The 72,089-nt window shown below is 33.3% G+C and overlaps 1 protein-coding gene and 1 pseudogene across 1 annotated transcript; one reads left to right on the forward strand and one right to left on the reverse strand.

Annotated features, from left to right (window-relative positions):
• The first annotated feature begins 237 nt into the window (after window positions 1-237).
• Caps2 (calcyphosine 2) lies at window positions 238-44,122 on the forward strand. Its single transcript, XM_027929793.1, is given in 17 exon segments — window positions 238-339; window positions 2,939-2,988; window positions 5,328-5,373; window positions 5,465-5,587; window positions 6,732-6,908; window positions 11,252-11,365; window positions 14,921-14,988; window positions 19,833-19,928; window positions 25,460-25,534; window positions 26,498-26,593; window positions 26,685-26,778; window positions 31,986-32,104; window positions 33,079-33,155; window positions 34,606-34,760; window positions 38,307-38,444; window positions 40,444-40,540; window positions 43,947-44,122. Coding segments are annotated over 17 exon segments (1,803 nt in total).
• Window positions 44,123-67,920: 23,798 nt separating this feature from the next.
• LOC114105123 (oligosaccharyltransferase complex subunit OSTC-like) lies at window positions 67,921-68,369 on the reverse strand (annotated as a pseudogene).
• Between the last annotated feature and the right edge of the window lie 3,720 nt (window positions 68,370-72,089).

A 72,089-nucleotide genomic window follows, 5' to 3' on the forward strand; every position in this document is an offset into this window, starting at 1 on the left:
TAAGGTACATATTTAGAGTCCAGACATTTCAATGGGGATCTCTTTGGGAGCAGACTACCACAGGGTATAATGTAATTGCCCTATACAAATACGATTCTGATGAAAGAAGTAAAAGTGATTGACCATATGATTTCTTTCTATGAAGTATTATTATGTAAGTTGTATGACTTATTTAAAACCAGATAGGCATTATCATTTTACATTTGTTTTGCCTTTTTGAAAGTACCAGGATACTGCATGAAAAATACGGGAACTTGAATGGATTTAGAGGTAAAAGGAGTGGCTACTTCTCCTAGGAGCCAATCTCAGCTACTCCTGAGAAGAAAGAAGCCACTACAAGTATGTAAATAATCTAGTTTTTCTCTTTCATGATGACTCATTAAATAATTTTATGAGTCCTTTCTTCATGCTTTGATAACTAATTATATTCACAAATATTTAGATTAATGTTTCCTAGATTTGAAAAATGGAACCACCGAAATTGAAGTTAATTATTACTTGAAAACTCACTGAGTTAGTTTTTTTTAAAATCATGCTGATCATTTTATTATTGTTACTTAAAAATTATCCACGTGTCCATAAAAATTCTAAAAGAAGAAGCAATAGTAGAGAGAAGAACATATCAATATTTCCTTCATGAGTATGTGCCCTATTACATTTTGATGGGTTTATGTATAATTGGTACACTATTGCAAACTGCAAATATAATTTTATGTTACTTTTAAAATGCATTTTCTATATTATTAAAAACTCTAAAAATGTGTTTAGTGGTTATATAATATATAGTACAATTTATATTCAGAGGAAGTTTTAGAAGATCATAAACCAAACTTTTTAAAAATGTACACTAGTTTTATTTAAAATAGAATCTCTGTGACTACATTCTTTTGAATTTTATTTTTTTATTTATAATGTGTTTAGTGCAATTCGAAGTGCTAAAGACCCAACAATAAATGAGATGTAATAAATGATCCTGTAGTTAATCTTAAAGATTTATGATTCCGAGTGTTAAATTCAACTAAAGAAATAGCTACAAAAGTGTAAAGGCAGAAAGAAGATTGGTTTGGCAAAGGTAGAGAAGGTTTCAGTGAAGAATGACATCTGTATGCACTAGAATTAGCATTTGATTTGCAAAAAAGGTGGAGAAGGGAAGCAGGGTCGTGATGACTGCATGCTCAAAAGGATAGAAGTACAAATATCCAACTTGCAATTTTTATATTTAAACCAAAATTAAAATTTTTGTAGAATATTACATTTTCTATTAGCAATGCAGGAAGAGAATCCAGGCTTTTATTATTAGGACCTTTATTCTTCTCAGCCTTCACAATACCACTGTTGTAGATTTCATCAATTAATTAAGTGAAATCTTAAAGTTACTTTGTCCCTGCATCCACATAGAATTGGATAAATGGGACATTTAATTTAAAGGTATATGAAAGTGATACACATCTCTTTGCTATTTTTATTATAGATACTGAATACCTACTGATTATCATTGACCATAATAAAAGTCTGAATAACATATAAATCAAACTGTGAACCTTAGAGGTGGGCACTATTATTTGCCTGCTGCTTTTAGATATGCAAGAACTCAGGTTTCTAGAGATTAAGTGACTTGCTAGTACTTTGAACTCTAGTTCTGACTTCAAGACCTGTGATCTTTAGTTTAGGTTAAACCAGCTCCCTATATGAATGGGTGAATGCTTTGGAGTTCTTATGGTTTACTATTTTACAGTTTAAAAATTTCAAGTCATTGATAATTTGGGTCGAAGCCCTTCTCACTAGTTAAAATATCAAGCATGGTATTACAGCCTTTTCCTCTGATTACTTGGTTATCAGATTATGGAAACTTCAGGGTTTTTTCCCCCTCTGGTTAATTATTAGGAAGATATCAATGTTTAAATTCTGAAAATAATAGCTTCTGTAATTACCTTTTTCTGTAAAAATAAAACCTGCCTTATATCTTACTAACTATATCTAGTGGTAGAGTTAGGGGACATGTTTATGCTTATCTTGAACTATTGTTTTTTTTTTAATTAATCCCAGATTGTTCTTACAGTTTATTAGCCAGGTGTCAATATAGTTGAAGCCTAATTACTAGGTGCTATTTCTGGAGTGTTTTAAGAAGAATAGTATTTAAAAAATGAGAACATATAAGCTCTTTAAAAAAAATCTGATACTTATTAGTACAAGTATCATCATTACAAACACTAACAACAGATAAATAGAGATAAGAACATGAAAAATTGTTCAGATCCCAGGTTAGGCAAGGGGATATAAGTTAACATGATACCTTTATGCCTCTATTACATGTTTATTTTTTCATTTAAATGATTCTTTTAGAATCTTGCCATTTCCATATCTTAAATATTAGAATAGTATTTGAAACAATGTCATATTAAAGTTGATATTGAGTTAAATTTGTATCTCTTACTCTGATGGTAAATTATAGTCATAAATTTCAGTCTTGAAAATAACAGCCCATGCTTCTATCAATATTATAAAAAACACCCGATTAGATAACATTTCAGCAGTAAGTTGATTTTGGTGGAAGTGGTTTTCTCCCTTTTCTTTTCATCTAGCTATCTCCTCATTCTTCAGAACTCCCTTTAAGGGTTGCTTTCTGGTTTGCAAAAATTTCCTTAATTCCCTAGAGTAGGATGGGTACACTTGCTACACGGTTGCTCTGTCATAGACTTATTTTTCTTGTTATTGTTTGAGTGATGTCTTCTCTAACAGACAGTGCTATATGGGTAATAATTGTCTTGCATATATTGTTTTATCTACGCCTCATAGACAGCAAGAAGAGCTTAATAAGTATTTTTATAGAGAGTTTATTGAAAGAAATTATAATTAGTTTCGCATTGATACATTGCTTGTCATTTAAAACATAAAGGGTATATGCATACTGATTCTAATTTTTATTTTTAAATTAAAGCAAGGATGGGTTTCCAGATCATGGGCAACTCCGAATCCCTACTCACCTATGTAAGTAATATTTCTTTACATTTGAATTGGTTAATGGGCAAATATTTATGATGCCTTGCCAAGTTAAGAATGAAAGAAAAATTATGTGTGTACCTATGTTTGGGAACTACAGAAAAACCTATTTGTATATGGAAGTTTTAAAAATTATTATGCCAAAATCATCTTGTGATAGAATGGTAGGATTATGAGTAAAACTTCTTTTGTTTTATTGTCTTTAATATTATTTTCCTGAAAAAGGTAAAATATTTACTTATTAAGAAAATTCCTATTCCCTAAAGACCTAAAAAGAGCATACTACAGGTATATTGCTACATCAATGTTCATAGCAGCACAATTCACAATAGCTAGACTATGGAACCAACCTAGATGCCCTTCAATAGATGAATGGATAAAAAAATGTGGCATTTATACACAATGGAGTATTACTCTGCACTAAAAAATGACAAAATCATGGAATTTGCAGGGAAATGGATGGCATTAGAGCAGATTATCCTAAGTGAAGCTAGCCAATCCCTAAAAAACAAATGCCAAATGTCTTCTTTGATATAAGGAGAACAACTAAGAACAGAGCAGGGAGGAAGAGCATGAGAAGAAGATTAACATTAAACAGGGATGAGAGGTGGGAGGGAAAGGGAGAGAGAAGGGAAATTGCATGGAAATGGAAGGAGACCCTCAGGGTTATACAAAAGTACATACAAGAGGAAGTGAGGGGAAAGGGAAAAATAATACAAGGGGGAGAAATGAATGACAGTAGAGGGGGGTAGAGAGAGAAGAGGGGAGGGGAGGGGAGGGGGGATAGTAGAGGATAGGAAAGGCAGCAGAATACAACAGACACTAGTATGGCAATATGTAAAACAGTGGATGTGTAACTGATGTGATTCTGCAATCTGTATATGGGGTAAAAATGGGAATTCATGACCCACTTGAATCAAATGTATGAAATATGTTAAGAACTATGTAATGTTTTGAACAACCAATAATAAAAATTAAAAAAAATTCATTTTTATTATGATATTTTAAAATTTCAGTTTATTTTTAATTGAGATGTAAAATCATAAAAGTTAAATATATTTATGACTCCATAAATAACAAATAATTCACTAAATGAATTTGTGAAAGAAATATATAACATTTTTATTTTTATAATTGGTATAGTCAAATATATACCCATGCTCTAATCTTATTTTGAGGTATATTACAACTTAAACAAACTTATTAAAATTTGAGTTTTGGTTTAGAATATATTAATTTATGTTTTGTATTTTACATTTAAAATGAGCCAATATCTATAATTTCATGTGGTTCTACCTAGTAGATATCTGCTGCTTATCTGGACATAAAGAATTATGTTCAGATACAAGGTATTGAGTACTAAGATACAAGGTACTGAATATGTGGGAAGCAGTAGTCAATTATATACTGGTAAATATTTAATGACTGGTGTTCCAAAAGTGTATTACAAATTTACTATAATTTTTTTTTTTTACTTTTTTATTATAAATAAATTTAAGTGTATTTTAAGTTTATTATAACTTAATGATAAGAGGTATACGTAGCAAGAAGTTTACAAATGCTAGTAAAACATATAACTCTTTATTGTAGTGTCCAGTTAGCCAATTGTTGGTCACAGAATACTTTCTTTGTTTTTTATTGAACTGTAGCCAACCTGTTTTCACTATGATGAACCATTGTAGTTCCATGTGAACTAAAGTGATTTTTCAAGCTATTTTTCTTTACTGTAAAATGATATGAGTTATTTCCTGATAAAATCAATAATATTGAATATAGAAATAATTTTTTGTTATTCACTATTTGACAGCTGTGGACATGATGCACTCTTAATTTCATCCGCATTATTAACATTTTCTCCACCATACTTTCAAGTCTCAGAAATCAACAAAGTAATAAATCAAGCCCTGAGTCATAGCATTTGCCTATTTCATCATGACTGATTTTAGACTGTCCATGTCAAATCAGTAAATGCAAAGTTGTAAAGTTGGGCACAATTATATCACAATAGAGATACAAGAGTACACAGAGCCTCTGGAGTGTATAGTCCAGTGAAATCATTAGGAACCGATGAACTTTGAGTATTTATTACCTTTGTTCTTAATATAATTTATTTAATCACAAATTTATATAATTTTATTTTTAATATTGACTGCATTTAACCATCAGCCGAAAAATCCCTGTACATTTAACAAAAGATAATCACAGTCTGGTGGGAGCCAGAATACCATTAGCTTCAGTGTGGCTTTATATGTGATCTAACATATGTGATGTGCATTTATCAAAGTTTCATTTGAAAAAGTTATAAGATATATACTTATTTCTTTCAGGGTCCCACCACTTGATTTGGGAAGCCTTGTGAGCTCTGATGATGAGGTAATTTTTACTTCCTATTTAACATAATAAACACTTGACCACTATATTATACATAGCATATACTAAAATACAATTAAATTTTATTTTTTAGGATGATTTTTCATATATTCCACTTAATATGGTGCATAATCATTTTAACCCACCAAAGTCATCTGCTCTTGGTTGGGTCTCACCAGGTCAAATACCATACGCTCAGCATCATCTAAATGAACTGGTTAGTATATATTTGCTTATTACTAATTTTAAGAATTATAGTATGCATTATTAGCACCATATTTGATCCAGAAATTTTTGTTTGAAAATCTCAAACAATAACGATGGTAAAATAATTTAGTTTGTTTTATATTTTTTTCACACATTGGAATGATATTTTAAAATTTTCTTTTGTAAAATTGGTAAAATACAGCTATATTCTAATATATTAGGCTACTAGAATACTATGGAGTACATAAATAACTATACTTAATCCAATGTTTCTCCTTGGGGCATGTTTACATTTTAAACAATATCTAGTGAATGCAGGTTCTGACTAGTATTATTCTATGAATAGTACTTACCTTTCTATCTTTGCATATCTCCATCATATAGCTGGTTCTATTCATGCTTTTCTCAGTCTCATTTTTGAAAACTGCATAAGTATCCTAATTTGTATGTTGTTACAGATTTTGTCCTTAAGTTTTGCCTCATCCCTTTTTTTTTTTCCTGAGTTAAATTTGGATATCCTTAATAATTTTCAAGGAATGGACTGGTTTATATTTTCCTTTTGAAATGTCTATGCCTCTCTGGATCAATATGTATGCCCTTGCATTTGCTTAAAACTTCTTTTTGGTTCCTCTTATCCACTGGTTCCTCTTATCTATTATCTCTCATTCCCATGAAAATGTAGCATGGAATCAAATAATATCAGAAGGCAGAATATCTCAATATTTCAGAAATGGCAATCAGTGCTTCTCAGCATTCGTGATCTCCAATTCCTATAACTATTTTGGAAGACATGATTGACAATGGAAAACAAAAAAAGTGTCTACCTAAAACTTGTCAGAAGAAGGAAAAGTTTCTTTTTCTTCTCTCAAATTCTTTTGAAACCAGGATTGACCTTCAGCTGTGAAATCAAGTGTAAGATTATTGGTATTCAAATGCTCATTCTGAGCAGTTCTGTTGGCTCTTATTGGTCAGCAATGCCATATAAGCTCAAGGTTTTTAAATATCATCTCTGTTTAGACCATAGGTTATAATGGTCCATTTCTTAAACATAAATGGTGAGGTAAATGGTAAATCTGTTAATATCAATAAGGAAATTTAGTTATAGTAATTTATTTTTTTCTGAGAACAACAGACTTTTTTCTTTTTACCTCTAGGAACAGGACATAATACCTGAAAATTTGCCATCACCAACAGGCAAATACAAGCTAAAATATCAACCATATAAAACTGAAATGAAAGAGGGATATACACAATATAGTCAGAGAAGTTCAGAAAAGACAAAATCAAATATCACACATCAACAGCCTTCAAGAAACAAGACTGATGAAAAGGTAATAAGTGAGAGTTCTTAAAATTTAAAATTTAAAGCAAATAATTCATGGGTTATAGAAATCTCTTTCTAACAATAGCCAACATTTGTCTCAGTAGGCCAGGCCAATATTATTGTAATTACTTTACCTATATTAGCTAGCTTTTTCTACAAAACATAATGGGTTATTATGCCATTTTCTGAATGCAGAAATTCTAGCCTTATCTAGAATTATCTTTTCTGTTAGAAGCTTTTTACTTGCTTTGAGAATGGAGTAAGAATATGTATGTGCATATATATATTCTGTGGGAGTATAGTCTTTAAGTTTTAAAGTTGAAACCTCAGAATATATAGGGACCTATTTTATTCTAAAACTGCCATTATTTCCTGACTGACTTTTGCCTCATTTTTAGATTTTTTTAACCTTACAAATTGCTGAAATTGTTATGCTTTCATTAATATTTATTAGGTAAAAATTCAGCATTTATGGATATAAGAGCAAATTAAACGTGATAAGCTTAATGGTATTTCATAAACATTCAGGAAGTCAATCTTTATTTTTGGGAAGGCTTGAAAACAGTTTATGGTACTACAGGCCAAAAATAAGAGAATATTTGGATATGATTTTTAATTTAGTTAACCTTCTATAAGAATTATGTATTTTTGGAAGTTTAATGGTTTTACTTGCTTATTTTCCATAGGTTAAAAAAATTGAAATTTATAAGTAGGTGTGGCATTGCAACTATTTTTTAAAAATCCATGTATGAACTATCTAGGACTAAATAAATCATGTTTAGGTGAAAGAATAACAAAATTAATGAAATTATTTGGTTGCTTTTTATCATAAAACAAATTTCCAGATCTAAACATATGCAAACATTATCAGTTGATATCTATAATATTATTATAGGATAGTTTCACAACCTTTACCAAGCAGCCTTGTATTATTTGCAAAGTGTAATATTAAGATCACCGTAAATATGCTGGGACTGTAGGTTTCTGTAAGCACATGCTCTATTGAGTGGCAGAAAAATAGCTCAAAATATTTTTAAAGGGAAACTTTAATTTCTTGGAACACAAGTTCAGATGAGGACACTTGTTTACTTTTTGTTTGAAGAGAGGAACAAATATTATTTGCAAATCTCTCTATATGACTGATAAATATTTATCTAGAATGGATATTTTACAGAAGCCAATCTATGTGTATTTTCTGCTTAGATAAGATGTTGTTTGATTTCTTTGATTTTTTTTAAAACATACATTAAAAGGGTGAAATTATTTAACACATTTTTGGTGTTTTTGCAAAAGAGCTTTTATAAACAAAAGGTCTTTTAAAATGTGTAGTACTGTGATTATCAAGACTATTATATAATTGAGTTATTGATAAATTCTACTACAATTACATGAGTTAACATTATAATGTTTGGAAATAGAAGTCCTTGATTTTAGAAATGGGATCCCCTCTTTTTAGAGCAGAAAGAAACATGTAAATTGACTTTCTTTATTGAGGAAGAAAAGTTAAGGTTAGATGTATTTAGGATCCAGGGCATTAACAGAAGGCCATAGGTACTGACTTATCAGGCTGATACACAAGTTGACAAATCATCAGTTGGAACTTGATTCTAATGCCAAATTTCCTTTGTTGAGTTTTATTACCACTTAGTATAAAATGGTGGTGAATTTCTAGTTACCCATTTTTTTTTCTACTGAAAATGTACTCTCATGTGTGCATGTATATATTATCTGAAATACTGAAACATCTTTAAATAAAATATGGAAATTATTAAATTTCAACTTTAAGAAAATCATATTAATTCATTAATTGTATTTATTAATCAGGTTAGATATATCTTTTTCATCAGCTTTTTAAAAGACAAATGCCTTTTGGTTATAGAAATGATTTAATTCATTAATGTATTGTTTTTTTTCTTTCCACAAATAGTTATTGAATTTATTGAATGTTTTAACTATATGCAAGAAACTGTTCTGGGAATAGGGGAATAAAACAAACAAAAATTTCTGCTGTTATAGAACTTATTTCCTAAAGGAAAGAGATAGTAAGAAGAAAACATAATCAATCAATGCATTCCATAACCAACCAGCCCATTTTTGCATCACAGATGGTCATAATAAGAGCTATGAATAGAAGAGAATAGGGAGAGCCAGGATGTAGGTATGGGGTAGTAATTTGTTTAGGGTCAGCAGGGGAGACCTTTTCCATAAGATAGCATTTTAGCTCTCACCTGAGAGATGGAAACCAACCAGTCAGTAGAAACTCATGTTATGAGGTAGGAGTAACTGAGATGGTTTAGGAAATCTTGAGGAGCAGAATGTGGTCAGAGGAGGAAGGAGAGCTGGGAGAGTTGGGAGGAGACTGGGCAGAGAGTTAAAGGGAGCCTGGGAGCCAGATCACAGTAGCTCCTTACAGGTAACGACTTTGCCCTTTCACCCTGAGGCAGAAAGCTGCTCAGTTCTGTCAAGAAAGGGTTTAATTAAGAATATGGCAACTTTGGAAACAGGAAGACCTCTGGGAGATTGTCACAGTAAACCAGGCAGGATATAAAGATGATGACTTGGATCTAGGCGGTGGTAGCAACAGAATTGGATAAGAGGTGGTCTCATGACTTCAGATTCTGGCTAAGGTGGGGCTAAGAAGATTGGCTACAGATGGGTTGTAGGCTTGAGAGAAAGGGAAGAGCAAGAATGGCTGTGCATGAATGAATATGCAGGACACTATGCTAATTAAAATAAGCCAGGAGCAGAAAGCAAGGGCTCTATGTGCTTGCTTATGTGTGGTTGCCAGGGAGATGGGGAGATGTTGGTCAAAAGGTACAAAATTTCACTTACATGATAAATTCTGGGGAACTATTGTAATGTTGGTAACTATAGTTACTAATATTGTAGTTTTCACTTTCAATTTGATTGAAATTTTCAGTGTTTTCACACCTGTGTGCATAACTATTTGTGATGACGGATGCATTAATTAATTAGTTTGGTTGTGGTAATTATTACACATGTATATGTATAGCTAATCATCACATCATATACCTTGAATGTACACAATTTTATCGATTAAATAATTTAAAATGAAAAAATTCCTCTGAGCCTTTTGGCCTAAGCAGTTGACCTTCAGTAGAGTTGAGGAAAGACTATATGGAAGTATGATTTGGGGAGGTTAAATTTGATGTATCAAGTAGAAATATCACTCACTGCTTTCCTTTGGTAAAGTGTTAAAAACAAGGTGAAAAAAAGCTTTGCTTATGCTTAAATGTATCTACTAAATTACTTTGTTTATTTTGTCTAATGCTAAGCATCTTTTTGGTGCCCATTTAAATAAATCATTATTTAGGGAAAAGAATTATATTGGCAGTTAAATAAATCAGACTATTCAATATTCTCATAGATTGATTTCCCAGTAGTAAATGCTTTTCTGGCACCAGAGATACAGCAATAAAATTGACAAAAGTTCCTGACCTCATGGAGCTTATAATAGAAGACACAGGCAATAAATCATGAACACATATGTAATAAAATTTCATGTAGCCCACCAAAGTTCATGAAGAAAGAACAGAGTATGAAATTGAAGCGTGATCTTTCAGGAAGATCTAAAGTAAGAATAATCCATAGGATAAAAATTCTTGAAGTTTGTTAAGTTTTTGACAAGTTGCTATCATAATGAAACTTTTTTTTAGTTAAGTCATTATAAGTATATCTCATATTCATAGAAAAATTTGTCGTTCTGTCTTTTTGACAATCCCAAAGAATTCTTTACCTTAGAGAATACCACCATATTTTAGTATTTTGGTTCTGAATTTAATTTATTAATTTCACAATAACTCAACATGGACAGTAATAGTTAAAATCATTCTCTTATTTAATGTTTAGTTTGTCAGGTAATTTTTTTTGGGGGGTGGCTGGGTACCAAGGAAAATATTTTGTATTTTATTTATAGAGACATGGTCTCATTGTGTTGCTTAGAGCCCTGCTTTTGCTGAGGCTGGCTTTGAACTTGTGATCCTCCTGCCTCAGCCTCCTGAGACTCTGGGATTACAGGTGTGTGCCAGTGCGCTTGACTAGTCAGGTATTCTTTATAAGAATTGGGCATGTACCATCTCATTTAATCTTTTTGGTCAAGTAGTTACTATTGTTCCTATTTTATCTGAGTAAACCAAGGCACAAAGATAAAGTAGAAGAGCTGGATTCAAAGAGAGGCAATCAGATTGTCATAGTTTGTACTATAAAACTCCTATAAAAGTAATCTCTGAGGTATTTAGTCATTATCTAGTTGCTTATTTTGTAAAAATACAAATATTCAAAATATGTGTATAATGGTCCATTTATTGCTTCGTTATACAGTGTATACAGGGTGAAGAAAACAGTTTGGATGACCTCACAACTCTGGATAGGAAAGCCCTCTTGCAGAGTGACTATGTGCACAACTCTCAACATGTACAGCACAACGCAAGGAAATCAGATGCGGTCAGGCTTCAGCACTCTCTTATATGATAAGTCATTAGGATCATTACCCTCCAAGAGTTTACAGACTTAGAAAAATTGCAACAATTGAATTTGGGCTGAGATGAATATTCATTGATGTATAAATTGAGTTGTTATTTTTATAAATGATTAACTTGTGTTTGGTATATTTTCTGTGGAAAGTGTCTTGCATTTTATTTACAAAAATTTAGTTTATATTGTTCAAAATATTAATTGGCCACTTTTTATGTTAGTGGGCTTATTTGGTATCACATCCTCCCTTCAAACAGATGCCTAGTTATTGTTTTGAAATTCATAGGCTACTATCATTACAGAGATTCTGCCAGTTGTGGAAAAAGCCAGGAATTAAAGATGTTTTCTTTAATAAAATTGAAGCAAAACTCCAGACTTTCAATATTAACTTTCGAGTATGTATTTTTGACAGTTAAATAGATTGATAGGTGGTGCTTAGACCAGTTCTGGTATACACAGGTAAGTATCCCATGGTAAGGGGACCAAACTGCTTGAAGGTGGAGTGTGCTCATCCCCTAGAACCCCAGGTGATTAGTATCTTAGACATCCTGAAAAGGTCATGCAATACGAGTGTTGTGATTCTGCTTACGAGATGGGAAAGCTCTGGCTTAGATAACCCAAATAATAATAAAGCAACATGGATTTAGCTAGTTACATTTTACATTATCATTAAAAAAATATATATACACACACAACATATATATGCAATATATATACATATATCTGTGTATATACATAGATATATATATTCACTATATATATACATATGTTTATGTATGCACACTATATATACACATACAATTGTATAGATAAACTATTGTGTGTGTATATATATGTGTGTATGTGTATATACTTTTTTTAAACTTGAGTTGCAGTCACCTAGAATCAATATATTATGAATTGATAATGATGTGTAATTAATCTCTGGATCAGTCAGGCTAATAGTCTGTGGATGTCTCAAATTTATTGCAGTTCTTCCATTAAAATCACATGCATGTAGTTTTCTATGCATATTATTATTCACATATTTATGCTTAGTAGTATTACTTGGGTCATCGTAAAAATAACAAAATTATGAGGCAAAATAGTGTCCCCAATAAGGTATATTTTCTGAAGTTGTATTTGAGATGGATATCACCTATACTTAGGGCCCATTGGGTATTATTCTTGGTATAACCCAAAGCCATCTGGGTGGTAGTATATTTCTTTTCTTTGAATTGACATTATTAGTGACGATGTATATAAATTGACCATCAAGTAATTTGAGTTGCTTTTTTGCTGTAGTACTTGTTTATCTGTTTTGTTTCTCCATGGCAATGTGGATATGAGTAGGCTTTTCAGACATTTGAAATGATCACCAATGTGTTTTAAAGATGGAGGTACAAACTTCTTTAGCTACTTAAAGGAACAACAAGTAGTGACACTATGGTTTTTATGCCCCTCTCCTGGTGCTGTTGTTATTTTTCAGTGTTGTCAGCTCTTTTGTATTCCTGTGACTTCTGTTTCTAATCTGCTTTATGCTTTCACAGACCTCTAAATCAATGTGACTGGGGGTGGTTCCAATCTTCCCTACAAAGTAAAAACCACCATGAACTTTAGCACTGAAGGTGGCCCTTTGCATGGGCTCTAGGAGAGTCATTAATCTTCGTCTTTGTCTAGGTTTTGAGTTTTTCATCTACATTCTGGCTGGAGTGGATCTCTTCTGTATATAATTTCAATGTGTTTTACTGTCTGCTTTTTGAATCATCCTCAAGTATTATAAAATACTCTTTGCTTTAGCTGCGGGTTATATAATTTTCTTTTTTAATTGCCATTTTAAATTTACTATTAAATAAAAAATCATTATAGTGTGTTATGAACTTAGAGAATAGCATAAGAAACAGTCATGTATTAAAAGATATAAAAGCTATTTTGGGTATTTTTGGATATGTAAACAATACATCTTAAATTTCTACTAAAAAACACTAAATTCAATTATAGGCTAATGTTTATATAATAATGGCCACTTTTTCCAGTGTTTATTATATAAACATTCATAGAAATTTTCACTTTTTATTTTTATAATATGCTTTTACTTGATATTTTGTGTTAGTTTTAAATTGAACACCTTCCCTGAAGTTGCAAAGCCTCTGTCTTAAACAACATTATCTTAGTTGATTTTTTTTTTATTAGAGTCAATAATAGAGATATGGTAACTATATTCTAAGAATAGGACATGCATTGTTTTGACCTCTTAATTTTTAACTTCTTTTATTTTTCCCCTAAAGAAATATTTTAGTGTTTATAGTTGTGTAATCTCTAATTAGAATTGAATGATTGCAAATCTTCCAATTTGATATGACCTAAAAAGTAGTAAAAATGCTTTTAGATGAGTTGGAAAAATAAAAAATAGTATGAAGACAGTTTAATAAAACCAGTAATTAAGGAAAATTGATTAGATACTATTAAGGTATTATATACTATTATAGTCATCTTTTGCCTCACTGTGACCAAAATACCTGACATGAACAACTTAGAGGAGGAAAAGTTTATTTAGGGTTCATGGTTTCGGAGCTCCAAGGAGGAAAGCTGCTTAGCTCATGGCAGTGTTAGGAAGGAGAGGGAGGGGCAGAGGGTGGAAAAGGGGCTTCAGGGAAGAAGAAGCACCCTTCCAGGGCACAGGCCCAGTAACCCACCTCCTCTACACACACCCACCTGTCTATAGCTACCACTCAGTCATTCAAACTAGGATGGACTGACTAGGTTTCAGCTCTCACAGTTCAATCATGATACCTTTGAACATTCCTCCATTAGCACAGAAACATTTTGGGGGACACCTCATACTGAAACCATAAGACAGACATAGAAAAGATTATCTTCCTTTTAAAGATGGGAATTCTTTTGTTATGTATTAGATTTTTTTTTTTTTTAAACTGGGAATTAAACCCAGGGGTGCTTTACCACTGAGCTGTATCCGTAGCACTTTTTATTTTTTATTTTGAGATAGGGTCTTGCTCAGTTGCTTAGGGTCTTGCTGAGTTGCTGAGGCTGGCCTTGAACTTGCAATCCTCCTGTCTCAGCCTCCCCAGTTGCTGAGATTACAGGCATGCACAACCGTGCCTGTTTCAGTTTTAGATTTTTGATGTAAAGTTGAATGATTCTATTTCAGTTTCAGCATCTTCAACTGTGAATAGTTTTAGACTGCACTCTTTTTGTTTCTGTATTGGTATTCTTGTAGCAGGTTAAGATACATTTGGTAGGACATATCTTATTGGGAGTAATAAGGGGGGGCATGTCATATCCTTCTTACCCTTTATTCTGACTCCATAGCTTGTTGGAAATGTCTGATGATTTGTATTGAAATTTAAGTGCTTTACTTTTTAGAAAATGGTAACTTAAGATTAAATAATTAAAGCTTAAGTATGTTAATGATGGATAACAATCTGTATTTAAGAGCAACATTAGAAATGTTTATTTTTTTAGGATTTTGGTATTAATTCTTCTGCTTTATGGATAATAAAAATGTTTTTATTTTTATCTTCTCAGGAAATTGTGGCTGCAGAGAAGAAGAAACAGACCGTCACAGAGCAAATGATGATCGACCACTTATCTAGGTGAGAGTTAGTAACTGGTAATAGAAATCCATTCCAAAAGTTTTCATTGAATTTCATTTTCATGTATGATATACATGTCCCTGGTCACTCAAGGCATGGCTGACTTAGAGGTTCCCAAGCTCTCTCTTCATTGCACTCTTAGTGTCTTAGTAATTTTTTTCAGAGCACCCTTAGACGAATAGAAATACATAATAGTTCTATTTATTAAGAACTTTTTTCTAAACAACTTACTAAGTATCTATTTCCTAACAACTTTGTGGCCACATGAAAAAATGATGCTGATAAATTAGAAGAAAATATATTTATTTCATTCTTAAATTGTCACAGTTGCTTACTAATGGGTTGTATACATCTTTTAAGCACTGAACAATCTCTTAAATCTTAGAATCATTTAGGATCACTTTCTATTCTGCATTGATTTTCACATATTTGCTTTTTTATTACAGTGGTTGTAGAGAACTCTTGTAAAGATGTAACATCATTGAAGAAAGAATAACATAATCCTGTGTTGAAGCTGTCAGCTACTTTCAGCTAGTAGTTTATATGATATCCAAAAGATGGCGAATGCCTGTTTCCCTTAAAAATTAATATCCCGCAGTTCCCCTATGCAGTTTGAGAACTGTGAGAGTAATCTTCAAGAATTTAAAAGCTCCTTAGAAAACTATATAAAATTCTATTACATGCAGTGCTAAATAGTATGACAGCTTGTAAATATGGTAAGATTTTAGAAGAGGCTGGACTAATGCAGGAACTCTTCAAGGAAAAAGTAAGACTTAAGATCAACCTGAAAAAGTTGTTTATTTAGGAAGCGGAAAGAATGATAATCCTACAAGCATATTTTTTCAGTAAGTTCTTTGAAACAATTATTTTTATAGTCTATCATCCCATGGACTTGACTTATGTTTTACCTCTACTACCTTATTCTCTTCATAAGGTAAGTAGTCTCATCCGTATTGCTAGACAAATGGTGGTTTCTCAGTTCTCATTTACTTGGCCCATCAGCAACACTGGCTCCCTTGAAAGCTTACTTCTTTTTGAAACACTTTTTTCTCTTCTCTACTGACTTCCTGCTCACCACATTTGACTGTTTTTTTCCCCCTACTTTCCACTCCTAATTGTTTTCTGGTTCTTCTTCGTCTCCCCAGTCTTTAAATATGGCACTGCCTAGGACGTTTTCTGTATTTGCCTCCTAGTGATTTCATCTAGAATCATGCTCTTAAAAACATTCTGTATCCTGATGCATCTCTAATTTAAGATTTCAATTTAACAATTTTATTTTCCAGTCTGGGTTCTTCTGCATGACCCAGTCCTCTTTAATTTTCCTCTGTGGAAACTCCATTCTTGAAATTATTTAGGTCTAAATCCTGGTGTTGCCTTTAACTCATCTCTTTCATTCAAATTCTATATCCAGTCTGTCAGCAGACATTTTTCAGTTCCACCATTAAAATAAATTTATTCCTTCTTTTGCCACCATCCTTGTTTCAACCATTACCTTCTATCTCCTGGATTATTTCATTTATTTGTTAACTGCTCTTATTGTGTCTGCATTTGCCTCTTGTAGGTTTATTCTCAACCCAGCAGCTAGAATGAAATTATTAAAATTATTTAGACAGATCAAACCATCCAGTAATTAAACCAAACCAATAATAATAAAATTACAATGCTTATATGTAAGTATAAGTAATTTTTAGGAGCTTAAAAAAAAACAGCATTTTGGGCTGGGGATGTGGCTCAAGCGGTAGCGTGCTCACCTGGCATTTGTGGGGTGCTGGGTTCCATCCTCAGCACCACATAAAAATAAAATAAAGATGTGTCCACCGAAAACTAAAAATAAATATTAAAAAATTCTCTCTCTCTCTCAAGAAAAAAAACAGCATTTAATTTTTGCTAATGTGTCTTTAGATTTGCTGTCCAGACTTGGCTTAGATGGATGGATTTTACTTATTCCTCTGGCCAGTTATATATGAACAAAATAAATGATCACATCATTCTGAGCTTAGGTTGTAAGAGACCTCATATATTTCAATTTACCCTCTTGTGCATCTACCATACATGAGAGCAGAACAATACTTGGATAGCCAAATAGTCTCAAGTAAAAGATTCCTCTATAAATGCAGAGGGACTATTTAGCTTGGACCATTGTAGATTGGCAGATTTTGTATATCATTGTAGATCATCCACACTTTCATGAATCAGTGCATTTAAGATTAGCAGAATCATCCAACTATATATAATTAACCAAAGGAGGTCAAGTGGCTAAGCTCAAAGTCAAGGGGAGAGGAAGTACATTTCACTTATAATAAAGCCATGTTAAGGATGTGAATCAGGAGTGCTGAAAAATTGGGGCCAGTAATATAGTGTTCAGTCCCACCATTGATCTGCTTACTGTTAGACTTTGGAGTCCTGCTCCTCTCATCTGTCTACTCTACTTCTGGCTTGCTCCCTGCTCTGGAACATATCAGGTTCTACTAATGTTTCAGGTACTTTGCATATATTTTCCTCTCTGCTTAGAATGCATTTTCCCCATAAATCCATATTGCTGCTTGCTCACTTTACCTTTATTTAGAAGTCACCTTATTGAGATCTACCTTGGCTACCAAATAAGAAGTTATAACTCCCTTACTCAAATCTCTATAGCCTCTTACTACTTTGTTTTTCCTTCCATGGGAATTATCAATATGTAATTTACCTCTTACTTTACTTATTCATCATGTTAATTGTCTGCTTGCTCCATAAAGCCGGTCTCTTTGGAAGTTTTGTTCATTTTTGCTGCATTTCTGTTCCCTAGTGGAGTATCTGTACACTAAGTACTTGCTGAATGGGCAAATGAACGAATGAACTGGAAAAAAGGACTAATTAAGTCAGCAGAACTGAATTTTATGTTTAGCTATGTGACTAAAATTACTTTTTGAGCCTTCATATTTTCCTTCTGTGTGTCTTGATTTTAGCCTCTTCCAAAAGAACATTTAAGATTTCTATAACTCTAACATTCTTTATGTGTCTATTTAACATAGAACTGATACCTGTGAAGGTGTGAGAACAGAATAGGTGCCATTTTTTGGTAAATGCCAGCCTTCTTCACCAGGAAAATTAAAAAAAAATTATCTTTATACTCAGCTTAAAATTGTTTGGTTCATAACTTGGCACACAAATAGAAAGTACCTACAGTGTAAGGTAGAAATGCTTAAAGCTTTTCCTGAATGTTTAAGCAATTGAAGAAACTGAAAAAATTCATAAATTCTTCTATCTCTGACTTGCTGTTTATCTTTGTATTTTTTGAAGACTCATGATACCTTTTTCAAAAAGGCTTATGTATTTATTCTTTTAACCAGTTCATCATCAATTCATTCTGACTTGGGGTTTTGCCAGGGAAATAGGAAAAAAAGAGAGGGCAACAAGGTTGTTAAGGATTATATAAATTTGTATTTGGGTAAAGACAGAAGTAAGGATAGATTACCTTTCTGCCATTAAAATACTATTACCAATAATGATAAACCAAAACTGTAATATGACTCCCATATTCCTTACATTATTAAATGAAACTCCTTTCACATTGTAAGATTACGGTAGATTTTTCTACTTAATGGTGTTAAAGCCAGTCAATCTCCTAGTTCTTCCAGTATTTCTCAAATCCATTATATTGCATCTATTTTTAATGCCACCTTGCTATCTTTTTTTTAGCCTATTGCAGTGTTACCTAATAGCCTGTCATGACTCTGTGTTTGTTCATATTTCATATTTGGCAGAACATAATAAAATGGGAACAGGGAGGCATAAGCTCAGTGAGTGAGCACTTCACTAACACTAGATGATAGACACTCCTCTAAATAATATGTATTAACTAATTTATTTAATCTTCATAATAGTTATTTGAAAGAGGTACTATTATTATTATTATCATCATTATTATTATTATTGGTACTGAGGATTGAACTAGGTATTTAACCACTGAGCTACTTCTTCAGCCCTTTTTATTTTTTATTTTGAGATAGGTCTCACTAAGTTGCTTAGAATTTTGCTAAGTTGCTGGGGCTAGCTTTGAGCCTGTGATCCTGCTGCCTCAGCCTCTCTAACTACTGGGATAATAGGAGTGTGTCACCATGCCCAGCTCATTATTGTTTCTTTTATGAGTGAAGAAACTGTACCCTAAAGTCAAAAGACTAGATAAGGCCACACGCCTAATTTCTGGAAGAGGCAAGGGCTGAACCCAGGTATTCCAGCCCCAGAGTGTGTGTTCTTATCCCTGCCCTCTGTGCAGCTGCTCAGGTGTGCTGTGCTGCTCTAATCCTGCGGCCTTGTATTTGTTGTTGCTCTTCTCTTGATATCCTGACTCCCTTTCCTCTGAACAGCTACTTCTATTAACCTTTTCAGAGGCAGTGCGGACATCTCTTCTTTGAGGGCTTTGGTGGAATCTTTCTTATATATTCTTTTCCAGGATTTAAGTCATCTTCTGTTTGCCCATTGAATTTCTATTATCGTACTCATTACTTTATTCTTATTGCATTTTTATTCTTATTATATTCTTTACCAGTGTTTTCCTCTATCAGAAACCAGTGTAGTATCTATTTGTTTAAAGAGTAGTAAAAGAAAGACATGAAGCACTTAGCATCCTTCAAAATTTCAATTTATTTTTAGACAATAATTATGGAATAAGAGATAGGAATATTCAATTTTTATGGCCAATATTTTTAATAATTAAATTTACTCATTTCTGGCAAAATGTTATTCTAATAGTGATTTAAATTTCATTTAGTGTTTGATCTTTTCCAGCTGCTTAAAAATATATGAATGCTAGAGTAATGCATTATCACCTTGATTATTAGACTTCATATTTTCCTGTGTAGGGCTGTCATCAGTGATCCAGAGCAAAATGTAACCACTGAGAAACAAGAAACTACTCATCCTCTTCGACTTAGGAAAAGAACACTACATGAAACAAAGTAAGATTTTAATTATATGAAATGAGGTTGCACTATGTTATCAATGAATTATTAAAATATATCTCTCTGGGTAACATAAAAGGCTTTATTTGTTTTTGCTTTTTTATTTTATAAAGGTAAGTGAAATTTTTGGAGTCCAGATCACAGTTCTGCCACCTTAAGATGTTGGAAACCATACCTTATTATACCCCTTTTGCCCTATAATTTTTTAATTATAATTTAGGGGAAAATTTACGTAACCTTTAGGAGTAATATATGAAAATACATAACAGAGTAGCTCAGACATCTGTATCTGTGCAATATATTCTGTCCAAGTATCACTGATAAAATTAATATCAGTTCTAATTATTTTTTAATTTTACTTTGTGTGTTATAAAAACCTTTAGGTTGGTGTGTTAATCAGCTTTTATGTAATAATGAACTTAATAAGGAAAAAAAAAGCATATTTTGACTCATAGTTTCAGCTGATAGTGCTTGGCTCTGTGGCTTGGACCTGTGGCAGCACAGTACTTTACAGCAGGAGTGTGGCAGTTGAGAAACAGAAAAGTGGGGTGGGGTAGTGAAAGGGTCCAGGGTCCAGTAGGGTTCTTCAAGGACACACTCCTAATGACATAACTTCCTCTATCTAGGATACCCCTCTTAAATATTCTACCACCTCACAATAGCACCATGAACTGGGGAATGTACCTTTATCATATGGTCTTCTGTGGTACCTTTCAGATCCAAAGTATCACAACTGAAATGGACCAATATAGTTCACTGCACTTAAATTCCTTAGCAACTTCCCTGACAGTTGTCTTGTAGACTCAGTTTTAATAGACAGAAAATCTACCAGGATCTACAGTAGCTGTTTTGTATTTCAGTCTGCTATCTTTGTACTTTCCTATTACTTTTATCTTTTTTTCTCGTTTTAATTTTCTGAAAGCCTTTGCTTCCATATATTTAAATATTTCAAAGTATCATATATTATTCTGTTTGAACTTAAGTAAAAAATTACAACAAATTTAGTATGTTGAAATAACAGATTTATTCTTTTACAGTTCTGGAAGTGAATAGTCTAAAATTAAGGTGTTGGCAGGATTGGATTAAGTTTCAGGGGGCAATCCATTTCCTTGTACTGTGCAGTTTTTCAAGGTTGCCTTAATACCTTGACTTATGGCCCTGTCCTCCATCTTTAAAGCCATTAATGATTGGTCAGAGTCTTCTTATGCTACCTCACTTTGACACTCTTCTTTTATGGACACATCTCTCTCTTTGCTTCCCTCTTATAAAGATTAGCGTAATTACATTGAACATGCTTGGGTAAACCTGGTAAATTCCATATCTTAAAAGCCTCACAGGCCTTATCTTTTATTGGTGGTGGGGACTACTGGGAATTAAACTCAGGGGCACTTGACCACTGAGACACATCCCCAGCCCTATTTTATATTTATTTAGAGACAGGGTTTCACTGAGTTGCTTAGCACTTCACTCTTTGCTGAGGCTGGCTTTGAACTCGCAATCTCTTGTCCCAGCCTCCTGAGCTGCTGGGATTACAAGCAACCTTGTCTCTTTTATTATGTAAAGTATTTGCATGTTCTAAGCATTAGGATATAAATATCCTTGGGGGCTATCATTTATCTATCATACATCTAAACTTACCCTTTAAATTAAACTTTTATTGAAATAAAGTACACTTTACAAAGTGCACAAATTTTAATTGTACAGCATAAGGATTATGCAAACCAAAATACTCATGTGCCAAAGTCCTAGATCAAAAACAAAGCATGATCAGGACCCTGTAAACCCTCTCATGCTGCTCCCCAGTTACTGTTCACTTTCTTTCTCATGCCAGGTGAACCTTTGTATCCTAACATCATAGATTAGAATTGCTTGGTTATGAGCTTTATATAAGTGAAAACACAAAATTTGAACTCTGTGTCTACCTTCTTTTATTTCCCCTAATATCAGTCATTGATTATCTGCCTTCTTTTATTCAGCATTGTATTATCCATATTGCTATTAATAGTTTTCCCCATTGCTGTTATACAGTATTTTGTTATACAAATATGCCACTATTTATTCATAGATGTTGATAAATATTTGGCTATGAATAGTGCAGCTATGAACTTATTTGTGCATGCCTTTTAGTGAACATATGTACTCATTTATGCCGAATAAATACTTAGAATTACTGGACCATTTAGTATGCACATGTTAGCTTTAAAAGATACTGGTAAATAGTTTTTCAAGCTAATTGATGCAATTTACATTAGATGCAATTTACATTTAGTTACAGTACATTTTTTTGGGTACTGGGGATCTAACCCCAGGGGTGCTTAACCACTGAGCCACATCCCTAGGCCTTATACATTTTTCTTTTCTCTCTCTTTCTTCCTTCCTTCCTTCCTTCCTTCCCTTTCCTTTCCTTTCATTTTCTTTTTCTTTTTCTTTCTTTTTTTTTTGAGACAGAGTCTTGTTAAGTTGCTGAGGGCCTTACTAAATTACTGAGGCTGGCTTTGAACTTGCGATCCTCCTGCCTAAACCTCCTGCTGAGATTACAGGTGTACACTACCACACCCTGCTCTAGTTGCAGCAGATTTTTTCAGTGCTTGGTATTGTCCATCTTTTTCATTTTAGTTCTTCTTATATATATGCACTGGTGATTTTAATTTGCATTTCATGGGAGGCTAATAAAGTTGAGTATTTTTTCATATATATATATATATATATATATATATATATATATATATTGACCATCCTGATATTCTCATATGAATTTTAACCAATTTACCAATCTTTTCATATATATGTGTGTATATGTATACATGGATATATGTGTATATATATATATATATATATATATATATATATATATATATAAATTTGTGTCTTTAAGAAATATGCCTACCACAAAGTCACTTTCATTCTTATAATGTCACTGTTTCATATGTGACATTGGATAAATGATTTCTAGACCTTTTCTTCTATCTCATCTATTGTTTCCCTGTACCTATCTTAATTGGTATTCTTTATATTAAAGTAAATACCTAAATCTTGCTTAAAGGTAATCTAGTTCCATGAAAAATCTTATAGGTGCAATGATTAGATTTATTGAATTTATAGATTTCATCCTCTCTTTCCTTCTTCCAGGAGAAAAGAACTCTGCATAAATTTAGAAGCAGGGATTGGTATGTGAGGGCAGCCTCTTCTCTCCCCTTTTTCTTGGGAACAGCTGTCTGCAGAAGCACACATTTTACCTTAGACATTAAATTTTTACAGGATCCACCTTTAATGGAAATAAGCGGGTTAGTCTTTTTCATTGTAGAGTTAAGGACTTAGCTTATTATTGTTGCATACCTAAGACAAGGTTTCCAACAGCTTTATAAAATTCATATTTGGTGTTCTATATGCATGGTCTTCTTTCATTATTGTTTCAGAACTTGGATAGAGAAAAGTGTTTGTGCTTCTTCTTGGGCACCTAAAACCCAACATTGCACTTTGCATTTAATAGTTTCAGTGTATTTACTTCTTTTATCTTTTGAAGGAGACTCTAGGCTCCTTGATGCTGTTACTACAACCTATTGCCATTAAAGAGAGTTCTGTTCACTGCTGAGAAGCCATGTAATACAACGATTAAGAGCAATCTTTTTTCTGGCTCTGCCATTTACTAATCATATGGCCTTGGGCAATTTACTTAACCTATTTCTGACTCTGTAAATTTGTTTTTTAAATGGGGACAATAGTACTTACCACACAGAGTTATTGCAAACATTAAATAAACTAATGCACATTAAAATGACTTCCCATTGACTGGTTTCTAGGAAGTCCTCAATAAACGGTGGCTGTTATTGCTGTTATTTTCTCAGCACTTAGAATTGTTCCTGACATGTAGTGAGCATTCAATAGATACATTAACGACAGTGGATTAAACTGAATTGGGAGGACTAAGCTTGCCTGTCTCCTCTATGTGTTCACAAATTCTCATTTGATCTGCAGGCTGTTGTTTTCTATCTCCTGCTTCCTTTTTTGTAGAGACCTAGAAGTATAGAGGAACTGCTTTTCATGATCTCACACACACAATTTATATTATTGCTATTTCATTATACCTGTAGTTTTATTGGAAAAATATTAAATTATTTGGGAAGAGTACTAATGATACATCATTGAAATCTTCAAATCTCTTAAGAAAAAGGATATTAGTTATAGTGTGCCAAAGTGTGTGCATTTGAAATTTGTTTCATATTTTTAAACAGTTTTAGGGCTGGCACACTTTATGAGATCATTTAGTTCTATCTGAAGACTATAAGGATTAAGTAACCAATAGACTTAATTCAAGACTTGAACTTCATCCAGCACTCTTTCCCACTGTGTTATTTTGGAAAGGAATACTTTCAGCTTCCCATAACTGAAAACCTGACTGATAATGGCTAAATGAGTCAAGATTTATTTTTCTTATATATTGACTTCTTGGAGGCAGTTATTGGTTGGTTTTGACTACTGGCTCAGTGATGTTGTGACCTTGGACTGACTTTCCTAGATCTTACTGGCCCTTCTGACATGGATGCTTGATGGCTGTCGTGGCTCCTGGCACTAATACCCTTTCATGTTCACAAGCAGGATCTCTTTTCAGGCTACTGTCTCATCCAAAAAAAATGAAACTCTCCCTAGAAGCTCATCGGCAAAACTAAGTTTCTTAGTCACCCCTACATTGCAGAGGCTAAGTCTCACCCCAGACCCACGCGGGCAGTGGAATTTGGGTTTCCTCTGTGTGTAACAGGCTTGCTGCGAAATAAAGCAAAGAGAAAACGGTGAAGAAACTACAGGACACAGGAAGTAATTTTAGGAAGGATGGGGAGAAAACTCAGCTCTCCGATCTTAGGGATCAAGCTTCCACCCTGAAAAGAGAGCAAAAGAGCCCGTGCATGCTTTACTTATATGGGGGAAGCATCAAAGGTTTTCCATGGAATGTTCTTGGCCAAATAAGATAGGAGGTGTGCTGTCCAGTTTCCAGTAGGTTACACCCCACTCTGGACCTATGAGAGCGGTCTCAGTAGCCAAGCAAAGACAGAGGTCATGTGCCTTGTGCAATCCATTGAGTGGGAGGAGCCACAAAATAGTTTGCAATGCCAAACCTAAATCTCCCTGGCTCAAGGCTGAGTGAAGACGCTCAAATCAGCTCAAATAAGCTCAAATAATTCACAGGTGGCCTCCACAGCTAAGCAAGAAAATTCTCTGGTCCAAGGGAAGCGGAGGAGAGGAAAGTTAGAAATTTTCAGGTGGTTCAGTGCCAGTCAAAAATGTGTCTTCTCTATTCAGTATTCACTTCTATAGCACTTTGATACCATGGATTCTAATATAAAAGTCATTTGTGTGTTACGTACTACATCAGTGATTTCTTCTGTGTCTGGTACATTAGCCATCTGAAAGAATTTCCTATCTTTATCTAATATATGATGCTCCAAACCATTACCATAATCTTTCTGTATATTTATCATGTATTTTAAATATAGTACTTTAAAAAATTATTGACAAAATATATTTTTTAACAGGATAAGAACCCACTCTACATTAACTGAAAATGTGCTTTCTCATAAAGTACAATTTGATGGTAGGATCATATCGAGGTAATTGTGATTATATTAACTTTTTAATTCTATGATTATAAAGGTATATTCTCTTTTCACCTAGAAACAATAATGAGATTGTACAAATTTGTACTATTTAAGTGAAAAACCATGAATTTAGAAAATACATTTTTTAGGTTATAGCTATTAATCTGTTATAGAAAATATAGGAAATATGAAGTTCTAAGAAAAATATCTTAATTAAAAGTTATTTAAAAAGTAATTTAAGGGCTGGGGTTTGGTAGAGCACTTGCCTAGCATGAATGAGGCACTGGGTTTGATTCTCAGCACTGCATATAAATAAATAAAATAAAGGTCTATTGAGGACTAAAAAGTAATTTAAAATATCATTTAAAAAGAAACTTAGAAGTGAATTTATAATACATATATTACTACTAGAAGGTTCTATATTACTTGTCTTAACTTCTATGTAAGATACTTTATGTAATTTTAATGATTTTAGTTAACAGTAGATTAATGATGGAGCAAATGACAAGGAAGATGATTTTTGGATCTGTTATCTCAGTCTTATAAAATTCCATTAATACATAATGCTGCTTGATTTTTTTTGTGTGTATTTCTGACAAAATGTGCATTTTAAAATTATAATACTTTTCAGTGATTTTAAGTCTATCCATGAAAATAAAAGATAATAAATGCATGTCTTTGAGTGTCATCTTGCAAATTCAGTATTTTATAAGATGTTTTACTTTGTTAAACATCTGTGTTGAATTAGTAATCTACAGTGTGACATATCCATACTTATATCTGCATAAGGAAAGTATCTTTTTCTTCAGTCACATTTAACTTGCAAGCTGTGGTGTGGAAACCTATAGCTTCCCATAACCTTCCCTCCTTGCCAAAACTCAGGTTTATATTATCCCCTCTTGAGATGCACAGTTTTAGTTTACAATTAATTTAAAAATTATTCTGTTTGAAAACCTTGCTGTCATTCTCTTCCAGAAATGGACGTGAGGCCTGCCGAGAACTTATTGGGTTCTTTTTCACTCATGACCAGTCTCTGACAATGTATGAGTATCGGCAATTTGGGAAAAACAGGTATGTCATCAAACATTGTTAGAACTCTCAAGATAATTATTTCTGGGAGAAACTGAATAACTTTACTTCTTTTTTTTCGTCTAACTTCTAGAACAAATGTGCTTCCTTTTATTCAAAAAAACATTTATAGTCATCAGAGTGGACGAAGAAAAGGAAAACCATACCAACTTGGTGATTTTTATACTGTAAGTTACCAGTATTGTGTGCAAGTGTTTAATACCAGATGTTGGATTATGTGGAGTCCCTCTGGGAGCAGAGGAGCAGAGCTTCTAGTCTTGAGGTTTTTTTCCTTTCCTTTTTATTGAGCAGAGACATTTGCGTGAATGGGCTAATGGTTGATGTTTCCTCAGAGGGTTCTGCTTCTCAGGCCCAAATATCAGTGGCCTGAATCTAAGCATAGCATTTATTTACCATAATCCCAACCATTCTACAATGTAGTTTTATTCAGGAGAGCTTGTCTTTTAATACTTTTAAAATCTATACAGGGTTATATCCTTGGATAAGTGGCCACCTCGATAATATAAGCAGTAATGCTTCAGCTAGAGCCGTGTTCCCTGATGGTGCCTGGTTTCCTCTGTAGAGGTGCAGTGGCCTCTGGACCTGTCATATCATTGGTAACCTGTTCTTTTGAGTTTCACTTCTTGAAAAACTTCTGGCACTGGTGAAATGGAAGGGTTTCTTTCTTTTGGATCACAGATGCTATAATTTATGTAGTACTTTGAAATGTTATTTATTATTTATTGAAGTGTTGGAGAGTGAACCTAAAACCTTGCCTATCATTAAATTCACACATTATATAATGAATAAAATAAAGCACTGTCCATAGTAATCATTCATTTGATAAATATATATGCATATGCTAAACACTGGATATAGACCCGTGGAAAAGTTAGATCTGTTCCCTGCTTTTGTGTCACTTATTATCTGATGAGAAACAAAGTCAGAACGGGAGGGATAATATGGGGCCAAATAGGAGGACTAATGACCCAGGTTTGTGGGGCCAGAGAATATTTCCTGGAAAAAGTGTCCTCTAACCTTAACTAGGAGTTACTTCAACTGGGATGGGAACATACCCATATGGAAAGGCTTCTAGGTAAAGAAAGGAGACAGCTCAACCAAAGGACAAAAGCAAGAAAGAACATGGATTATTTGGAGAACTAAAAGTAGTTCGGTCTGGTTGGAATAGAGTTCAAGGTGGGGGCTGTCATGGGAAAAGTCGAGTTTGTTGAAAGTAGTCTTATGTAAAAGAATTATGTGAAATTCATCAGGGAGTCATTCAAAGAAAAGAAGTGGGAAGAATGGGGGAAAGTGACGTTGTCATGTTTATAATTTAGAGAAATCTCTCTGATTACACTGTGTGGAATGGGTTGAAGACTGTATACATGAGGACTGAATTGGATTGAATTCTATAATCTAGGAGAGAAGTTGTGGCAACCTGAATTAAGCAAAAGGTTGTATCCACAAAGCTACTTAGAAAAATAAAAACGTATTCAGGAGGTAAAGATGTTTAATGCCCATCCCAAGATTACAGGTACTGCCTGCTCTGAATTGCCATATCCAAAAATTTGTTGTAGTTTATGATTTATTCTCACCATCCCCATTCCACAGTACTTTAACCCAGGTGTGAAAATCTGCTTCCTTTTGATTTCCATGAGAGAAAGGAAGGAGGGAGAGAGGGAAGGAAGGAGAGAAAAGGAAAAAGAAAGTCAGGCATACATGCATAAACCACATTTATGATTCCTTGTCTGTATGGCAAACATTTCAAAGGAGACATTTAGGGAGGTTTATATTGTAACAATATAAACAATTTAGAATTATTACTGGAAATTTCTATTCCTAAAATTATCCCTTGGGTACTTTTCTGTGGTAAAGTCCTTCCTCTCCATTTTCTGTCTCTTCCACCTCTTCCCACTCCCCTAATTTTCTATTTATTTATCTAGAAATATGCAGCCCTATTATTTTTTTATTAGGGTTGGGGAGTGTATTTTCTTCTTCCTTCCAGATATTTTTATAGAACATATCTTTTCATTTTTATATGTCCCATCAGATCTTTTTTCCTAAAGCACTTCTTAAAAGAAATTTGAGTGCCAATTAAGATAATACTCATGTACCCATAGAAACATCCTTGTAAAAGTGCATTCATGTATATATTCACTCATACATGTGTAAATATAGCATTAGAACAATGACAGACTGCACAGACCCTTAGGCATGCGTGTATAATTATACATACGTACACTCACATATATAATCCTGTTACACATATCACGTAGTCTCTTCAGTTGCTTAATGTGATATTATTTGTAGGAGACTCTGCAACTTCTCACCTTAATCTTATCTTCCTTCAATTACAAATCCAGTCTAAACTGCTGTATCCTATTAGACATCCTTCCTGGATTATTATGACCCAAGTCACTATAATATTTCATTTCATCTCTCATAATTCTGCCTCCCACGTCTGCATTGCAGGCTCTTTGGATCTTCCTAAAGGAAGATACATCCTCTTTTCTATTCCTGACAGTCCATCTATTGGATTTTATTTTCTGCTCCCAGAATATCACTCATTTTTAAGTTTTTCTTAACTTTTGAGTGTTGTTCTATCATGAAGACCCAGAAGGCTAAAGGGTAAAATCTGACCATGTTATCTATAATAGCCCTTCTATTCTTCTTCATTATTTGTTCAGCTTACTTTTTTCTCAGAGTTTCTGTTATCTGACATTATATTATGTATATATATGTTAATCTATTAATTTTCTCTGTCATGAGACTATAACTCTTTGAAAGTAATCACTTATCTATCTGGGGTACTACAATCCATCTGATATCCTGACAAGTGACAGATTTTTAAGAAGCACTTGCATAAATATTTTTGAATGAATGGATTTATGTTTAAATTTTAAAATCTTTGAATTCAATTAATGCTTGAACCATTCTTATTCTTAAAGGAACACACACACAAAACACACTTGGTGCTGAGTATCAAACCCAGGGCCTCACATATGCCAGGCAGGTGCTCTATCACTAAGGTATGCATGCTGACAGTTCTAGAAGTGCAGCATATTGTTAATGAGTTTCCTGAAAGTTCTCACCAGATGTCAGTGAGGCTGAATAAATGTATAACTTTACATTTGAAATATAAGTAAAATTTGCCAAGTTTTATAGTCAAACATGTTTAAATCTTTACTAAAAGTAAGAATTATTATTAGATCTTTAAATTTTCCATCTTGCCTTTGAAAAATAAACAAAATCTCATTTTTTTCCTGGAAAATGAAAAATGTCATGCTTACCTTTCTTAGATAACATCCACATCTATGGAACTTTAGGTTCATGGCCTTAAAAGAGTAAGTGAAGTCTTGTGTTTTGGGAGATGGAAGTCTAATTTTAGTTCCTGGAATAAGTAGCCAAGAAAATTGTGAAATTCACTCTAATTATTTTTCCACAATCTATTAAGTTCTCATTTTGATGAATTATTGTGCTGATTTCTCTGGAAATGTGAAAATGGCCTTAAAGTAATCTTTTGTCATAGAAAAACTTGATAGAGATAATCTATCCTTTCATTTCATTTTAAATTTGTTTGATATTTAATTATAGACATAAGTCTACCTGTGATTGGGGAGAAAGCTTTGTACACTTTTAAATTGTATCTTGATTACTTTTCAGCTGTTCAGTGGTATTAATATATGTTCATGAATATAAACAAAATGATAAGATAACTGATCATTTCTGTTTGGCACATTGTAAGTTAGTAGTAGGCCTCAAAACTTTGGGACCAGATTCTCCACTCTAATGGTTCTGCTTTGATTTATCTACTTAACTTTGGATGTTAATTTGACTTCTGCTGGGCTGCTGCTGCTGCTGCTTTTTTTTTTGCTATAAAAAGTGAAAATATTTGGGCAGTTACTGAAGTAAACATGAAGCTACGTAAAGGTGACAAAGAAGCTCTGCTTGCCCCTAAATTCACCCAACTCATTAGCTTGGCAGATCTGGAACCCATCTGCAGCCTTAGCTGGGAAGCTCCATATCACTGCTTCCTACTTTCTTAGTTGAAAAATATTTTAAGGATTACTTTCATGACTGGTGTTGGGGAAATAGCATTTGAAACCTAGAAAGTCTCCCATAAAAGGACTAAGGAAAATACTTTTATTATTGGAAAAGTATTAAGCCAGAATGTAATGCACATCATAGGCAATTTGGTAATAGAGTAGTGCAAAGACAGAAATCTCACCCTTTTATGTAGCCAAAAAGACATAACCCATTGCATACAAGGAACTTGCCTTCCAGAAAGAGGACTTGACAGCACCATTTGTCACACATAGTTCATCCTAGAGTCACCTTGTAATTGGGATGGCTGTCTGTGTTAGCTAATTGACTTTATCCAGAGAAAACAGACTTTTCATCTTTGTGACAAGAGATAGTTTTGCACTTAGAGCAAGGTGCCTAAGGAAATCATTCTCCTGTCTTCTCACAGAAAGTGGGAGATAAGAGTGCTGTTGCCCTTGATGTTTACATTTCAAAAAGTGGTTCCCAGGTTTTACAGAAAGATTTTCCTAGGACAGAGAACTGGCAGTAGGCCTGTCTAATTTTCAAAAAAATTTATATACATCTCAAAGAAAGGAGGAAGTATTTCCATTGCAATTAAAAATGTTCTAAAATAACTGTTCTAAGAAAAAAGAAAGGAGAAAATTTCTCCCTTTATATTCAATAGGAAGGATTATTTTAAATTTGTGTTTGTCTTTATATTGGATATACGTATATATGAACAGAAATTTTAAATAATAATTTTCTTAAGTGGCTTAAGAATTTTGTTAGTGAATCTTGATGCTCTAATTAGGTAAAGATTAGATTTTATTTATGAGACATGTCATTAAAAGACCAGGTGATAGAACATCAGTTAGAGTTTATCAATTCATATTATATCTTTCTGTGGACCAATAGATCTATTTCTCTATTTAGGGATGTCATAATTTTGACAAATGGAACTAATTTTTCCCTGTTTTTTTTTTTTTTTTTTTTTTGGTGTGGTGCTGAGGATTGAACCCAGGGCCTTATGCATTGTAAGGCAAGCACTCTACCAACCGAGCTATATCCCTAGCCCTTCCCTGTGATTCTTATTAAAAACTCTAGGTTTCTTACATTAGTGACTTTTTTTTTTGTTTCCATGGACTGTTAGATAGAAAATTGTGCTAATTAATTGGGAATATTTGTTTCTGTTTTTTCTATCATATTAGCTGACACCTGTGTAGTTTCTAAATATTCTCCAAGTATACATTATCATTAATTAAAATATACTATGTCACGTATGATTGAATCAAATATTTTAAATTTGCATTAGTTGGATTTTATATCTTGTATACTTTCTAGCTTTAAATATTTTACCTCTTCATTTCTTCAGGGTGCAACCTTGACATTTTTGACCTCTGATCACCCAAGCCTTCCAGAAAGCATGAAAGAAAACTCAATACTTAGACTTCGAATCACCAATATTGATCAAATAGCTTTGGATTCTCTGAAGTAAGTCAAATAGACATTTGCTATTTTGAAAGTAAGTCAAAACACATTTTTTATAATTATTTTAAAATAAGATTCTATCACAACACATTTAGAATTTAGTTTTTTTTTAAACATAGCTATGTAACATATCTATCTGTGTTATCTGGCTCTCAAATACATTCTATATGTGGGGACAGTTATCATCAATGAAAAATTTAAATGTTATTATGTTAAAGATAACTTATCAATTTGCCTTTCCCCTAACACTTTCATTTTACCAAATACTACCAAAGTATTAAGTTTTAAAATATAGAATGTCAGTATATCATAATAATTTTTCCCACATTGTTAGTGTGGTGCTTTTTTTAACATAAAACATATCTCAGATTCCGTATTCTTACAGTTTTCATTGATCAATTATATGCATGGTAAAAAAAAATAGTGCTGTGAATCAAAAACTGATTTTAAATGATTTTGAGTTTTTTAAATTATAGGAGTACACACACATTACATATTCAAACACAGAATAGTGTTTTCTTGTTATTAAATATGAATCAAAATGACAATAATTTATGTGTAGTGTACATTCACGAAGGGCCATATCCCACAAATTGCCAGTAAGGAAATCCTCACTTGTTGTTTCCTGTATTTCTAAAATTGAATTTATTTTGAGGGCCTTCTTTAAAACAGCAAGCAGTTTTAACATTTTAAGTTAGAACTTTTGAGTTTAATAGTTTTAATTAAGTCTTTAAAGAACATTGAGCTAACCATAAAGATGGATATGTTCACAGGTAGCTCTTGGAAGGTTTTAAAGATTTTATCTCAACTTTCCTAGGCATTAAAGCAGCAGGAAAATTGGGACTTGGTTGAACTCTATACTCTTCCAACTTTTTTGAGGGTTTCTTTGGGTCTGGAGCAGCAAAGAACTTAGAGTTTCTGTACTTGACATCGTGAAATCCAGTATATTTTTATCATTGTGAACATGTCAATTGCAGAACTACTTCAGTGGAATATGAAAATGATATAATCAATCAAGAAGCCAATGATAGGCTGGTCTTCAAGACCATTCAAGGTATGCATTTGCACTCTATCTCAAATACTAGTTTTAATTTTCATCCATATTTGTTGCAATCAGTCAAAGCATTATTTTTGAGATATTTGTTAATTTTATAGCACCTGGTGTATGTTTCCTATTTGATTTTTTAAAGCTTACATATTTATTTATTAAAATATTTTTAAGATTTCTTCTGCACTAATGGTCCTGAGTAAATGTGGATCACAAACTTAATAGTTTTAGAAAGTGTGAGATAATATGAGTTTTATTCATAAACTAAATAAAATATAAAATTGATTCTCATAATACTTATCTTATGCATTAAATGATGTCTAAAAAGATTTTTGGTAGTCTAGTGTAAAAGAAAAATTGTTTGACTAGATGGCTTCAGTTCATGTTTAGACTCTGCCATTTAATAGACATATGATTTTGTGTAAATCCCTTGCACCTCTTTCTTCATCTCTAAAATGAGGATAATAATGCCTGTCTTTTAACTTTTCAGGCTTGTTGTAGGTAATGAATGAAACACACACACACACATACACACACACACACACTTTGGAAACTAAAGCATTTTACAGATTTTTGTTTTAGGAGTCCTGTCTTACAACTATTGCAGCATACTAGATTGTAATAGACAATTTCTTTGTTGGATCTCATAGTCTGGAGAGGAGAAAAGCATTAAACAAGTAATCACAGAAATCAAAAATACTTTATGATTTCTGATGAATGCTAAGATATTACTTAAAGATAAAAGATTCACAGTAAGAAGGCTAGAAACATTTGATGGCTGTCTGAGATTAATATTTGAATCAAATATTCTTGATGCCATTGTTAGTAGTTTTTTTCTATTTTTACAGTTTTTACCTCTATTGAATCTAATGACATTTGTTCTTTCCTCCAATGTATTAAATATAATAACTGATTTAGTAAAGTTCCCAATATTTTGCTAAGTGAATCTGTTCCTAACTGTATTAAGTGAAATAATTGATCTATAAGAAGAATCTAGGAACCTAAGCATATAACCTGTGAATTTCCAAAAAGAAGGGTTACTTTACATATACAGTTATAGGACAGCACTCAACAACCTTGATGCTGTTTAATATCTGAGTTTCAATTTGATGACTCAAACTGTTTATAAATTTTGAACTTTTTTTTTTTAACTTGAAACATTTAGGCTATTTTCTTGCTAATAGAAGGAAACTTGATTTTAAAATATAACACTTTAAATTTTCACCACACAGTGGCGCTGTAGTTCTGGTATATTTACATGTGGTTGCATATATAATCTTCTTTATTAAAAACATTCTGTTTTCCGGAGGGTTTTGTTAGTCATACTCTTGATTTGGTTCAATATTCACACTATTCCCATTACATAAAATTTTATTTTCTTACAAGAGAAACAACTGCAGTTTGATACCTTTGTGCACAGTAACAATTGGTTTCCATCTCATTTATTGTTAAACAGATGTGCTAAAAGAAAAACTACGTAAAAGAGGTGTTCGTATTTTGACTGGATTGGGAAAACACTTTCAACAATTGGACAAGGAAGGAAATGGGCTTTTAGATAAGGCAGATTTGAAGCAAGCTCTGAAAGTTTTTCATTTAGAAGTGTTGGAAGAGGTATGTACCAAGTAAAGTTTTCTGCAGGGGAGTATTCTTGGGTAGCATCATTCACTTTTCTTCTGAAATTTTAGTAGCTCAAGTAGACTTCTTCCTCTTGCCCTATTGTCTGTGTAAAGCCACCAGGCAGCAAGTCCTATTGATTTTTGAAAGTTCAATGTTCATTTCTCCATAATACATTTATTAAGAGCTTAGTATCCAGGCATTGTGCTAAGCTCTGAGGAGACATACTGTTTACTCTCATGATCTTCATAATTGAGGAAATGATTGTGAAATTATATATGTGTTAAGTAGACAGTATTTTGGTACACATGGGATGGTAGCTAACTTTATGCGAGGTTATTGGGAAGGAAAGGGAAGATCATGGGAAGATTTCTGGGAGAGGATCCAGGCTGAGTTTTGAAGGATGAGGAAGAATTAACTAGGAACCAAGGGAAGAGGAGGAGTGTGGATCAGACAGCAGATATTTCATGAAAAGGAGAGCACATATGAAGGCGTGGAGGGGGAAGGAGTAACCTATTCCCCAAAGTGTACAGATGGTCATATTCTTCTAGGTCTTTAAATGCTACATTGTCTTCCTATTTAGGCCAGAGCTTTTTCTATACACAGCCTTGCTCTGACACTTCTGTCTAAAAGAGCACCACCTTCTGATCTCTGAGCCTTTCTGTGTCAACTTCCCATTTTTATTTTTTCATGTCAAATTGTAAATATTGTCTGGCTCTGCCTCCAAGTAGAACTTAGGTCCCATCAGGGTAGGGACCAGGGTGCTTCTGGTCCCATTATTTTTCTAGTACCTTGAACAGGACCTGGCATACAGCTAGTGCTAAATAAACAGTGCATTAGTTTCAACAGATGCATGTGTGGAAACAAGGAAAATAAAAGAAGAGTGAGAAATGAGTCTGGTACACTAAAGTCTTTAATGCTAATTTCTATTATATTCTAATAGCATATAAATTTGACTCACATCAAGACTTCAGCTAAAGGATTCTTTCTCATTGCTCTCTTTTGCTCCAGATGGTCTTGTTAAAGGTATAGCCTATTTTGTAGAAGAAACCCTGGAAATTGTATTTGTAAGATTCAGGTTCAAGTTTTAGTCCTATGGCTTTAATTGTGTGTTCTTGGACAAGGCTTTTAACTTTTCTGGTTGACAAGCTCTGTGTGACCAATTGATTGCCCTAATAAGATTGCATGGAAGTTCAAATGAAAAAAATTACATGGGAATATGCCTTGTCAACTGCAAAATCCTGTGCCCAAATGATATTGCTTATCACCTTTGTAACATACCTGCTCTTTGTTTTGTTTTTTTTAATGATGTTTAAGCTTGTGGCCCACCTAGTGGTACATACCTGGGATCATTCCCCCTCACTTCTTTCTTTTGTAGATTAAAAAGAAAGCAGCAATAAGAAATTAGAAAGTCTTGATGTTTGCTTTTGATAATAACACAAACAGTCAATAAATGATAGAGAGCTTGACCCCAGATAATTTGGCATCATCTAGTGATTTTCCTGTATCACTGCAGTTCCTCCCCTTTTGATTGATTGTTAAATGTTTGATTAGATTTATGAGTAAAACTAAAGAGGATAACATATAAGAATGTGAGTAAGTCTTCCCCTATTTCATGTATTTTAAATAATATTCCTGTTATGTTTCCTGTCACATCACTGGAACCTGCTCATGGAATGATAAACATGTGCAAGAGGCTTGAGAATAAGACATAAGAATCATCCCCACCCCCGCCCCCCCCAGGCCTATTGTGGAACTAGAAAGTGTTTGTGGGAAGACATTGTCATCCTGCCTGATTTGAAATAAACAAACAAAAAAAATTGTACCATAAAGAGCCTAATTTATATAGAAAATACTACAATGAATTTACTCCAGCTTTTTTCAAATGAGTAACTTTCCATTCTGTACCATATCTAGAGGACATAAATTTGTTGTCACTTATGTAAAATTACTCAATTCTTGAAAATAACTTATTTTAAGCTTTAAGATATATCCTTTAATTCTAGTATTCTATTGAGTTGAGTGAACAAATCTGTCTTCTCCTGTTCATATTACTCATGACTTTAAACTTCAAGCTCATTTTCAATTTGATTGAACCAACACATAAAATCTCTGTAATGTATGGGGCATTAGGATAGACAAAAGTATGGATGGGCTGTTGAGAATTGAGGGGAAGAAGGGCAGTTGGAAATATAGTTTTTCTAACTAAAGTTTTGTTTGGAAAAAATAGGAGGAAGTGGAAAAGAATACTTTTTGAGTATTTATTTGCTAGGTACTTTACTACGTGTTTTATTTAGTCCTGTTTAAAGCTAACAACTTGATTAAAACATTGATAATATACTTATCTGGGTTTAAGAAAATTCATGCTGCAATTTTTTTGTTATCAAGAATGCTGTGAGGGCTGGGGATGTGGCTCAAGTGGTAGCGCACTCACCTGGCACGCGTGCTGCCTGGGTTCGATCCTCAGCACCACATACAAAGATGTTGTGTCCGCCGAGAACTGAAAAAATAAATATTGAAATTTTCTCTCTCTCTCTCTCTCTCTCTCTCTCTCTCTCTCTCTGTCTCTCTCTCTCTCGCTCGCTTTAAAAAAAAAAAAGAATGCTGTGAAAAGAGCATTCTCTTAAATAGTGCATTTGCCAAAGAAGTAACTGGTAATGGCATAGTGTACAAACCAACATAAGGGATTTGTTTACTCAAATCACACCTTTCAGTGTGAATTGTGCAATAACATTAGACTCATTCGCATCTTTACTTTGAAAGAAGAAGACCAGCGGGAATATAATTAGTGGTTGGATGCTGTTGGAGGTGTTTCAGGACCTTCAGTGACTTTTGAATTGTCACAGATATAGCACATTATAAAAATAATAAAAAAGTTCAAACCCAGTACATAGTAGCTCACTCTATCTAACCATGAATTGAATTTTAAGGGATTAATTTTTTTTTACCAGAACATGGGCTTAGTTGCAGGGGTCAGGGGCTATACAGAGAAAAAGGGGAGATGTTGGTAAAGGGTACAAAATTTCAGTAAGGCAAGAGGTTCTAGTGATCTATTGCACAGTATGGTAACTGTAGTTAATAATAGTGTACTGTATATTTCAAAATAGCCAAAGACGGGATTTTAAACATTTTTCACCATGGAGAAATGATAAACATGTGAGGTGATAGATATGTTAATATCTTCATTTGATGATAGCCTGATTTGATTGTTCTACACTGAATATTATTGTAGAAACCATATTGTATTATACAAATATACACAATTATTTGTCAATCAAAAATAAAATAACTCAAACACGATATACTTGTGAGTTATTGCCCCCTAAATTGTTCTTAATTTTATAGAACTATTCACTTCAGGTTTCCTTTAAGTGATTTTCATAATGGCTTGTTTGGATTTATATGTGACCTTTTTGAATGTTCCTATTAAGTTATCTGCCTTTTCTAGGGCTTTAGGAGATATAACAAAATATGACTATGACTATTTCTTTATGACTATGTCTAACTTAGAGGTGTAACAATGAACCCTGTGAATATTTCTAGGATTTTGAGTCTTTGTGGCTGATTCTGAGTGGCAGTGGTGATGGCGAGGGCAAGGACAAGGACAAGGTAGATTATGGAGAATTCAAACGTGCCATTATTGGTGAAATGAATGAATACAGGAAATCATTTGTTCGAAAGGTAACTGCTAAGTGATCTTTAAAATTATTACTTTTAATATATAGTTAGTTTCATTATTTAAAAACTTCAACAAATTACCATTTAAAATGTGTCACATAATTGTATCTATAAAACATTGTTGGGTTTAGTAAAACAAAAATAAACACAAATGCATATAGATTTACCCAGAATAAAGTAAAAATAGCTCAGCATAAGTTTCAGAAAAAATAGTATAAGAGGGAAGGAATTTGAAATCAAATTTTGTTTATAAATTACTAACTCTATAAATTGCTGCTTCCATAAATTGATAGCTATTTGACTTTATGTGTTATGAGATATCACTGAGCCTGGGTTTCCTGTCCCATGGAATTAATACAGGATTGAATGAGATAAAAATATAAACTTCTCAGCATTGTGACTGTCCCATTGTCAATGCTCAATACATGTTATTTTATGATGATAACTAAAAATGTTTCTCTGGCCTTTGTAATTTGCATGCCGAATGATAACATGAGGATTATAATGATCATACTAAATTAGAATTAAAATAGGAGCCCCGTGTTTATAGAAAACTACATATTTACTTGACTTCTGGTGACCATTTTAAGAGTATAACTTTGATCAATATAATTTTCTTTTTCTTTTGTATTTGGGCCCCAAAATTATATATGTTTTAAAGTTAGCATTGAAACAAAGCTTTTCTGTATAAAGTGAGATATATGATTATTTCAGGTATAAATCTCAAATAGAAATTAAACTCTGCCTTTACTGATTCAAGAGACACAATAAAAATGTTAACTAAAACAAATTCACCACATAATATTTATAAATTGGTACTTATTTGTACTCTACATGTCCTGGTGGTAGGTTTGAGTGTCAGGAGTAGAGACTGGTGATTTTCCTGTTCATATATGTTGGTACTGGGAATAGAGGGAAAAATAGGAGTTATGGAGTATTTGATTTGTTTGCAAGGGCTGTCATTATCAAAATACACAGACTATATTACTGGAACAACAGAATTTATTTTCTTATGGCTTGGAGGCTGGAAGTCCAAGAAGAAGGGGTCAGCAGGCTTTGTTTCTTCTGAGGTCTATTCCTGGCTTGCAGCTGCTGCACTTTTACTGTGTTCTCACATTGTTATCTATTCTGTTTGTGTCCCCCTGCTTTCTCAATAGGAAAACTAGTCCTAATGGATTAGGACCTACCCTAATGATTCTGTTTTAGCTCAGTTGCATCCTTAAAGGCCCTGTCTCCAAATACAGTCACATTCTGAGGCACTGGGGGTTAGGGTTCAACATAAGAATTTGGGGAGGTGTGATTTAATTTTCAACAGGTACCAGATTTCTGTGAACTCATGAACTCAAGAGTGTGAATAAATAAAACAGATTCTAGTTTTGACTCTTCTGCCAATGTGGTATGTTGCTTTGGGAAGCTTGTGTGTTTTTATGCACCTCATCATATTCCCAGTGGAGTTTTTTATATATATATATTTTATGATACTGAGTCGTATTGAACTAGAAGAGCAGTAAAATAACTAACATTTCAAAAGGTAGTGTTAAATTTCAAGAAATAGGTTAATAACACTCATTTAAAGTTATTTCACCTTTTCATTGATTTTAGTGAAGGGATATTTGCAGGTTCACTTTTTGCATAAAATAGTTCTCCTGGTGATTTGTTTTGGTCATTTAGCAGTTTTCTATGGGTCTTGGAGCTGGAAGTTACCCAAGAGATCTTTTATCCAGCTCTTCAGTTTGCAGAGAAGGAAAGCCAGGGCAACAGAGGTTAGCTTACTTTCAAGGTTAGGATGTTAGAAGGTGGTAGAACTAAATATTTGAGTATGGGTTTCCTAACATCTTGCTTCATTATCTTTTCCCCTGTATTTATGATGTTTCTTTAGCATGTCAATTTAGTACATTTTAAATTGTCCTGTTTATAGCTCAGAAAGCACCTACTGCAAAATAGATAATTAGGTTTTTATGTGTAATGATTTCATAGAAAAAAATAACATTTCCCTATTTAGGCTTTTATGAAACTGGATTTCAACAAAACTGGCATTGTGACTCTCACAGACATAAGAAAATGTTATTGTGCCAAGAAGCATCCTCAAGTAATTTCAGGTAATTGTTATGAGTCAAAGTGCATTCGATTTCTAAAATGTTGGTTGATAAAAGCATCATCTTTAAGTTTAAAGCATTGACTGAGGAAGGAAAAAAATAATTTTTGTTTGAACCAGAAACTTGAGAGCTATTTACCATTTTCATTTAAAAGTTCTTAGGTTTACTGTTTATACATGTTTCCCACTCCCTCCCACCCTGATACCCAGGCTGGCCTTGAACTTGTCATCCTCCTGCCTCAGCCGCCTGAGTAGTTGGGATTACAGAAGTGAAAGGATGCCCAGATTTGATATTTATAATTGATATAGAATTCTTATTTTATTTTATTTTTGCTTAGGAGAGGATGAGGAATTTGAGTTTAAAAGACCAGATTTAGAAAATAGGTAATTATATCTGCCAATTCTCAGGGTTAGTTTTACTTTATCTGCTTACGTGTTTATTCATACTAGAAGGATAAAGCAAATTTCCCAAAATAATTCTAGGAATTCAGTTCCTATTGTATTTCTCCTGAATTTTTTTTTACACAATTGATTTATGAATGAATTCTTAATTATAAATAAAGCATTTGACCGCCACTAATCTCCTCTCTCCATTACATTTTTCTTCAGAGAAGTAAAAGTTACTCTCATTTTACATATATATATATATATATATATATATATATATATATATATATATATATTTCTGTCCTTAATCTATGTATTTTTCATAGCTGTATATCTGCTATAAATATCTAATACTTTTTGAAGATTATTTTTCCTGATTTGAAAGACATATTAAACATATTGTTATACACTTTGCTTTTTATAATCAACAGTGTGTTTTGGATCTATTTCCATGTTAATGCATATTGAGTCACTTTGTTTTTACCTTGTATATATTATTATTTTCACAAATCAATATTATACAATTTTCATAGCCCATTGGTGGGCTTTTAATTTCTAATTATTGATATACAACCAATAAAGCAACATATATGATTATTTATGAGTATAGGCTCATTTTCTTCTGATTCCTTAGATATCAAAACCTAGAATTAGTTGGATATCTAGATTTCCAATTTTAATTATACTTCCAGATTATATTGTATGATGATAATACTAGATTATACCACCACTACTTGGAAAATTCTATTCCTTCACAATTTTGCCAACAGTTTAACTTTTTGTCCATTTGGTAAGTTAAACATTTTTTTATTTGCATCTCCTTGATTACTAGAGAATATTTATTGACCATTTTTTTTTACTATTTTATGACTATTGGCCATCTTTTATGAAGTTTCTGAATTTATCATTTAAATTATATAGTACTATTATTTTAAATTTTTGCTTTTTTAATATTAAAAATATGCACTAATTATTTTGTTTTCTTATTAACTTCTGCACATGGTTTGTTTATTAATTTTAATTGGGGAGTAAAAACAGAAAAAAATAGAGTTAGTATTGAAGATTAGTGCTAATTATTACTGGTTTCCAAATTTCCAGTAATCTGTTTTAGGTTAAAATAGTTTTATTTGAAGCTGAGTGTGGTGGCACATGCCTATAATCCAGCAGCTTGGGGGCGGGGAGGTGCTGAGTTAGGAAGATCTCAAGTTCAATGCCAGCCTCAGCAATTTAGTGAGGCTATAATAAGCAACATAATGAGACCCTGTCTCAAAATAAAATATAAAAAGGGCTGAGGACGTGGCTCAGTGGTTAAGCATCCACCCTTAGGTTCAAATCCTGGTGCCAATAAAATAAAATAATAGTTTCATTGGATTATTAGTGACTTTAAATGAATTACAGTTACTCCAAGAGAATTTCTAATAATATTTCATAGTATACTTTTTACCCTTTAAACATGTCATTCCCCATGCTTTATGTTTAACTAGGCATACTGAATATCAGAACATAATAGTTTACTCATTTCAAAATTAGGTGACTTCATTATTGTTTATTTTTTTCTTTTTGTCTTCTGTCTAATAATGTTAAGCATTATTAGACAGAAGACATTATTAGTTCTATTTTGTGTCATTGAATTGTGGAAGAGGGTTTTTCTTTTGTTGTTGGGAAGCCTTTGTTAGTTTCAAAATTTCTATACTTCGTCTTTGCATTCACATTAAGGAGGACTAGCTAGCAAGCTAAACACTTACGAAAGAGAAACACAAGTTTTTAGAAAAGAAAAACTCTGTTATCTACTATTGCAAACTATTCACATGCCCATCTCTAGGGCAAAAGTTGCTTATCATTTACAATTAATTTCATTTTAAGGCTTTTATACCACATACAATTTTATTTGACTAATACGAAATATTATATTTTTTTTTACTTTAAGTAATTAATTACAAGCATTAAAGTTTAACAAAAATGGGATATCCCAAGTGTTTTTCTGTGTAATGGCATTAGATGTATTGGTTGTGGTAAATATTTTCTAATCTTTAAGAGGAGTTAAAGATAGTAAAATTAAGTTACATATGATAGCAGATAGGCACTTCCTATGTAGAAGATTTTAAGGAGGTATAAAATCTTCGGATATTTGAAGCATAAATTTAAGTAGGAAAAGTTTTCCTTAGAAAAAAATATTGAACTAGAACTTATCTGTTCAAATGTATGAATGGTGAACAGGGAGAGAATTTTCTCCTGCCAAAATTTATTTATTTATTTATTTATTTGGTGCTGGGGATTGAACCCAGGGCCTTGTACATGTGAGGTGAGCACTCTACCAACTGAACTATATCCCTAGCCCCCAAATTTATGTTTTTATATAGATTATATTATGATTAATTTTTAGCCTTGACTAAGAATCGCTTTGTTCTGTATTACTCATGTATGATTTTGAATGACAGAAACCTTCTTGATACCCTAAAAGATTGCATTCAATTAGTTGAAAGGCACTTTACAAGCATTATGTTCTGAATACATTAGAGAATCTCTGGTTTGTGAAAAAGATCCAGCTTTTATCCTAATTTTGTTTACCTTACTAGATAAATGATCAGGGGATATTCCCATGTAATTCTGTTATTTACAATACAACCTGACTCTAAAATATTTTAGAAAGCCACAAAGATTCTTTTAGCCTTTTTCTGCTTTTTCATATGTACCCATTTATTTCCATTTATAATTTGACCGCCTTCTATAGCTTCCTTTCCTCTTTAATTCTTGCTTCTTTATTTAAAATAACTTTATTTTTCTGTCATGTTCTCTGCTAAAATTCTGGAAATAGATAATGCAAGAGAAAGAGGGGTGAGGAGGGAGTGGCAAGGTAACGAGATGGAATTAATTCTAGCTCATGTTTAAATAAATTGGAGCACAGTTTTACGTATTATTTTGTATTGTTGAAAAGATTTTATAAAATGAATAAGCATTCCTTTATAATCATTATTTTACCAATTTTTAACAGAGACTGTTTCATAGTTGGTATTATTTTACAGGCCATTCCACAGAGGAAGAAATCAAATCATATTTTCTAGAAACATTAAAGGCCATCTGCAGCAAGTCTGATGAAGTATCATATGGTGAATTTGAAGATTACTACGAAGGTCTAAGCATAGGGATAGCAGATGATGCAGATTTTGTTAACATCTTACGTATTCCATGGGGAATTTAGTTTTAATATATATATATATATATATATATATATATATATATATATATATATATATATAGTGTCTTCAGCACTAAACATTTTATAGTAGAAAGGGATTGAATATAAAATACGATGAAACAGTAGAGTATATTTTTCTAGGAATTCCTTTATTTTTTCTAAAAAAAAATTGAGTCTGAAAAGAGAAATATTGAGAAAACTGGGTGTAGGTGAGTGTGTGTGTGTGTTTGGTGCTGTGTACGTGCTCTCCTGTCTCAAGGTTTGTAAAGTAAGTCCTCAGTTTATTGTCTATCTTTGAGGTCATTTTTTACAAGTCTCAATAGATTAACTATATGAGAGCATCTGTCCAGTGACCAAGCTTCCTGTCCTTCACATACTTTTTCAGTCCTCTGCCAGCATTCTCAATTGTAGGAACTGGAATTGTCTCTCGGCCTATAGGATTAAAACAGTTCAACTTGTTTTGAACATGGGAAAATATTAAAGGATATTCGAGAGAACTTTTCTAAGAAGTATGTTAATAGATATTTTCTGTAACATTCATATTTAGGTGATTGAAGTTTATCCCTACAGTGTGTGTTTAAACAGATTTGTCTTGTAAATTCTTGTCTTCTAAATTATGTACTGTTGTTTGTTCAAAAGAGCACAATGTAATTATTCTGGTGACACATTTGTTTTTTAATCTGTTTTTTTTTTTAACTACCATCCTTATTACCTTCACAGAATTATTATTTAGCTAGAAAATTACATTACATTACAGCAGAAAAATGTTCTCTTTGATTATTAAAGATTTCAAGAGTCCACTATTACATACATGGGTCTAAGGGAAAATTTAGTAATTCTCATTCAAAATGTCATAGTGTATTTTGTGTCACAAATGAATGTATGGTATTATAAATATTTCTTTAGTAAATCAAAAGATTAAAATAAATATTATTTAATAGCTAGATGTATTGTAATCATTCTTTCTGAATTCTGTGTTCCTTACTTGTCTCTGGAAAGAGAGAGAGAAAGTAGAGAGAAATTTAAAGAGTTGTTTACAAGTTCATTATTTTAATTTATACGTTAAGATAACACAAATTAGAAAAAAAATGTGTCAAGCAAAATAACAGTGGTTCAATACTGCCAACTATATAGTTGGCAGAATATGACTTTTGGTATATCGTTTCATTCACTTATACTTGGCAACATTATTGAAAGATTGATATGTGTGAATTCAATAAATCCAGTCATGCATTCCAAGATTTCAGGAAGTAGTAAAACTTTCTACTGAAATACCAGAAAGAAAACATGTGAAAAACCTTAAGTGCTTTTTTCACTGGCTACATTTCTTATTTTTTTAATTAAGTAATTTAAATTAAAACAGTATGTTAGAAGACATTTTGGCAGAAATAAATCTATAACTTAATTTGTTAGTCATTTTTATAAAATAAAAAATCATTTTACTACAGACATCTTAAAACCTATATTCTTTTGTTTAAATGATTAATACAAATGGTGCTCAATATGTGCTTAGTGTTTTTCACTGTTAAAATTTTATTTAGTTCTCCTTAAAAAATCTAATAGTGGAATCTCATATTTTCCTATGAATATAATCAGAAAATACATAGGCTATCATATTATGAATAAAGATGAGATACTTCTAGAATTTAATATGTTGATGTGACTATTAATATAAACCTCTTAACATAAATATTAACATGTGGTTATTTGTGGTTATCTTTACTTATGAGGTATAGCTTTTTGATAATAATAATTTCTTATTATTTTACATTCTTGTTTCCATGTAGATTTAGAAAGTACATACTCAGTTAGTTTTTTTGGTTTATTTTGTTACATTTGAATTGGAGGCACAATAAGTCATTGTTTTTGAATTTGCCTTACTCCCTACACCCTTCTTTACCTTTAGTATGGTGAAATCTGGTACTCTGTTTAGTAGAAGTGCACTTAAGAGAAGTGACGTTTTCAAACATTCCATACATTCACAATATAATAATTGACTTTTCCTATTCTTAATAGTCTTCAAGATTCTGAAACACCTTTTGAATAATTTAAAGACAGATTATGTTAGACTGTTGTTATACGAATTTAATAGTTAAATGTATTTTTATAGATCCTGTAGATATTTGAATTTACTGACTTACTGTGGTGTAGAATTGTTTTCTAGTTAATCATACTGTTGATTTTGTATATAGATTTTACTATCCCTCTTTTTATAAACTTTTAAAGAGTTTTCAGGAAAAACTTATATTTTATTAGAAAGAAAGGGACATTATATAAGAATATAAGTTATATTTTATTGGAAATAATATACATTGGCATGATGGAGCAATTATAGTAGAATTAAAAATGTGTGCTCCTTTTTTAAGGTTTATACAGTATGAATATAACAGCTTAATGAACCAGTGACTGCATAGTCACTTAGAATAATGTATAATTTTGATGCAGCTATAAATGCTATCTTTTTTAACCCATTACTTTTGACTTCTAATCAAAAGTTATTTTCAGTTATAATAAGAGAATTGTATGCAATACTACAAATTACTTAACATGTTTTTGTGAGATTATAGTTTATAATGCTTGAAGAAATAAAAAATACGTAGTGTAATGAATTGTACTTACTACTGGGTTGACCAGGAAAGACAAACATCTACAGTGAAAGAGCTTAAAAAGTAGAGGGGCTGAATATATATATATATATATATATATATATATATATATATATATATATATATATATATATATCTATATATATATCTATCTCACAAGCCAAGCAAGAGAAGAACACAGAGAATCCAAAGAGAATCTAGAGTATTGACGGGAATGTATTATTGTCTGATAATGAGAAGAACCACATGTAATATCCCTCCATTTTAATTTTAAAGTTACACAAACTTTAAGGAAAACTTGTTTATTGGATTGCTTCACTTAATTTAATAAAGAATAAAATGCCCATATTGGAACAATTATTCATGTGGCCATTATTTAGTCATTTTAAAATTGGTGGGTAGCACCATCCATGCAATTTGCCAAAGGCTCCGAGATATTCTAGATTTTTCTCACAGTCCCAGTCAGCCTCAAGTCTATCATTGGTTACTTCTGAATCTGTATTTACTATTCTCAATGCTTACACCTTAGGTTAAGCTCTTACCATTCCTTAAGTGGTGTTGGCCTCCATCACCCTGTGCCACCGCCTCTACCCTATTTCAACCCATTCTACATGTTGCTTTCAACTGACCTTTTAAAATGTACATTATTTGTTGAATAACATTCTTCCCTGATAACTCATATCTTGCAGAAAAAGTCAGACTTCTGACCTTAACACACAAAACCTAACTGATCTGTTCTCCCCAATCTTGTCTTCCTATACTCAGCTCATTCCTTACTTTCTTCTAGCCAATCTCAACTACTTATAACTTTTAAAATGGATTGTGAGGTTTCAAATCTTAGTACTTTCATACAAGCACTGCTACTTTGATTTAAAATGATTATCTCTACTTTATACATGTAAATTAATTTTTTTCTGGTCTTCTAATACTACCTCTAGAATACTACTACTTGTCTTTGGGGGATCCCAGAAGTACACTGGGTAAACTGGCATTTATCACTTTACACTATAATCATTGCTTTGCTTATGCTTGTATTTCTCCCATTCAATTGCAAACTCTTTTAAGGTACTAACTACCTTATTTACCTTAGTGATCCTGGTGTCTAATTACAGTGTCTGACCTGGGATAAGTATTAAATCAGTATTTGCAGACTATGTGTGATTATTAAGCATCCATTGTTATGGTTCTTGAATATGAACACTTTTGGATAAAAACACTTTAGCACAAACTATGTAAGTAGTATAAATGTGCTACTTAGTGCAAGATTCAACAAAAGGGACAATAAATTGCCTTAATAAGGAATCCATTTTAATTAGGAGGAATGTTTTAGTGATCTGTTCACAGAATGGTTAAGTACCATAAATTATAATGTATTGTGTATTTTAAAAATAATTTAAAATTAGATTTATTAATATTTTTCACCATAAAAGTACTAAGTGTTATGGTTTAGATATGAGGTGTCCCTCTAAAACTCATATGTGAGACAATCCAAGAATGTTCAGGGGGTGAATTGGTTATGTTATGAGAGTGTAACCTAATCAGTGGATTAATACACTAATATGGATTAACTGAGTGGTAACTGGAAGCAGGTAGGGTGTGGTTGGAGGAGATAGGTTACTGGGGCCATGCCTTTGGGGTTTGTTATTTTGTTCCTGTTGAGCAGAGTTCCCTCTCTACTTCCTGGCGATCATATCCTGAGATACTTTGCTCCACCATGCTCTTATGCCATGATGTTCTGCCTCACCTGGAGCCCAAAGCTGTGTAGTCAGCTTAACATGGACTGAACCCCTGAAACCTTGAACCAAAATAGTAATTTCCTCTTCGAATTATTCTTATCTACTCTTTTGGTCACAGAAACAGAAAAGCCTACTAAAACATTAAATACATGAGGTGATGGATTTGTTAGCCTGAATTGATCTTTCTACATTGTAAACATGCATCAAAACATATCATATCCCATAAATATGTAGAATTATTATTTGTCAACTAAAAGCAAAACAAAAAGAATATACAGACTGGATTTTAGCTAGCATGATTGGCCACAAAGACTCACTGCTCAGGTACTACCATATTCAATTCAACTATTTGGAACTCAGGTAACATCTGATGCCTAGCTAACTAGACTGCTAAGCTTAGTAAATTTTGTCCATTAAAACAGTTTTGGTAGAGCCTTAAATGGTCTTGCCCACCACCTGTGGATTAGAGCAACTTCTGGTTGCCTGACAAACAATAAGGCAGCCAGATCCTTCCCCTAGAATGTTGCTGCTGCCTCCTCCTGTGAGCTTTTCATACACAGCGGGGCTTGGAGCTCTAAAAAGGAAAAGCTGCTGCCTTCTTGCTGAGAAATGTTTGCTTAATAAACATAGACACACAGAATTTGGTTCAAAATGTATGTCATTATAACCTGGCAATGAGGGAAGTGTAGCTAATTGCTAATTCTCACCTATGTCAAGGATTTTGGGGGCAGTCATGGTTAACTACTAAAAGGAACCTTTTAGTTGTGTGTTACTAAATCAGCTTAAGTCAGTTCACAGCTGCAGTTCTGTTAGACCTGGCGGTCGGCATGACTTACCCCCAAATGGCACGGCTCACTGTCTGACATAGGGGGTTACAGATTCAAACACCTCCAGGGCGTACTTGATATAACATGGGCACCAACTAGGCATAAAGCAGTACAGGAGGCCTGCCTGTGTTGCCCCACGGGAATAATCATCCACTACCCTGAAACATGATTTATGAAGGTATTATTGGGATGGAAATTAGAATATTTCATATAAAAATTGGAACAATGAAAGATTTTGGAGATTGTATAAGTTGTGAAAATGTACTGATGGATATACATCTTTAGATTTTTCTTTTTAATCTTTTATAAACTGATTTGTATAGTTTTTGGATATTGAAGTAAGGCAGAGTTATTTGGAAGGACTTGAATAAAAAATTTACCTATCTAGTGACAAATCTAATGCAGGAGAAACAATCAAGCTTCCTGTTGTGTTTATTTTTTATTTTTTTCAAGTTAGAATGGGACTTCTGAGGCATGGATAATTGAGTTTTGATACAAAATGAAAGGATTTTTACCTTTGCAGCTGTATGCTGAATTTCCTGGGATTTTATGATGATAAATCCGATATGAAAAAATTAACTGCATGTCAAGGAAATCATTATGTGTCACTTATGAAAAGTTGTACATTTATTCAATAGTTGAAAAGTCTTTTACAGAAGATTTTTTGAAAACATATATTGCCCAGGAAAAGTAATTTTGAGGAAGCAGTCAGATGACCATTCCATCTGGAAAATGTATGTGCTTATATTTATATCTTAATTGAAATATTGTTGTAACAGAATTCAGATTTCAAACTTGAGCACTCCTATAAATTAGCTGTTTGAATCTGGGAGGCTGCTTATCAATAAGTCTCTATTTTTGCAACTATACTTGATGTGATTATTGAATAAATATGAGCATCCCTATAGGTGTAGATTGAGGTATAGATATAATGTTTACTACAATCATGCATGAAAAGTTCACTCAGTATATATTTCTTGCCTAAAACAAACAAACAAAAAAAAATCAAAAGTTTTTTTTCCCTGATTATTTCACATGGCAATTATTAAAGCTATTCTCTTAAAGAGACATTTTTAAAATGTGTACAAATAATCTTAATGCCACTACTTCCTTCTTCAGCTAATTAATGTCCATTATTATCAAACTTCTTCCTTCAGCACAACCCAGAAGGAAATAAAGATCTTTCATTAAGGCTATCAACTCTTCCTTCCAAGCATGCAGTGAAGGGGCAGGTTAAAGTAAGATCAATACAAAAATTTGTTTTTATTCAAGTTAACTGGGAGATGATAGATGTGTAAGGCTAATTTTGGAGTCAACATTCCTAATATCTTTGGCATACACACTAAGAGCACTGATAACCCTGGACCCTGCAACAGATTATATTTTCCCAAAATAGCTGCATCTGAATTTCTCATTCTATATATTATTCTTGCATAGTAAACTCCACAACAGGAGGTGTCCCCTTTACTTGGATCTGGGTGACTTGTTCCTTGCTTGCAGCTAATAGTTGATGGCTCAAGTGTTACTGCAAGGAAAATCTGTTTTGCCTTATTTTCTGGGATCCTTAAGCCACCAGGTAAGAAGTCAGACTATCTGGGACTGTCAAACTGGAGAGGCCACATGCAGGTTCTCTGGTTAATAGCCAGAGCAGAGCTCCCAGCTGAGATCAGGCAACAATTATCTACCACATGAGTGAGGCACCTTGGGTTGATTGCAGTCCTAGTCACCTTCTCACTACTAGAAGGATCCCAAGTGACAACCACCCAGTCAGGACTTTCATATTCTTGATTGATTCCTTTGTGAACAAAATAAAATGGTTGCTTTAAGCTAAGTTGTGGCATTATCATAAATTTTTACAGCAATAGTAAGTAGAACGAGTCCTTTATTAGAATTTGAATAAAAGCAAAATTACTAAAAACATTTTTCAAATATTTAGGGGAGTCAATTAATTTGACCCACAGTTTACAAAATTCTGCTAAGGCACTAAAGAAAAATATAAACATTATTATCATGTAGTGTGATCTGATGTAGAAAGTGATCTGATGAAGTGTGTGTCACAGAGTCCAAAAGGTAATGCTTTCTTAAAAATATTAACTCAAAATGTAAAGTGAAGGCCTTGCTGATCATATATCTGAATGTGCAGCAGTTTCTCATTTATTGCATTAGTTCTTGCAATTAGTGTGTTTATTTATAACTTTCCTAGGTTATTATGTAATTTTCTTGCTGAAAAATTTTGCCAGTTTCCTCTAATAATTGCACTGATGACTTATAAATATGACAAGATAATTTACATAAAAAGAAAGAAGACTGAGGTCTGAGTCCTGAATACATTTAGAAGGATTTTAAGTCTGAAGTGGCCAACAAAAAAGACTGAAACAGGTTACCCAGGGAGATAGGAGAGAAGTCAGAAGAATGCAGTGTCATGGAAATCAACAAATCAATCTATAGTCAGGAATGAGAAGTGATAAACTATGTTGAATAAAAGGAGGGCTATTGGATTTGACAATAGGAAATAGTGAACAAAAGCCAGGTTGACATGAACTGAAGAGGGTGAGTTTAGTGTTAAAAGATCTATTTGAGGACTTTAAAAAAATTTATTCTAATTAGTTATACATGACAGCACAATTCATTTCATTTTATTGCACAAATGGAGCACAACTTTTCATTTCTCTTGTTGCACAAGATGTAGAGATGCACCATTTAAATGTGCAATCATACATGTACCAAGGGTAATGATGTCCTTCTCGTTTCACCATTTTTCCTATCCCCATGCCCACTCTTTATCCCTCCTTCCCCTTTGCCCAATCCAAAGTTCCTCCATATTTCCCATGCCTTCCCACCCAATTATGGATTAGCATTCACTTATCAGAGAGAACATTCAGCCCTTGGTTTTTTTGAGATTGGCTTACTTTGCTTAGTATGATATTCTCCAACTCCATTCATTTACCTGCAAATGTCATAATTTTATTCTCTTTTAATGCTGAGTAATATTTTGAAGAGAAGCCGAGATATAGGACAATAACTAAATGTTAGTATAGGGTCCAGTAAGCTTATTTTTTTTCTTTTTATCATAGATTGAGAATGTTTGTGTAACGACAGCAGTGATAAATCACAGAAACCAGCGTGACTTGAGGACTTAGAAGCACTTTCTCAAATGCTCAGACCTATGTGAGATTTCCAGGTCCCTATAGGACAGATCATTGGCAGAGGAAAGCCCAGTCCCCAAACAACTAAGATTGAATGTCCTGTCAGCAGAGCTGGAACTAAAGTAAAGCACACAGACAACAACCCCAGACATAAAATTTAAAGCAGCATAAAAAAAAAAAAAAACAACAAAACCCTCAATAATCATACAAGCTATTTTAATATAACAATTTAAAAATAAAATTAATTTTGAAATAAAATTAAAATAAGCTGAATTTAAAAATTACAAATACTGAGATACTGTATGTTAAAATTAATAATACAGATCTCCTTTCTCCTTACATTTTAAATATTTTATTGTTCATGGACATTTTTGTATTAAGTTTTATTTTTAAAAATATCATATTAAAGTAAAGTTGTCTTGACCATTGAGTTTTTTTTGTGTCCTGTTAGTTTTGCGTCTGAGGAAGCTACCTCTAACACGGGCCCCAGCCCTGTGCTTCCTCCCAGCCCAGTGAATGAGAAATAAAGGAGTATGACTCTTTTGCATATATAGGAAGAGTGTACCATATACTTCAGAATTTTTATTTTTATGTTTTTGGAGCTTAATATCAAAATTTTTTAAATGAGTTTATTTTCTCAAGAAGTTTCAAGTTCACAGCAAAATTGAGAGAAAAGTACTGAGATCATTCATATGTCTCTTGTCTCCACACATGCAATGCTCTCCCACTATCAACAGCCCTCACCAATGATATGTTTGTTACAGTTGGTGAACTTACATTGACACACAACTGTCCAAAGTCCATATTTTATATCAATATTCCATCTTGGCGGTATGCATCCTATGATTTGAACAAAAGTATAATGACATATATCCACCACTGTAGTATCATAAGAGTATCTTCACTACCCTGAAGATCTCCTGTGTTTGAACTTTTTGTCCCCCCTTCCTCACACTCCTGTGCCCTGAATCCTGGAAGTCACTGGTCTTTTTACTATCGTTATAGTTTACCCATTTCCAGAATGTCATGAAGTTGGAATCACATAGTATGTAGCCTTTTGGACTGGCTTCTTTCACTTAATAATACACAGTTGAGTTTCCTCCATGTTTTTTTCATGGCTTAATACCTGATTTTTTTTTATTGCTGAATACTATTTCATGTCTGGATGTACCACAGACTGTTTATCATTCACCTACTGCAGAATAACTTGGTTCCTTCCAAGTTTTAACAATTTTAAAATAAAACTGCTATAAACATCTGTGGGCAGGTCTTTGTGTGAAGCTGTGCTTTCAACTTCTTTGGTAAAGACCAAGGAGTGTGATCACTGGATCACATAGAAGAATGTTGAATTTTATAAGAAACTGTCAAATTGTCTTCCAAGGTAACTGTACCATTTCACATTCCCACCATTAACGAATAGGACTTCCTGTTGCTCCACATCCCTTCTAGCATCTGGGTTGCCAATGTTCCTAATTTTGAACATTCTAATAGGTTTGCAGGGGTCTGTTATTGTTTCATTTCTCTGATGGCATATGTTGTGGAACACAGTTTTATTTGCTTGTCTGTTACCTATGTATCTTATTCGGTAAATCCTTTAATTTAGTGCCTCAAATGGCCATGCCAATTTCGAATTCCCATTCAAAGTTTTGTGGTTAGGAAGTTTTAAGGGCATGGCACATGTACCGTTACTTCATAAGCAAAATTTTCTGTCTCCTTCAGTGACTTGTCTAACACAGAAGCTCAAGTCAAGTGTATCATTGTATAGAATTAAATGCTTGATTGGTCACAATGAAAAGTCTTGGCTCTCTGTTATCAATAAGTGATTTGCCTTAAAAACCAATGGGATGGAATGGGAAAAAAAAAAGTTCTTGGACTATTGTAGGTACTCAGAAAGACCTTAATTACTGTTAGGGGTTGAATTTTGACTACTGCCTCTCCCTTCAGTTTTATGTTGACATTCTAACCCCTAGGACCTCAGCATGTCACTTTATTGGGAGACAGGGTCTTTACAGAGGTAATCAAATAAAGATTAACATGGACCCTAATCCAGTGTGATTGAGGTCTGCATAAAAGGGACTACTTGGACATAGATACATGCAGAGGGAAGATTGAGGAGATACCAGGAAAACATACAAACGTGAAGGCAGCCAAGGAGGGAGGCCTGGAACAGATTCTTCCCTTGCAGCTCTAGAAGCACCAACCTCATCTTCATTACTGACTTCTAGCCTCCAGAACGGAGATGATGGATTTCTGCTGTTGAAACCACCCAGCTTGTGGTGGTTTGTTACGGTAGCCCTAGCGAATATGTTGTTTATATCCCTCTGGCTGCTGTTTCTTTCTGTTCGTTCATTTCACACAAAACAATAGTACTTATTACTGAGGTGAGAAATTTTTCATATTAACTACAGAGAACTTATCACCAGAGAAAATTGGTCTTTTCATTTTCAGTGCAAACATGGTCATTTAAACCTTGAAGAATCTTCCTCTCCAAGCCCGTTTACTTATTCCTTCAATCCATCTCCAATTCCCTGTCATTTTTTTCCTGCATAAGATTTAGCTGACATAGGAATAAATTCCTATGAAAGAAAAAGGCATAATTTGTTAGTAAATATGTCTTTTTTTGTAGCTATTTCCTTGAGCAACTTTTAACAGAGTGCATTACTGTGCAATACAATTTCTATCTTGTCGTTATTTGTTTTTAGAAAAGGAGAAATGGGTTGCCCAGGGCATTATAAAATGTGGGTAGGGAGGGAAATGTTGGAAAAGTTTTTGGAAGAATTTGATATCCAGGCTTCAGTTCTTCTAATAAATTCATACCTTAACAATTTAAAAATTTTAATTCTGTATGGAGTTCATATTTTTAAATAGGCAACATTAAATCATTTCCATTCAGCATCATAGTTAAAATTTTAGTTGAGAGATGAAATTGCATGTATTTACTGTGTACAACACAATGTTTTGAAGCTCATCTATATCTTATGCAATGACTAAATTTTTCTAATTACCAGATGCATTACCTCATAATTATAATTTTTGTGATGGCAGTACTTATACTCTCGGTATCTTTTATATAAATTTTTGTATCTTTTAATCAATCTTTCCCAAACAGTTCCCCCAAACACCTCAAACTCTGGTAATCACCATTCTACTCTCTACTTCTCTGAGACCAAATGTTTTGTATTCTACAAGATTGAGATAATGCAATATTTGTCTTTCTGTACCTGGCTTATTTCACTTAACATAATTTCCTCCTAGCTCATCAGTGTCACAAATGACAGGATATCTGTTTTTTTTTTTATGGATGACTAGTATTCCATTGTGCAAATATACAATATTTTTCTATCCATTAATCCATTGATGAAAATTTAAGTTGATTCCATATCATGGCTATTATGAATAGTGCTGAAATGAACATGTGAGTGCAGATAACTCTTCAATATACCAATTTCATTTATTTTGGATATATATCAAATAGTGGGGCTTCTGAGTCATACAGCAGTTCTATTTTCATTTTTTTTTTTTGAGGACTCTTTACACTATTTTCCACAATGGCTAATTTACTCACCAATAGTATGCAAGGGCTCCCTTTTTACACAACACTTTTAATCTTTGTCTATAATAACAGCCATTCTCACAAGCGTGAGGTGATATTCCATTGTGGTTTTGACTTGTACTTCTCTGATGATTTCGGATCTTGAATATTTTTTGTATATCAATTGGCCATTTGCATGTCTTTTTTTTTTTTTTTTGAGAAATATCTATTCAGGCCTTCCCCCAATTTTTTAAAAAATATTTATTTTTTAGTTTTAAGTGGACACAACATCTTTATTTTACATTTATGTGGTGCTGATGATTGAACTCAGTGCCTCAAGCATGCTAGGCAAGCACTCTACCACTGAGCCATATCCTCAGACCACACTTTCCCAATTTTTAATTGAGTTATTTTCTTGCTATTGAGTTGTCTGAGTTCTTTATATATTCTGGGGTATTAACCATTTATTGTACATTTAATTTATAAATATTTTCTCCCAATCTGCAGCCTTTCTATTTACTTTGTTGGTTATTTCCTTTGCTATGAATATTCTTAATTTGACATAACCCCATTGTCTACTTTTGATTCATTTTCCAAGTACAGTTTATTGGAGAGACTGTCCTTCCTTCATTGTGTATTCATGGTACCTTTGTTGAAAATCAGTTGGCTATAAATGTGGAGATTTAATTTTTGTCTGGGCTCTCTATTCTGTTCCATTGGTCTATGTGTCTATTTTTATGCCAGTACCATGTTGTTTTGATTACTCAAGCATCGTAGTATATTTTGAAGTGAACATGTGAGTGCTGATGCCTCCAGTTTTATTCTTTTGTTAAAGTTTGCTTTGGTTATTTGAGGCATTTAGTGGATTTCTATGAATTTGAGGATGGATTTTTCTATTTCTGCAAAGAATGTCATTGGTATTTTGGTAAAAATTGGGTTGAATCTGTAGATTACTTTAATATGGACAGTTTAAACATTAACTCTCTCAATCCATAAACACATAATATCTTTGCATTTGTTTGTATCTTCTTCAAATTTCATCATTAATATTTTGTGGTTTTTAGTATAACAATATTTCACTGTCTTGCTTAAATTTACTTCTAAGTATTTTATTTTCAGACATACACACACACACACACACACACCATTCACTTTTTTTTTCTTTTGAAGTGCCAGGGATAGAACCCAGGACCTCGTGCAATTTCTCTATCACTAACCCATACCCCCAGCCTCTCAATGTTATAATTTTAATACTAAATCTATGGTTTATAAACACATTTTTAAAGTTCTGTCATATGTAATTTTGTCATATATAGCATTTAATTTTATTATTTGATTTATTTAAGTATTTATTAGGATCTATGATGAGCCAGTCCTTGTTATAAGCATACTTGTGAAAATTGTAAGTCTTTTAGAGTTTAAGATATTTGTAACAAATGTAATACATAATTAAGTAACGGTATATTATATGAAGATTAAATGTAAAAGAAAAAAAATAGAATGGGATTAGAGTAATATGAAATGAGATTGAGCATAATTTTAAACATGACTGGTCAAGTTTGGTATTGAGAAAGTGACTCAAAGCATATGAGAAAATGACCTCTATAGAACCTGGAAGAAAATCAACAGCCAGTATAGATGACCTAAGGCAAGAGTGTACCTGGTATGTTTGAGGAACAATGAGGTGGCTGGTGCAGCTAGAACTAAGTGAGTCGGCAGAGTAGGACATTTTGGTCAGAGGACTAAGGGGAGGTCGTGGGCATCAATCATGGCGGAATCTCTGAATCTCTTCTTTAAGAGCTACCTACTATTCTTTCATTCATTCATACATTTATTTGATAAATATTTATGGTTGTCTGCAGCATGTGAAAGACTTTGTTAGACCCTGGTGTTGCAGAGTGGAATAAGACATTCTTTATGCCTTCAAAATATAAGTCCTGGAGAGTACAGGTGAAGGTCAGTGACTAAGTGTGGTAAGTGATTGGCAATCTGGGTATATAAAGAAATAATGCTTTAGTGTGTGTGTGTGTGTGTGTGTGTGCGCGAGCTCGTGTGTGTGTGTGTGTGTGTGTGATGAAAATGACTAAAAAGACAGGAAGATGATGCTTGAGGTAAGCTTTGGAGGAGTTACTTAAGGCAAATAAGGCTGGAGGGCAGACAGAAGGCAGGGTTTCCATGCATTTTTTATTTGTGTTTTCCTTTTGGGTTTAAGTGTCAGAAGGTTCTATTTATGAAATTTCTTCTAAGCAATTCAAAACATGTTTTCAAGTCTCATGTGTACTATCATGAATATTAGGTCTCATTCTTATACTCTCCATTGCATTCTGAGTATCCTTTGCCTCTTGTATATCTTCATATCAATTATTATTTTCCTTATAGGGTAATTGGTTTTTCCTTTTTTATTGATCACTATATTCCCATTGTTTAGTAAAGTTCCTGGATATGTTTCTGGCCCATAAATGAGAAATAAAAATTAGTTGGCTGACATAAATGTAAAATCTTGCATCTGCCTAATTAATCCTAATGTTTTAGATCATTTTTGTTAGATATTTTATGCATTATATCTTCTCTGTCTTTAACTTGTCTTATCCTATATTCTGTATGAATAACTGACATTTTAAAAGCATGGTTTCAATTAAAATCTATTGCAGTTATTTAAAATATATAAAGTAAATTTTCTTTCTTGATGCTTGTGTTTTACCCTTTTTCATGACTATTCTTTCTTCTTAAGATTTATGTGTTACTAAACTTCACAGTTTACAGAACATCCCCCAAATTTTGAGTTTGTCTGTAATCCTGCAGCAGCTGGTGTTCTAGTGTCTCTGAAGAAAGATGCATGAATGGGAAAGATGTTGGAAGTTGGCCTACCTTAAAATGGCCACTCTGACCACTATGTGATAGGTGCCACTTAATAATATGCTCTGGCAGGCTTGAATTACATGGTATTTATTAAAGAGTTCTGTATATGTCACTCCATTGTTTTTGGCAGTGTGACACTCTGAAGTTTGGTCTGTTGCTACTTCCTATTTACTTTCTCCTCACTTTTGAGGTTTAGTGATTTCATCATTTTATTCTTGGAATTTGAGCTTTTTTACTAGAGCATATCACAGCACTGACTCATTTGACACCAGATGTATTTTTTCCATTTTCATCTTTATTTTTAACTCCAGTACTTTTACATTACAATGTTGATTATCAAGTTTGCTCCATCACTCAGGTGTTTTTGTAAGATATTTTAAGAATAGATTTCAATGACTTATTATCCATATTTATACCCACATTACACTTTTATACTTCTATATCTTTTCTTTGAATTTATCTGCTTTTTTATAAATGGCATCTATTTATGTGACATTACATTTTTTTTGTATTGAAGATCTTTGTTTCTTAGTGATGTCAGATTAGTGTTTCTCCACTTACCTCTGTTACCTTGCAAATTTCCCTTTCCATTCCTTAAGCTAGATCCCATCAACTGCATCTCTTGAGGCAGTCTTTTCTTCAAAACTCAATGAGAAGTTATCTTGTAGGAAAATTGAAGAAAAGAATATGTGCATAATCATCTGTTTTGTATACCCCTGTTTCAGTATCGTTTTCCAATTAGAACATTGAATTCTAGTTTATTAAAAGTCTCACCAGTGTTCTTTATGGTTGACTAATTCTGAAGGTATAGATAAGCACTAATCTTAATTAAAAGTATTTAGCACTAATTACTTTTTATCCTTAAGCAAACCCATGGTTATTCGCACTTAATCTTTCCTTTTACAAACCTACATTGAATACTTATTACATGTCAGGCACTGTGCTAGATACCTGAGTATATAAACATGATTCATATAGTCACTGTCCTCATGTGACTATTTGTACAGGTTCATTAACTCTGCTTGTGATTAGCTGTTCAAGGATTAGGTCCTAAATTTGGTATTGGATCAGCTCCCTGTTTTCAGGGAGTCCAAATCCCCTACTTTTTTGTATTAGCTGAAAGCAAAAACAAAAACTACAACTAAACAATATATAAGAATAGTCCACAAAATCTTCTCTATTGTAGACTCTTCTATTGCAGACTCTTCTCTATTGTATTCTACAGCTCTACTTGCCATATAATACAGCATTGTCAGTGATCTAGACTCCAACCACAGAAGGCAGACGTGGCAGGAGTTAAGAGGCTGGCGAGTATGTATTAAAGTGGTAAATGGATTGCTAATTCAGATATAAATTTGGGAAGAAATGGAAAACCTATTACTTAAAATGACTCCTAGGCATTTACTTATTGAATAGTACAACAGTGATGTTGGGTCTCTCCTTCAAATGCTAGCAGGCATAGTGTAGAGGTGAATTCAGACATTTGCCAGACATCAGGCATCAAGGGAAATCCAGATTGGCTTTTGTCATTTGCAACATTGTTTCAATCTGCATGCTAGATGGTAATGCCATGTCTAGGTTGGTATTACTGGAGTAGGAAGAAAGTGCTAGGATCTCAGATTCTAATTATACATTTAAGACAGACAAAAGTATGTTTCAATTTGTTATACAGCATTACATATTTCCCCAAACCATATGCATGCCTATGATGCTGTCCAATGTTATAGAAATATCAACAGATAAGGCCATCCACATAATCCCAGTAACTTTGGAGGCCAAGACAAGAAGATCACAAGTTCAAAGTCAGCCCCAGCAATTTAGAGAGGTTCTTAGCAAGACCCTGCCTCAAAATAAAAAAATAAAAGGGCTGGGGATGTGGCTAAATGGTTAAGCATCCCTAGGTTCAATCCCTGGCAACAAAAATAAATAAATAAATAAGTAAAAAGAAGTATGAACAGAAAACTATTAAGCAGATTGACCATCCTTCTCTATCAGCTCTCTCTCTTGACAAACTTCATTAAGGTTATCGGGGAAAAATGACTATGTATATAAGTATATGTGTATATATATATATGGTATTGGTGAAGAATGAATATATATTTGGGATCAGTAAAGAATGAATATATATTTAATATATTCATATATCTCCACAAGGGCAAAAAAGAATACAAGACAACAGTGGCTAATAAGACTTCAAAAAATTGAGGAGACAGTAAACAAATGAAGAAAGCATAGTTTACTTTTCAGAATATAAAAAACAGGAATTCAAATGCCTGTAGTACCTATTCGAATCAATCTGCCTTGCAGAATGCGTGGAACATGGGGTGGGGTATATGATTGATAAGACAATTGGATGAAAATCTATGCACAAAGTAGTTGGACTTCCCTCATCCCTTAAATCATTTTCCTGAGGCAGACAGGAAACTACCCAACCCCCATCCATGGTAGCTAACAGAATGCTTAGTCTGGACAAGTGAAGTCAGAGAGCTTCTGGTTCCAGAGACAACAGGCATAGCTTAAAAAAGAAAAAAAAAATAAAGAGGTGAGTTTCTGAGCTAAAAATAGATCATATAAAATATGTACATTGAAGTTTAGGACTAGCAGGCTGCTTCCTTTGCCTTGTTCCCAGAATCCTAGAGAGAATCCTAGTCAGTGGGTTTTATACCCTCCTGTCACCAATACACACCAATCTGCTCCTCGTTTTCACATATGAAAAGGCAACTAATGATTACACATTTGAGAAATGATTAAACATTTGAGAAACGAAAATTTGTGAGACAGTGATTCAAAACAAACGGGGGAAGAAAAAAAAAAAACTCCTGGAGAGAAACAAAGATAATCAATGAAACAGAAACAAACAAACAAACAAACAAAAGTCGTAGTTAATAATATCAAGGAGGTAAGAAAAGATAATCTGTCTTTGTAAAAAAAAAATGAGGCCAACACAGCTTATGGAAATTAAAAATATAAGAAACCAGAAGAGGCGTGCTTCAGCCTCTTTGGATGGCATGGCCACCAAGCTGCGGAGAGACCACAGTCTGGAAGAGCAGGAACGCCAGTAGAAGAAGAGGTACATCAGTGACATAAAGCTGGGGTGGTGAGGCAGAGGAGATGGCAGTGGCAGCAGAGGGCTGTGTGCCTGGTGGAGGCACTGATGAGCTGGCAGGTCCTTGACTCAGGAAAGACTCCTTCATTTCTCTGTGCCTAGCTTTCTTTAGGCCAGACACTGCATCTCCCATCTGGTGAAGGATTTGGTATCATAGGTCCTGGTAGTCTGGAATGGGTCCAGCAGTCTGAGCTGTTAAAGTTTTATCTGGAACAGGAATAAAAATTCCTATCACAAGAAAAGAGGGTGGTGCTTGATGGGGGCTTCCTTTGAGAATCACAACATATTGAAGATGGAGAAGTGCTAAGATCTAACGGATTTAACCAACTTTTTTTTTTTTTTGATCTTGTAAGAAACTTTTGTCTTGGATGCTGATATTTTGGACAGATCCTTGGCTCTTGTGAAGGTGAAACAAAATTTGTCTTGCATGGGAGTCTGTTGTTTTGCTGGTTGCCAAAATTGTTGAAGAATAATGCAATATTTCATCTATTCATGAAGTAATCTGGATTAGTTAATGTAAATGTACCTCTTCTGACAGCAAGTAAATGGAAAACATAATTTAAAAAAAAATCAGAGCTATGAATTGGGTCCTACTGCTGTATTAAACATTTTTTTTGCTTACATAAGACTATTATACTTGATATTTCAGGAAGAAAAGTAATATTGAGCTTTATAAACTGGAAGCTCAGTTAGAAGTTTGCAATTTTGTACCAGCCTTTTCAAAAGTAAAATCATCTGATTAGGTTTGTGTCTTCTTATCCTGGAGGTAGAAATGCCATGGTCCATTGAATTATTGAAAATTTCCTGCTTTTTATAAAGCATTGAAAGATTAATGATACTGAATTCTTCAACTGGAAGGAAGTAGCTTCTAAATGCCTAGATAAATACTTCCTCTTAACTGTGGCAGTGAATTGGTTTGGATTTTGTTTAGGTGCGGAGTTCAGACTTTCTAAGATGGTACTATGGAGTTTCTGAAGGTTTCTGTATGAGGAATATGGGAGCCAAGACTCTGAAGATATGATTGGTGGGAAATGAAGCCTTGACAGCTGTCCATCCAGTGACCAAAGATACAGGGCTTTTTCACCTTGAAAGGTGTGCAGGCTCTGTTCTTCCCATTTGAGAACTCTAATTGTCCTGTATCAGAATTCAGAGTGTGTAAGTTTAAAAACAATAAGTTTAAAAATAATAAAATAATGAGTAGTTTTCTCATTCATTCCCTACATAGTCAGGAATACCATACATTAGAATACCTGCTGTCTTGTATTATTAAAATCAGTTCTGGACTATTCTCATATTTTAAGCAATCATATATGTTAGGCCCTCTTAAACAATGAAAAATAATTTAAATATTTCCATTTATTACTGTTTGCATAAAAATTTTCCTTACTTGAGGGGGCGGACAGGAGTTCATACTTTCAATTTATTGTGAACCAAAAAGATTTATAAAGTAAATACTGTAGCTTTTCCTAAACTTTATGCAGCATCTTCAGACATCTGTATTTAAACAGATTAGGTTTGTGCAATGCTTCTGTAAGAAAAAGAACTGATTATATTTTCATGGTTTATTTTAGATTTCCATTAACTGCCTTCTCCAATCTCATGTCTCAGAATAGACTATACTATTAAATTATAAGAAGTCCCTTCTTTAATTTAATGCTCATTGGTTTTTCTGATTCAGGTCCTACAAACTTAGGAGTTTTAACATTGACATTTCCGTGGACTTTTTAATGTAATATCTTAATAGAGGTTTCCAGCAGGGCACAAGTAAATGGCAGGCTAAGGCTGTTAGATTGTTGCCTTACCCAGTGGCTCTGCACTGCCTGACAAGCGACTAGATTTGCATGTACATGTGCAAAGCTCTGCAAACACCCCCCCCAAAACAACAACAACAACAACAACAACAACAAACTGAATTAGAAATGGATAACTTTGTAATTTATAAATATTGTTTTAGTTAGTTTTATCTAATTTTCTTTCATTAAATACTATATTCACATTATTGCATTTTATTTACTTTGGAATAATTAGTATTTCAAAAATAATTATACGAGTCTATCAGTGCTAATATTAATTGCAAATAAAAATAGGTGTTTGGAATGTTATGGTTTAAGCATATTTTTCATTAGAGTCCTAAAAATAGTGACATATGAACTTAGTAAATGTAAAGTGTTACACAGAAAATGGGTGCATAAAAAAAATTTGTAAAATATGAAGCTTATAAGTTAACTTAAGATATGAGTTTTTAACCTGATGTATATAAGAGTCTTGCCATTGAATTGAGTTTTATAAATCATTATGTTTCTGTACCATGAATCATATATTGATGATGTGTTTTCACAGTAATAAGTCATCATCACTTGGATGTTCCACCTCCATTTAAAAAATATCAATTTAGTTTTTCTTGGCTTTCTCTATATGTCCCTAAAAATAATGTGGGTATGGTTTGTTAAAAACTGAAATATAATTCACAAAACATCAAGTTTTTAGCATTTCAAAGTGTATAGTTCATTGCTCTGACAATGTTGTGTAATCCTCACCATTATCTAATTCCAGAACATTTCTAATCATGATTCAAAAGAAACATCATGCTTATTAGCAGTCAGTCCCAATTCCTCACCCATTCCATGTCAACTACTAGTCTATGTCTCAATGGATTTGCCTATTATGAAAATCTCTTATAACTGGAACCATACAATATTTATTTATATATGACCCTTTGAATTGGGTGTTGTGGCATACAACAGTAATCCCAGCAACTTTGGAGACTGAGGCACAAGGATTGCAGATTCAAGTCCAGCCTCAGCAACTTAGTGAGACCTTTAAGAACTTAGCAAGACCCTTCCTCAAAAAAAATAAAAAATAAAAACAAAATAAAAAGGACTGGGGATGTAGCTCTGTGGCAAAGCACCCCTGGGTTCGGGTTCACATTTAATACTTCTTTGGAGAGAATCTTCTAAAAATGGCTAACGAATTACATAGCAATAGAATATCAATGTAGCACAAATGGATAATTAAATAAAATAACTTTTGACAGATTAGAAAGAAAAACAAAAAAGGAATAAGACAAAAAGATAAACATAAATATTGATATCCCAATATATATTAATCTCATAATCTTGCTACAGCATTAGAAAACAGAAGGGGTAAGAAAGCAGGAGAATTAAGAAAAAAATAATACAGGGCAATTTCTTAGAATTAATCCATGTGAACCAAGGTTGAAGGTCACACCCTACTCACCACAGGATGAACGAAAAACACATGACAGACATATTACAGTTTCTTTGAAAAAAAAAATCACCAGTGAAAATCTAGAAAGCTAAACAAAAGGAAGATGCAGAGATGATTATTTTGACAAAGACTAAGAGTTCTATGACAAAAGACATGCAATCTTAGTAGACTACTTGGCTCAGTGTACACAAATTTTAGATTATAGTGTTAATGTCTGTAATTTAAGCAAAGATTCTTTAATAACTACATTAGGGATGGACAGGTGAGGATAAATTGCAAAAGGTGGTGATTTAGTTAGCAATTCCTCAAAAACCATAGGAAATACTTATAATTGTTTATCTAGAAGCACTGCAGTCAATGCTGGAGGAACAAAGCTGTTGAATGCATCTGAAGAGTGACACTAGGGTTGGAAAAAAATGGTATAGGGTATCTGGTTTTTGATATATCTATCTGATACTCCATGATTTTTACCTATGTCAAAAATTAATAAATTAAATGTCAGTATTTTAGCTTTTAAAAACCACTTAAATCTAACTTTTGTATTGTTCTGATATTATTGATTTACATATTATTTTGTTAGCCTAAAATTTATCTAATGGATCCAATATATAGTAGATTTCACCCATTTTTATGTTTTACTTTGACAGAATTTACTTTCTCTATATGTCCCTAAAAATAATTATTGTCTATATATATGTGCAATATCTACAAGAAAATTATACATTTAAATAAATGCATGTGATCACTTGGCACAAAATATATTTCAATCAAACAACATTCTTATATAATACTGGATGATTATAATACTTATTTCATAATTGGAGAAGCCAGCAGTCTAGAGCATGGACCAAATTTTGGTTAGTAACATTTCACAGGTCCAAAGCCTCACATATTCTCTATGTTTTATTTTATGACTGCTTATGGATATAAATCATATAATTTGTATATTGATGGGTAATTCATTCAGTAAAACAAACATATTTATACCCAAGATTATTAATTCAATATCAAATTTTTAAAAAGACTATGTTTACATGTTAGTAAAGTTGATAAAAAATAAAAATCTTTTTGAATTTTTTGCTTATTTTATAATTTAGCTATATACTTGTTCTTAAATCTACATGGGGTAAGAGAGGCAACACTATCAATCTCAATGACTATCATTGCCAAATATGGCATTTGTCATGATGTATATCTCTTCTAGTTAGTGAAATAGAGTCACTGTGCCATTCCTATTGATCATGATCCAAATGACTCTTTGGCCTTTGGTTAGTCTGTTAGAATGTAACAAACTTCAATAAAAGGTCAAGGATGGTTTCTCAATAGATTAAAGTATATGGTAACTGATAGAGTGTATGGTAACTAATAAAGATAGAGGCTATTGTCTTTTCTTTTATTCGGGACTTTTCTAGAGGGTAGCTAGTATAGTTATGATCTGTTTGCTGCACAGTCCAGAGGTAGCAAAGGAATCCAATTATGGTACTTAGTCCAATTCTGATCTTCTGGTTGCAAATTAGTCTGGGTCAGATCAACAAACACACAAAATATTTTAGCATATGGTATATGTCTTGACTATAAAGTCTCAGGTGAGAATTTCTGTATGGTCACCTTTCTGGTCTTCTGGACTTGTAGAATACAGAGAATAAGGCAAGGACAAGAAGAGATTCTGAAAGGACACAGGGAAGGTTATTACAGACATACAAAAAAGGCAAAGGATATAGTAGGGGGGTTTTGTTGCTTAGTAGAGAGATTAGGTTAGGATGAGGAGTCTGAAAGCAGGACTGGTTGAGGTGCTATGAAAAAAGGAAGAGTGTACAGTATTGACATTGGTAGGTGATTAAGAAAAGTAGGAGTGAGAATTGTTCACAGGTGACTGTCCTCAGATGTTTTCCATTCTAAATTTTGCATGCCATTTTTCTGCAGGCAGTGATGTCCCTTACTTGTCACAGGGAGGTGATAAGGTCTACATATGAGGAATTTTCAGCAGGCATCTAGAGTTCTGATAAAACCCAGGCTTTTTTTTTTTTAAATAGGGTTAGAATCAGTCATGAATTGTTAATTTAATCCCTTCTTCAACCTACCCTGTGTCTTATTATTAATTCAAATGATGACAAGATTACTTATTTGGCTCAGAAACCCTTCCCTATCAGATCAAAATGAAGGTTACCAAACAGAATTCTACTTTTTTTTGTTTTCTTTTTTCTTTTGTTAATTAGAAAAATTATTTATTTCTGTTCCTTTCATACATCTTACTGTTGAGGAAACAGTCTTGCATATATATGTGAAATAACGTACTATCACACACACTGTTTAAAGGCAAAGCACCATTCGTGAAGCAGATCAGCAGTCCAGAGTTCTCAGTTCTCAGAGTTCTTAGAGATCTTGCTTCCTGATTTTACATTAACTTCTGAAAATCAGAAATGTCAAAAAAAAATGTTAAAGGGGGTTGTAAAAATAATCACTTTATTCAATATTATAATTTTAGAAGAACAGTATATTTATGAAATGAAAAACTAAGAAAATGACACTTAACATCATTGGCACAACAGGTCTTCAGGAAAAAAAATACTGTAACAAACTTGTCTCTGATACCAAGAAATTCCAGTCCAAGCTTTCATATATTTCCTATGTTTTCACTTGATACTTTTTACTACTGCTTTTTATTCTTTTCCACATTTCATAAGAGAGGACTGGTATAGCCTTTACAACTTCATCAACAGGAGCAAATCCAGAATCCACTGATTTCTTCTTAAAAGGCACTCTAACCCATCAGATAGCCTGGCAGTTTCATTTTCATGAATACTCTAGCCATGAAAAAGCTCTGTAGGGCACAGATGAATCCAATGAATAGAAGAAGAACTCTATTGAGTTTTGGAATATTTGGTGCAATGGATCGGTCCAGGATTATGAAACCTAAACCCCCCACTGTAAACAGAAAGCTGGATGCAAGTCCTTCCATAATATATTGTCCATTTACTCTGTAGGCCAAGAAAGCTACTGGCTTCTGATGCCCATGGTCATCAGTCTTAGAGCCAAAACTCTGAGGTTCAACAATAACATCATAAATTATTCCTCTGCTGATGAGGATATAAGACACCACCACCAGAGTGTACACCATCATGACCGACAACATGTGCACCCAGGGCAGCTTCTTAGCTTCAGATTGGGACATTCGAGCACTAAGAACAGGACCCAGTACAAAGTCTCCATGTTGGTGGTGTTCAGGGCAGCTCTCGGGCCTCTACTTTTTTTTTTTCTATTTGATTTCTATGTCACTTACCTAACTCTCGAAGCTCTCTAGGACAATTAGATGTATTCCAACCAAGCAACATTGAGTAACTCAACAGACAACATTTGTGTTCCCAAATGTAGCCTCTTTTCGTCTGTTCAGTGTCTTAAATCTTAGTTCTTTTGTTGGAACTATGTAGTGTTAGCAGCACCTACAGCAACACTGGTGCTTCCCACACTCCCATAAGCTCTATCTCATTTGAGATCTCTATAAAAATGTTGCATCAGAGTAAAGACATCTTTGAACCCTTGAAGCTATTTTCCTCTGTTGCCCAAAGTGATTCTGTTATTTGGAGATTATACAGCGTTTTTCATCTGGAAAAGCTTTGTGGAGAAATCCTTCCTTCCCTAATGTTATTAGGTATTGAATGATAGTCCCCTTTAATTGAGAGATGTTCACCTCATCTCTGGATAAACGGGTTCCATGATTTGGTAGGGATGATATGACAGTAATTTGACCCAGAAAAGTTATGAATGGTGAAATAAAGGAAATTTTTCTAAGAAATTCTGAAATTTAAAGAATTATATATTTTGATGTAGCATCAAAGGAACCACTGTCATAGCTGGATGAAATTGAAGATAAGCCATTGAAAAAGATTAGGAGTTTGCATCAGTTGGCAAAGGGAGTTTTCTAAGAAGACAGGTAGGGGCCTTAGGAAGAGACTTACTAGAGGTACTGGTAAAGGCAGGGAATAATAGAATTGTCAAACTCTTATTCTTATTCTCCTGCTCCTGCTCCTGCTCCTCCTCCTTCTCCTTCTTCCCCTGCTCCTCCTCCTCCTCCTCCTTCTCCCCCTGCTCCTCCTCCTCCTTTTCCTCCTCCCCTGCTCCTCCTCCTCCTTCTCCGCCTCCCCCTACTCTTCCTCCTCCTCCTCCCCCTGCTGCTCCTCCTCCTCCTCTTCCTTTTCTTCCTTCCCTGTTCCTCCTCCTCCTCTTCCCCCTGCTGCTGCTGCTGCTCCTCCTCCTCCTCCTCCCTCTACTTCTCCTCCTCCTCCTCCCCCTGATCCTCCTCCTCCTCTTCCTCCTGCTCCTCCTCCTCCTTCTCCTTTTTTTTTTTTAAACAATAGCTGGATGAGGATTAATATGGAATTACTGGGTACAAGGCCAGCAAGAAAGAACAGAGTAACACCTGGGGCTATTAGTGGTTCGCTAGCCTGAGTAGATAATAAAAAAGTTGTGCTAACCTTGTGAATTATTTAGTTTATACTTTCAAGAGATAATGTTTGGACATAGGCACATAAACCACAAGCTGACATTTATTAAACATAATCTAAATGCATTCAATCATTTAAGCTACAAATGATTTACTGAATTTCCAGATAACTTGAAATTGTCTTAGATAATTTCAAAACTGTTCTAAGAGGTGGAAATTTGTAACAGATACTTAAAAACAATGTGATTTAGTTTGAAAAGGAAGGACATTTATGACATAAGGGCTAAGATGAAGAAAGACAAGAACAAAAGTGAGAAAAATGGAAGTCATATCATAAATCTTAGGAAGATTATTGAATGTTTAGATTGATTGGTAGTACTTCATTGGCAAGCTCACAGAAAACTGCCAAACATTTTCAAATGTAGAAATAGCATTGATTTAGGAATCTTAATCAATGTTGTCATGTTGAGTTGGAAGCAGATGAATGGTGGGATGGTGGTGATGATTGCAAATATCCAAATATTAAATGAAACCTCCCTCCAGGGCTAGTTTTGTGGTTGTGTAAAAGTGAAGAAGAAATAGGCATGAGAAGCTGAGGTTGCAATTGATTGCATTCGGGTAGAGTTATAACACCACTGGATTCAGACAGGTCTGGTAAGAGTGATAATGGTCAGTTCTACCAAAAGTCTATTTGAACAAGGCACTAAGAAGTTCCTTGGATGAAAATTCAGCATATAAGAAAAGGATGTTAACTGTGAGGTATTAGAAAACAAAAGAAACTTTTGTTATTTTTAGGAATAGTGATGCTGAATATACATAATTTTGTTAGTTGGATTTGATGGACCTATGTTTTAAAGTAAAAACTGAATGTTATTTAAAAGTCTCTAAGATGGGAGCAAGCAACTCTGCTTTGGTATCTTCTAGTATGACATGAAACAAAATGTGGAAAGAAGTATTTCCCTTTGGTGCAAAGTTTTGATGTTTCTGGTATTTGAATGCCCCTGCTGCAGCAGTAGCAGAAATGGTGGGACAAGACTGACAACTGTGATCTGCAAGATTTTAACATCAACTGGAGGAAATGCTCATATTGAACCAAAAAGTCCAAGGAAGAGACATATGGGCGCAGTTCCAAGAATGACTTGATCTGAGTACATGCAAGGTTATCTGGTAGGGACCCTAGAAATACTTGGGAGGAAAAGGTTTATCAGGGCATTGGTCCTAAATTATGAAGAAAGAAAAACAATAAATAAGACATAGGTGATATTTGAATTGCTGTGAGTTGAATATTGTGGTAGTTAGAATAATGATTCCCCAACAATGTCCTAATCCAATATTCTGTCAGTATGCTATGTTACATAGGAAATGTGGGAGGAATTAAGGTTGAAAACAGAATTAATGTTGTTAATCATATATTATTTGTTATATTATTCAGGATTATTCAGTTGGGACCGAAGTAATTGGAATGGTCATTAAAAATGAAAGATACCTATAGAAATAAGAAACCCAGAGAGGTAGCAGCATAAGAAAAACCCAACAGTCACTGCAGACTTTCAAGATGAAAGAGAACCACGAGGTAATGAATGAGGGTAGCATCTTGAAACTAGAAGAAGAAAGAAGATTAATTTTTCCCAAGAATCTTCCAAAAGGAGAAAACCCTCTGAAGTCTTGCTTTTAGTTCAATGAGATCTATTTCATGCTTTTGTCCTCCAGAACTTCAGGATAATAATGTTGTGTTATTTTTAAGGCATTAATTTGGTGGTAATTTGTTACAATTTAGCAGTAGAAAACTAACATGGATGCAAATTTATGAGAATGGATGTGATTAATACATGAAAGAGAACAGTAAAACAAATATACAATTTAGTTGTAGAGCTTACATGGTCGTTGGGATAACAATGTACCCAAAGAAGTAAATAGTAATTGGGAATGAGAACTACTTAGGGGAGAAAATAATGGAATTAAATTGACTTATGTTCATTTTTAGGTAGTGAAATGATATGAATGCAAAAATATCTAGATGAAAAAACAGATTTGGAAATGAAGTTAATAGTATTAAAAAGCATGAGAATGGAGGAGGGATGTAATGAATATTCTAGGCAAAAAATTACTGAGCTTTGGAAATTTTCAGATTTAGGGATAAACACACTTTGAAAAATAAAGTAATGGTAGAATTAGAGAAATGGAATGGGAATCAGTAAAATATTAGAACAAATAGTCAGTGAGTTTGTGTTATGTACTTAGAGTTCTATAAACAACTGTTGAATGAGAGCAACATCTTAGAAACCAGATAAAAGGTAAGGCCCAAGTGCTTAAAAAATGACCTTGGTAGCCCAGAGTAGTGAAGATTTTCCTATAAAGTATAGGCTTGGGCATTGCCACAGTCTGGCTGGGCACAAAATCACAAGCCACCACACACCTTGTAGATTCAAACAGCAACTCTTTATTCCCGAACTCACTCTGGCACTCTACACACGTTCTGGGGAAATCCA

This window comes from Marmota flaviventris, chromosome 3 (assembly GCF_047511675.1).
Source record: "Marmota flaviventris isolate mMarFla1 chromosome 3, mMarFla1.hap1, whole genome shotgun sequence".
NCBI classification, from domain to species: Eukaryota; Metazoa; Chordata; class Mammalia; order Rodentia; family Sciuridae; genus Marmota; species Marmota flaviventris.